Below are 72089 nucleotides of genomic sequence, written 5' to 3' on the forward strand. Positions count from 1 at the left end.
GAGTAGAGAGTTCCCAATTATGAGACACTCAGTCTTCCCTATAGATTCTTTCATTGCTTTTCTTCTTTCATTGCAATGATACTTTTGATATAGTTATGGAAGTAATACTGATACATTGCTACTCATCTCTGTATTTCACTTGGACTTCATTGGTTTTTGTTAATGCCACTTTTCTGTTCTAAGATGCCGTCATCTCTACTACACTAGCCCCCATTGTATCTCCTTAAGTCTTCTCTGCCTGTGACAATTTCTCTGGATTTCCTGGGTTTTGATTACCTTGACACTTTTGGAGGAGTACTGGTCAAACATATTGAATAATGTCCCTTGATGTGAGTTTGAGTTGGCTGGGACTATGGGGAAAGCCCACAGAGATGAAATGCTCCTCTCAACACTTGTCAAAGGTTTGGACTACACTTTCTTGAGGATGTTGACGTTCATCACCTGGTGTAAGTAGCACTTCCCATGGTTCTCCATGTGATTCTTACCCCTCCCCACCATTTAAAAAATTCCACTTCTCTGTTTCAGTCTTTGGAAGAAATTCAGTATGTGCAACTCACACTTAAGATGTGCTGAGCTGGGCTAGTGGAATGACTTAAGTTGTAGAGCACCTGCCTATCAGGCCCTGAGTTCAAATCTCAGTTCTGCCAAAAAAAATTGACAGGGCTTGTGGCTCATGCTTATAATCCTAGCTACTCAGGAGGTAGAGATCAGGAGGATCATGGTTCAAAGCCAACCATAGGAAAACAGTTAGTGAAACCCTATCTCAAAGAAACCCATCACAAAAAAGGCTGGCAGAGTGACCGAAGCAGTAAGAGCACCAGCCTAGCAAGTGTGAGGCCCTGTGTTCAAAACTTACTACTGCAAAAAAAAAAAAAAGACATGCTCTTCCATAAACATTTGCAAGTGTAATTTTTCAAGTCAATTGAGTTGAATATTTAGGAGTATGATCACTGGGTAATATAGAAAGTATGTTTGTTTCTAAAAGAAAATGTCAAATGTTTCCCAGAGTTCCTGTACCACTTCGCACTCCTGTCAACAGTGAATGAGGTTGTGTGGTCTGCATCTTTCTCAGCAACTTAACAACTGTGGTAAGGAAGCCAAGTCTTGGGGATCCTGCATCTCCCGAGTTTCACTTTTGCTTCTGCCAACCTGTGCCAGGTCCTTCTGCCTGGCACTCATGACATTCCCATTGCGCGTCGGGTTCCCAGGGAGCCAATCAGCGTTTGCCAGTTCGAGTTACAAAGTCCCCACCAGACCCTGAGGATGGGGTCATGGCACCCCGAACCCTCCTCCTGCTGCTTTTGGCTGCCCTGGCCCTGACCGACACCTGGGCGGGTGAGTGCGGGGTCGGGAGGGAAACGACCCCTGCCGAGGAGGAGCGAAGGGACCGCGGGCGGGAGCTCAGGACCCGTGGAGCCCCGTCTCTGTCATCGCGGCTCCGACCTCCCCGTTTCCCCGCCCCCCGCTACCCCCCCCACCCGGCGCTGCCGCTCCCACGACCGCCCCCTTCCCCCGATGTCCCTTTGGGGTCTCAGGAGCCCGTGTCCCCTCCTCCCCTCGCCCCATCATCCTGGGACCCGGGTTCCGCGGCAGGAGGGTTGCGGAGTCTCAGCCGCCCCGCGTCCCCAGGCTCGCACTCCCTGATGTATTTCTTCACCTCCGTGTCCCGGCCCGGCCGCGGGGAGCCCCGGCACATAGCTGTCGGCTACGTGGACGACACGCAGTTCGTGCGCTTCGACAGCGACGCCGCGGACCCGAGGATGGAGCCGCGGGCGCCGTGGATGGAGCGGGACGGGCGGGAGTACTGGGAGCGGGAGACGCGGATCGCCAAGGGCCACGCAAAGAATGACCGAGGGAACCTGCGGACCCTGCTCGGCTACTACATCCAGGGCGAGGACGGTGAGTGACCCCGCGCCGGGTCGGAGGTCACGACCCTCCACGTCCCCCAGACGGGCCCGAGGTGTCCCGGGGCCCCAGATCCGAGGGTCACCCGACATTTCGGGACCCGCAGTGACTTTCGATTCGGGAAGAGCGGCGGGGACTCGGACCGGTTTCTTTCTCAGTTTAGGTGGAAATCCCCGCGGGTCTGTGCGGGGGGGTGGGGGGGGCTGACGGCGGGCGCGGAGCCAGGTTCTCACACCATCCAGTGGATGTATGGTTGCAATGTGGGTTCCAATGGACGCCTCCTCCGCGGGTACGAGCACCACGCCTACGACGGCCGTGACTACATCTCCCTGAACGAGGACCCGCGCTCCTGGACCGCGGCGGACACGGCCGCTCGCAGCCGGCGCAAGTTGGAGGAGGCTCGTTATGCGGACCACCGCAGGGCCTACCTGCAGGACGCGTGCGTGCGGTGGCTCCGCAGACACCTGGGGAACGGGAAGGAGACGCTGCTGCGCACAGGTAGGAGCAGCCTCGGGACCCCTCCCGATCTCCTGCAGCTCTCCCCGCCCGCCTCCCACAAGGAGTGAAGGAAAATGGGACTCCCTCAGGACATTTAAGGCAAACAGTCTCTCTAGCCGTGGAGGGGAAGACAGTCCCTGAAATAACTGTCAGCAGGTCCCTTGGGCATCTCGGAAGACTCTCCCAGTCCTTGTTCTCTGCCCCAACCCAGGGTCTCTGGAAGTCTGACTCCAGGTTTTATGAGTCTCTCTTAACTCCACCCAGGTCAGAACTCAAAGTCCCTTTCAGAGACTCGCAGAGTTTGGCTCAAATCTCATTCTAGAACTTTCCAAGGATCAAGTGATTATCCCAGAAGCCTGAGTCCAGGCTGATGTCTGGGTTTTGCAACCCTTACCCAACCCCAATTGTCCTGTCCATTCTCAGGATGTTCGCAAGGGTGCAACTTCAGGGGTCCATGGAGGTAAAGCAAAACGTCTGGATCTCCTGACTCTTCCCCTCAGCCCCACCAAAGACACATGTCACCCTCCACCCATCTCTGACCAGAAGCTCATCCTGAGGTGATGGTGCAGGTTTCTATCCTGCGGAGATCACCGTGACCTGGCAGCGGGATGGGGAGGACCAGACCCAGCTTGTGGAGACCAGGCCTGCAGGGGATGGAACCTTCCAGAAGTGGGCAGCTGTGGTGGTGCCTTCGGGGGAGGAGCAGAGATACACGTGCCATGTGCAGCATGAGGGGCTGCGTGAGCCCCTCACCCTGAGATGGGGTAAGGAGGGGACGTGGGCACAGAGCCTCTGTCAGGGAAAGGAGGAGCCTTCTGGATACCCTCAGCAGGGTCAGGGCTGAAGAGCTGGAGGTCAGTGCTCTCACCTTCTCTTCCTTCCTTTCCCTTCCCAGAACCACTTCCTCAGCCCACCATCCCCATCATAGGACTTGTCACTCTCCTGGCTCTCCTTGGAGTTGTGGTCATTGCAGATGTGGTGACTGTTGTGATGATGAGGAGGAATAATGCAGGTAGGGAGGGGGCAAGGCCTGAGTTGTCCCACGGGGCTTCAAGCCCCAGGTAGAAGTGTCCTTGACTCCTTACTTCCCCAGCCTGGGGCCTTCTTTGTTGATACCTACTGTTTTGTAAATCACATTGAAAATGAAGGACAAATTTATCACTCTTTTGATGGTGGTGATGGGAACTTGATTCCAGTAGTCAGAGGTTAGAGGGGAAGGTCCCTCTGAGGACAGGCCTCCAGGAGGGCAGTTTCTCCTCTAACTGTCACAGTCTGGAAACTTCCCTAGGATCCAAGACTAGCGGTTCCTCTAGGACCTCATGGCCCTACCTTCTCCCTGGCCTCTCACAGGTTGTTTTCTTCCCACAGGTGGGAAAAGAGGCAACTATGTTCAGACTGCAAGTAAGTATTGTGTGTGTGTATGAATTCACTGAGACCCTGTGGTACTGTAGACAGAAACCGATGGGTTTGCTCACCCACCCCATATTTCCTCCTTTAGCCACATCTCCACATGTCCTGTGGGTTTTCACCAATGTTTTATTCTTTCCCAGCAGAGCACAGTGCTCAGGGCTCTGATGCTTCTCTCACAGCTTAAAAAGGTGACACAATGAAGGCTTGAGTTCGACTGGGAGTGGGGCAGAGGGCAGACTCCTGCGTTATGGGGACATTTTGAGTGTGTTTTTGGCTGTTCAGAGTGTCACCACTTATAGTGCTTGTCTGAATTTGTCATGATCATTTTTTCCTACAGTGTGAGGCAGCTGTCTTGTGAAGACTGAACCACACAGGATCTGCGCAGGTCACTCCCCCTCCTTCCTATGACTTCAAAAGCTCCTGACTTCTTTGATTGCAACTGTCCTCTGACTGTATTTGTCAGCTCCTGTCAGCATAATGTGAGGAAATGAGGAGGCCAGCCCTGAGCACCTCTCCCCACACTGATCTGGATCCTCTTTCTTGATCCACCTGCTCATTCCAGCAGAGGCAGGGTTGGGACAGCTCCATCTCTGCATTAATGTTAGGTTATCCTGAGCTGCAATTCTCACTGCCCTGTTGACAATAGAATGTGGATGGGAGTTTGTTGTTCAGATTCTTGCCCTGAGATGAAGTTGATGAGTTAATTAAATCAAAAGAAGATTAATAAACTTGAGAGAGAATATATAACTTGAAAGGTTTCCAGAGTCTTAGTGTTTGTGGTGTGAGTCTGTTGCACATGGGAACAGGGGAAGGCTGAGTGAGGCCAGGAGTAGACAGAGCTATGTACAGTTGGTGCTCATTCCATCCTGGGTTTTGATGTGGCCACTCCTTTCCCCAACTGTGTCATCTTCCTTGCTCCTTAGTCCCTGTCTCTTCAGTAAAGTCTTGTCCCAGCAAACCTGTGATCACAGGGACTCAGATATTGGAGGACTTTGTCCTGGGTCCAGGACCATGGGCAGCCACAGGCACATGTGGCAGCTCAGCCTAGACTCAGGCCTGCATCCAATATTCAGCCCCCATCATTTTTTTGTTTCATGTTTTCATAGAGAATTTGCTTGTTCTTGTTATTGTGTATGAGTTCTGGTGTCACTGTCCTCTGGGAGTGTCCCCATCTGACAGCATCAAGAGACGATTTTCCTGTCATTTTCCCACAAGAACATGGGAACCCTGCACACTGGATTCTCTGTGGTATCAGGAAATGACTTTTCAGACCCGTCTAGCTGTTGCCCTCCTTCTAGCACTGTTCCTTGGATTGTGGCCTTTATCTTTTTTTTTTTTCCAAGGAAACAGAGTATGGGGGTAGCAGAGAGAAGGATCACATGGTTTCTTATCTTAGGGAAATTCTTGTCAGGTTTCCACCTTCGCTACTCATCCAGGGCTCTCCTTGCCTTAGCTCTAATAATCCCAGCCTGGCTCCAATCCAAATGCATGACTGTATTTACTATTATTGTTGTTATTATTATCATTATTTTGGTTTTCTTTGACACTGTGTCTCTACGTTAACTGGCCTTACTCTTGTGATCCTCTTGTCTTAGTTTCCCAAGTGGTGGCACTTCAGGCATGCAACATCTTGTTGGATTTCCAAGTTGTGGATTTAAATGCTGTCTAATGTAGAGTTTTACTTGATTGGATATATGATCCCCAAATTAAGGATCAACTTTTCCAAAGAAAAAAATGTAAGGTTGCCGTGGAGTGCAGGAAGGCTGGTGTGGGAGGGAAGGTGGGAGGGCTGCCATTGTGAGAAAAGCCCAGGCATCTCTGACCTCAGTGTGAGGACTTTGTGCTGCAGCTGCCACAGAACAGCACTTAGTCTGAGGTTCAGTTAATCAAGATAGTGTCTTCAAGGGGGAGGGGTGGGGAAGAGGCCTGCAGTGATCATCCATTCACCTGTCATTGGTTGAGTACTATCTACACAGCACACAATTTTTGGATCAAGGATCCATCAGGGAACTAAAAATCGGCAAATCAGCTAGCCCTGTGGAGCAGGAGTTGGAGGGAGAGGAGGCACATGATGCACTTATGCAGAATGAATAAGGAGAGTGTTCATGGAGGATGAGGTCAGTGCTATGAGATAGGTGATCCAGAGTGTGGGTGAGGGGATAGGAAGAAATTTTCTAGAATTTTCACTGTAGACCTCATTTGAAAGATGACCTTTCAAGAAGGATTTGTAGCACATGAAGGAATTTGTCATGAGGTTGTCTGGTGGAGATTTTTTTAAGCAGAAATTCTTAGGTGCAAATATCCTGGGACAGAATCCTGGCTGTGTTCTGGGGAGAGTGAAGAATCCAGGATGTGCTACTCAGAGTTATCTCGAAGTATGGCCAGGTTCTGTAGGTGTTGAGGACTCTGGAAGGATTCTTATTTTGAGTGAAGAATTTTTGAGCAAAGATACACAGGGTACAACTTCTCTTTTCAAAGGATTGCTCTGGCTGCTGAGCTTAGAACAGTATGGAGAGGACAGAGACAGGCGAGGCAGTTGGTAAAGTGTGGGGAACTAGTCAGTGCTCTAGGCTGGAGCTGTCTTGTACTTAAACTTGGAGGTGAGCTGTGGAAGCAGTGATTGGATTCTATGCATACTTGGAAGATGGGCTTTATAGCATTTATCAGTACACTGACTCTAGGGTATGACAGAAGAAGAATTAAGGAGGATACCAAACATTGGGGACAGTGTAATAGAACCATGAAGTTGCATCCACAGAAGGGAAGACTCTGACATGGGCATTTGTGAGGAGGGGACATGGCAGGCACTCTTTGTAGGAATGTGGAGCTGAGACATCCACTAGAAATGCAGGTAAGGAACTGGGCATGATGGCACTCTGGAGGCTGAGGCAGGAGGATCACTTGAGCTCAGGAGTTCAAAATCAGCCTGGCAATATAGCAAGACCCTGTATCAAGGAAAGAATAAAGAAAGAAATGCAGTTGAGTTGTTTGGACTGAGAGTGGGCAGACCCTTCTGGAGACATTTAGGAGAAATCTATATGCTGGATGAATAGGTTTGGGAGGTGAAATCATACAAATGTTAGTTGAGAACTGGCAAGGGTACAAGCATGATCACTGTAGAGGAGAAAGGGAGCAAGGGTGGAGCCCTGGAGCTGCAGTATGGCCTATCTGATCACATTGGAGCCAACAGCACAGTTCTAGAGCTATGTCTACAGCATACGCAAACCAGGACTTCCCACAGCTTCCCATATAATGCCTGGACATTACCTTGACACACAGATGGGCTGGGATTGACCATAAGATCATCCACTTAAACCAGGCTGGGTGTTAATGCTGATGTCACCGCTGTTTCTGAAAACTGGGTGGGTGTCACTATTGCCATTCATGTTATTTTTGCCAAATGTGGCTGGACAGTCCTAGCCTCTGTGTGTCACCATGCCCTGGTCAGAGGCCGTTTGATCCTCTGATTTGTGGAGCCCATGCCTCATGCGGTGTCCAACTGCAGCACCGTGGAGAAAGTTAAGTTTCCTCTTTTATGAAAGGAAGGCGTCTCTGCCTCCTGCCCAGGCTCTTTAGGTTGGAATCTAACCTAGAAGAGAGTACAGGTGCTGGAGGTGGAGGGATGAGGGAGAGAAAATGAAAGACAGTTCAATTCCTGGAACAAGGGTGTGAGGCTCCATATTGTGGGCTTCTGAATGTGGTTGACAGATAGACCAATCCTCCAAATCCTGGCTGTAGTAACTCTTTCTTAAAGCAAGCTGCCATTTAGCTGTTCTATGTGAGGAACAAGAAGAAAACAAACCATCCTCCCCACAGTGGGGTAGTATTTGCAGAGAGAAATGAAATCCCTGTATTATGGAAAAGGGTCAAGCACACATAAGCAATACTTCCCAGTCTGTTTTAAATTGTGATTACTCTTGTCTTAACACTAGGTGGCAGTCAAAGACCAGGTTTCTGCAATAGACTTACAGCCATATAAAATAAATTTGGTAGGCAGAGGGGCTGAGGACTAAAAAATATTTTTTTCACGTACTCAGTGAACAGATATAAACATCCAACTTTTTCCAGGTTCAGTGGCCTATATCTCTAATCCTAGCTACCAGACAGGTGTAGATCTGGAAGATAGCCATTTGAGGCCAACCAGGGCAAAAATGTTAGCAAGCCACCGCCCCCCCCACCCCAGTATCTCATCAACAAGCTGCCACTGTATGTGGGCACCTGTAATACAAGCTACACTAGTAGGTATACCTAGAAGGATGGTGGGCTGAGGCCTCTCAGGGCAAAAGCACAAGACCCTATGAGAAAAATAAGTATGGCAAATTGGGATGGGTACTTGGCTCTGGGGGTAGATCACCTGTCTAGGGAGCATGAGGCCCTAAGTTCAAACTGCAGTTCAACAAACAAAAAAAATTAACTTTTGCTTGATTCATGCCACTCTGGGATGAGGTGAAGTTTACTTGCTTGCTCTCATTTTCCCTCTGCACATTTTACTGTGGGCTGTCACATGTGATCCACAGATCAGCACAGGCCACAGAGTACACGTTGAGTGACACTGGAAGAGAGACTTATATTGCAGCCTCACTCTGGTGTCAGATTATCAGCAGGAATTAATCAGTAGTTCATGGAGATTCCACTTTCAATATTGTGTCAGATGAGGTCTTAAGGCTGTCTCTTTCACTAAGAACAACTAAAAAGAACAGATGAAATTGAAGGAAAATTCAAAATTACAGAAGTATAAGCCAGATATTAATCCTTTAGGCAAAAATATAACCGTGGGTGGGAATTCCAAGAGAAATGATGCTCTTATCTTGAGAACATTTGGCAAATGTGAAAAAACCTAAGCCTTGATTTTCCCAGGTTCACAAAGTTAGCTACTGTCACCATAACCACACACTTGAAATAATTAATAGAGGACAGAAGGTTTATCTTGGCTCAGGGTTTTGGTGGATGCAGGCCATGAGTAACTGGTCCTGATGCTTTCCACCTAAGGGGAGGCAGCACATTGTAGCAGGAGCACTTTGTAGAGCAAAACCACTGGCCCCACTGGCCAGGAAGCAAAAGAGAGCAAGGAGGGGGGTCAGAGTCCCACATCCTCCTTCAAAGGCCACCCCTATGTCCTAAGGACTGTTTCCTACCTTCTAAAATTTCAGTCATCTCCTGGGCACCACCCTGGGGACCAAGTCTTTAACACTTGGGCCTTTGAGGAACACTTTACATCCAAACAACAGCAAGCACCTGAGAGATGATCCTGAGAGACAGTGTGAGTGGAGAGAATGACAAGAGACACCATAAACCTAGGAAACAAAGGATTTATGTCATCAGAGTGAGAAATGCACATCTGCTCCAACCTCCCACACAGAGTGAGGAAATTTTTTTTAATCCAGCAACAAATGGAACAGACAACTGGTCTTAACAATCTGTAACCACTAGCCAGCATCCTGCCAATTTGTTGTCCAAACTGGTTTCACAAGTTTAGGGCAAATAGTTTGTTTAAAAAAATTTCCTGGATTGATGTTCACTAAAAATTTGAAGGAAGAAATAAAATCTCTGAAGGAATCCATATTTAACTCATGTGTCAAAGAATTTGCACAATTCATTAAAAAAGAAAAAAATTTCTGCTCAGAACAAGATATGTAGCAGTTCAAGTGGAAAAATAGGAACAGGACTGAGATTCTGTAGAAAGAGAAGAGTAAAAAGAGGCTCTCAACTTCCATGTTTGAACTAAGAAACAGAACATAACATACCATTATATATTATGTATAAAGCAGTATATGTACACTACTATATACTATAAAGTAGTATGTAGGACAGACTGCAGGAGGTCTCAAAAGATGATAAGTGGTCAAGGAGACACCTCTCCTTCCCAGGAAACTTTTGTCTGCACCTGAGAGATATCTCTGCCCCCGGGCAATACAAAAAAGGCTATAAAAACCCAATCCCCAACCTGACCCATGGGACCTCAGGTTTCCGGGTCCCCCTGCATACCCCTTCATGCAGCTTTTCTCCTCTCTTCTCTACAAATAAAATCTTTCTGACCTCTGCTGCTGGAGTCCACCTGTGCTTTCATTCTCAGAGCGGGCTCAAGAACCCTAAGCACCTGAAATTCCTGCACGTGTCATCTGTGCATCATATTTGGTGACCACAGAGGGACCACTTTTCACCTGAGGTCGGTATAGGTTGTGCCAAACTGGAAAAGGCTGCCTAGGAACGTGACTGTGGCTGTCCAGCACTCTGATGGAGTCTATTTTCCAGGAGAGACCCCCTACCACAACTTAGCTAGGGTGGATCTCTCAGACTGACCTTTCTCTCTCTCTTGTCAAGAAGGGTTTCTCCCTTGGGAACCTGAAGAAAAGCTCCGAGCCCATTCCAGCAGTAAGGCAGGCAACCTGAGAACTTGGGTCTGGCCAGGGGCTTATACTGGACTGCCAATGCTACATGGGTGGAGCCAAACTTCAGTGCACTGAGGCTTTTTTTCCTCTCAACTCTCGGCTCCCTCCCTCCTTAAACTGTCTCCCTTTCAAGATCTGATTCGCTTAGGAGGAGGTCCGAAAACAGCCAGTGGAAGGGAAAGTTTCTCTTCAAGCTATAAGGGCACTCCTCGTTGTCACCTGAAGGCTGGAGATGGAACTTCCTGACCTGCCCTGAGGCCCCAAAGGCGGCTAAGTCTCAGAGCCCTCCAGCCATGTCCAGGGCAAACAGACTTCCTTCACAGTTCCTGTCATCCCTCACTTCCAGCGCTCCAATACTGCCCTTGGGCAGGATAGACCTGGGCAGCAGTGGCGACCAATAATCCCTCATGCGTTGAGCCTGTAAGCTTTCTTTTCCCCCAATCCTCAGCCTCTCCTTCCCCTTTCCCAAGGAGTTCAGGATGAGTGTCCTCCTCCACGCTTTGCTCTAAATAGCAGTGGGCTTCCTTCTTCAGTGTGTTTGGGAAAAATCCCTGCAGGCACCAGGAAGTGCTGGTCTCTAAGTTGGGCTTACCTGCCTTTGTCAAGGGCATTAACTGGCTAAACTAATTAAGCAGGTTCCACAGTCTGCCCTCAGGGAACAGGAAAAAAAAACAGTTAAAGAGATAGAGACCTCACAGTGTCTTTACCATAGCAAAAGCCTTCAGAAGCTCCCTCTCTTTTCATAGAAAATATATGCCTCACAGGGTAAATGGGGGACAGAAGTCTACCTCATCTGGAGTCCCTGTCCATGCCTCTGCAGGGGTCCTCCCTCTGGCCATGTAAACCCTCTTGGTTACTTTGATAGAGTTATTTTTAAATTACAAGGCTTCAGCTGGTAGAGAACCAGGTACCTGGGTCGCAGGACAAATAGGCAAGGCAAAATAAATAAGAAATTGGTCAGGGTTATTGGGGGGGGGGGATGGTGGTCACTGAAACCAGAAAACCTAAATGTCTTCCGTGACTTTAGCCACAGATAGCAGCAGCAGGACAGCAAGGGAGAGAAGGACGCCCTCCCCATGTAGAGTTTCTCCTCATCTGCGGATGCCTAGGTAAAAGGAGAAACCTCTATTAAGGTGATCACTTTTCACTTTTTATTTATTTACTTATTTTTTTGGTGGTACTGTTGGGTCTAGAGACCTAAGGCAGATGAGTGAGTACCCCATCCTCCATGGAGAGCAATATCATTTCTACGTCCTGAGGAGATGGAGGCCTGCATTCCTGCATCCTAAAGGAGAGGGCAGATGGGCAAAATGCTCTCAAGATTGTTCCCTTCCCCCAAGAAAGGTGTAAACCAAACCAGTTCACCTGAGAAAGCCCGCGAATCCATGGCCAATGAGAAAAACCCACCTAACCCAGAGTTAAAACGTCCATAAAAACCCCAGCCTTCACCTGAGCAGCCAGCCACCAGTTTCTGGCTCCGCTGCAGTACCTTAGCTGTGGCCTTTCCTTTTTCTCTAATAAATCCTACTTTATACACCGGCTTTGACTCATCAGTCAGCTGCCTCACAAGCCAGTTCTCTGGCCTGTGCAGGCAAGGACCCTCGACACTCATTGGCATGTAACAGTACTGGGGTTTGAACTCAGGGCCTTATGCTTGCTAGGCAGACACGCTACCAGTTGAGCCATTCTGCCAGCCCAATTTTCCCTTTTAGATGGGAAATCAAGCCTCAAGGATCCTGGAAGCATCTCTCTTGCCTGCTTACTAAAATATTAATTTTAACAAAAGCAACTCAAGTTTTACTGTACCCAGGCCTGGTCACTTTATCCTCTGGGAGAGGAGGAAAGATGGCCAGAAGGAGAATGCATTAATTATAATACTATTCTTCAATTAGACAGGTTCTGTAAAAAAGAGGGAAAGTGGACTGAAGTCCCATATATATTCAACTTTTCTTTTTCTGAAGAGACCACCCCGAGTGGCTGAGCAAATGCAGGCTAGATACCCAGACCATGGTGACCCTTTGCAAAAATCTCCCAAACTCCCTTGATGAACCAGAACCAAAAACAAAACAAAACAAAACAAAACCATCTGATGCTCCATCAGCTCCCCTTCTCCCCACTTACCCAGCTACCTCACCCATCCAACATCATCCCACAGGACTCTACTCCCTCCAGTTAATCCTGGAGGGGACAGGGCTCCTGGGTGAGTGAACTTAAAGAAATAAAAAAAGGATTTAGGAAATTACACAAAAAACCCAGATCAGTACATCCAGGCATTCAGAGAAGTCAGCCAAAACTTTAATCTGAGCTGGAAAGATGTGATGCTATTGCTATCTCAGACCCTTACTGCTCTGGAGAAACAGCGGGTACTAGGTCAGGCAGTCAAAGCTGGAGACAATTATCACTTAGATAAACGTGGCCCTACAGGCCTGCCTCAGACTGGGCTCTCACAGGAGGAGAAGGGGGAGGGAAAAGAAAGACAAAGGCACTGGATACCTAAAAAGGAACCTAAAAGATAAATTTCTAACACAGCCCCAGATATCTGAAAAAGCTTCAAAAACTGCTGGCTGAAAGGAGCAGAGATCTAGACCAATTGGTCCATATAGACACATCTGTATAGTATAATAGGGATTAAAAAAAAAAGACCTGGAGAGGGAAAAGAAAAGGGATAAATGGCAGGAGGCTCTGATTGCAGCACTCAGAAAGGCTTCCCTGGGGCAAAGTCCAAACTCAAGGACATGCTTTCAATGTGGACAGGCAGGCCATTTTAGGAGGGAGTGCCCCTGAAGGAAGCCACCCCTAGGACCCTGCCTCATTTGTTGGGGGAAAACACTGGAAGGCACACTGTCCTCAGTTCCCCTGGGAACCAAGGCCAGAGCCTCCCACCCAATGACGGGTCCCTGGGCCTCTCATACAGGCTCCTGTAACCACTAAAAGCAGAGGAGCACTGGGTTATACTCACTATCGAAAAGCACAAGGTCAGTCTCCTTATCTCAGCTATTCCTTTCTCTCCTAGACCCAGGTTCTCCAAAAAATTACTGTTTGGGGCATTTCAGTCCAGTCATGAGTATTATTTCACTCAGCCTCTAGCCTCCTGCTGGGGAGATTTCCACTTCTGTCACTTCTTTTTAATTGTCTCAGAAACCGCCACTCCTCTGCTGGAGTGAGACCTTCTATCTGAACTGGGGGTACAGCTCCTTTTACTCCAAGGAGAGTACTTTTGCTTGCCCTTGATAGAGGAACATTCACAATGTGGATGGATGGACACACCGTGGGACGGGCACAAACAGCTGTCCCAGTCCTAATTCATCTCAAGGACCCCTCCTGGTTTCCCCATCAAAAACAATATCCTTTAAAGCCAGAAGTTAAGGAAGGGCTAATTCCCATAATCAAAGACTTAAAGAGACAGGGACTGCTAATAGAATGCTCCAGCCCATATAATACTCCTATTCTTGGTGTCAGGAAGGGACCTAACAAATGGAGGCTAGTCCAAGATCTCTTCCTGATCAATGAAGCAGTAGTGCCTCTCCACCCTGTAGTTCTAAATCCCTATATGCTTTTAGCCCAAATACCTCCAGGTACTGCTTACTATTCTGTCCTGGACTTAAAAGATGCCTTCTTTTGCATTCTCTTGCACCCTAAAAGTGAACTTATCTTTGCCTTTGAGGACCCGACAAGAAAGTCTGGACAGGTCACTTGGATTGTCCTCCCCCAGAGATTCAGAGACAGCCCCCACCTCTTTGGGTTAGCTCTAACCCAAGACTTGGCAGAGTGGCAATATCCACAAGCTACTCTGCTACAATATGTAGATGACCTCCTGCTCTGTGGACTGAGTCTGTCATTTCAGGAGGCGCTGAATCCTTACTAAACTTCCTAGCCAACAGAGGATATAAAATCTCTAAAGAAAAAGCCCAATTGTGTCAGTCTAAGGTTACATATTTAGGTCTTGTCGTGGAGACAGAAATGAGGGCTTTAGGAGAAGACAGAATCTGTCCAATCCTGATGTTTCCTCTACCTAAAACTCTAAAACAATTGAGGGCCTTTTTTGGGGATGACAGGATACTATAGAATTTGGATCCTGGAATATGCAGACCTAGCCAGGCCTTTATATCAAATCCTTAAGGAAGCACAGAAGGATCCCCAGCCCTTTATTGAATGAGATGACAAGTCAGAAAATGCATTCCACCAGTTTAGAAAAGGCCCTTATGACAGCTCCAGCACTGGGTCTCCCAGTACAGGACAAGTTTCAATTATATATCTATAAAAAGGGAGGCTTGGCCTTGGGAGTGGTGACTCAGCTCTGTGGCATCACTCCCCAGCCAGTAGAATACTTAAGTAAAGAATTAGATCTGGTAGCCAAGGGATGGCCAGGATGTCTTAGAACAGTGGCTGGAGTGAGCCTTCTAGTTTTCTGAAGCTCAAAAAATTATCCTAAACCACCCCTAATGATTTATACCCCACACAACCTAGGGGTAATTTTAAACTCAAAAGAACTTTGGCTATCTGACAGCTGTCTACTTAAATACCAGGCCCAGCTTCTAGAAGGGACAGAGAACTTTAAGGACCTGTCAGAGCCTAAATCCTGGATCCCTTCTACCAGAGGCAGAGGGAAATCCTGAACACTCATGTGAGGAGGTACTTATGGAAAATTATGCTGCCCAACCTGACTTAACTGATTGGCCCTTAAAAAACCCTGATCTAGAATTATACACTGACAGCAGTTCCTTTGTCAAGAATGGTGTCGGACATGCAGGGTTTACAGTTGTAACAGAATTTGGCACCCTCGAACAAGGTCTTCTTCCTTCTAAATCAAGTGCTCAACTGGCAAAATTAGTGGCCCTGACAGAAGCCCTAAAACTGTCAAAAGAACAGAGAGTCAATGTCTATACAAATTCTAAGTATGCCTTCCTGATCCTGCATGCTCATGCAGCCATCTGGAAGGAAAGGGGAATGCTAATTACAACAGGAACAACTTCCCATAGAGATAAAAGAGAAGTTACTCTAATAGTTTTAAGGATAACAGCATTAATTGCAGCCCTAGCTGGAATCAGCTATGGGGTGATTGCCAATCATGTAACTACAAAAATCCTAACCAAAGTGGTAGAGGGCACCTCAGACCAGGTAGGCCTTGCCATTAAGGACATGCAAAGGTCTTTGTCATCCCTTGTCTGTATGGTCATGGACCACCACCTGGCCCTAGATTTTCTTTTGTCTAAACAAGGAGGGGTATGTGACATGGCCAATACTTCCTGTTGCACATATGTAAACACTTCAGGCATTGTGGAGGAATGTGCAGACTACATTCTCCAACAGGCTAAGTGGCTCCAGGAACAATCTCTTGAAACTCAGGTTTCTACTCAGGTATGGGACCAAACAAAATACTGGCTCCCCTCCAGGACTAGGTTCCTACCTTCTCTGGGGCCTATAGTTGCTATTATTCTCTAGCTTGTGTTTGGGTCTTGCATTTTAAACTTACTTGTCAAGTTTGTTTCTTCTCGCCTAGAATCCATCAAACTACAAATGCTTCTGATGGAGATGAAAACGACCTATTATTGCAGTCCACTTGATAACTCCTCTTGTGGTCAGCTCTGATGCTGTCAGCAGGAAGCAGTTACTGAACAGACTTTATCATCCCTATCACTAACAGCAGTTAGGGCTACCATTGAGAGTGGGGATTGAAGGATGGACTGCAGGAGGTCCCAAAAGGTGATAAGTGGTCAAGGAGACACTTCTCCTTCCCAGGAAACCTCTGTCTGCACCTGAGAGACATCTCCGCCCTCAGGCAATGCACAAAAAATGCTATAAAATCCAATCCCCACCCTGACCCATGGGACCACCAGTTTCTGGGTCCCCCTTCATTCCCCACCATGCAGTCTTTCTCTTCTCTTTCACTCTCTTTTCATTCTCTTTCATTCTCAGAGCGGGCTCAAGAATCCTGAGCACCTGAAATTCTTGTGCATGTCATCTGGGCATCAAGAATACAGAATAGTATAGTATATGCTATACTGTAGTATAATATATAGTATAGTAGATTACATAGTATACTATGTATGTATATATAGGATAGTATGCTATACTATAGTATAAAATATAGTACAGTATATAATACATAATAGTATTATGTATAAAGAAAAATATAATAAGCTTGGAAATGAAAATTACTGAATTAATTTAAAAAGCAAGTTCAGTTTTTAAAAATAAAATTATAACAATATGAATTAAAATTCATCCCATTGACTTTTACTTGTGGTGCTAGATATGGAATCCAGGGTCTTAGGAATCCCATGCAAGCACTTCACTACTGAGCTACATCCCCAGCCCAAAGCATCTCACAGACTTCTGCTTTGAGCCATGACAGAATAACAAGGACAAGATTTATTCTCATACCTTAAACCTTTCAAAATTCAGAAGATTATATGAAAAAATACACAGGTATTCAGATATTGGACAAACTCTCAGAGAAGAGAATGAAAGGTAAGGCCCACAGTTGTCCATCTTTCTGGATGGAGTTTCCAGGACATGGTACAGGGAGGAGGAGGCCTACACAGCTGAGTGGAGGGGACAGAGCTGTGAATTTTAGAGGTCAGGACAGCCAGAACATGTAAGATGAAGCATATATAGTATGTCACCAAAAGTAAAAGTCACAAGAAGTCTGCAGAGGCACCCTCCATACTCCAGCTCATCCAGGATGCATGTGAAGAAACTCCCTGAGAACAATCCAAAAGGACCTGAAGGAGCAATGGTACCTAGGGAGCACAGAGCCAGAAATGGTGTCAGTTCCCAGTAGCCATGCTGGAAAGCCTCAGAATCTGCTGGACATTGGATAGACGATTCAGAAGGGCCCAGTGTCTGTAGTGGTAAATAACATCATTAAACACATCCTGTGTGGACTAAACAGATTTTGGTTTTGTTTAACAAACATTAAAAGTAAAACCAAAAAGACACATAACTTAGTTTGTCCCAGGAATATCTCAAGAATATTTATATAACTCAAAATATCTAGCACCTATCCTGAAACATACAATAAAAGAAAGAAAATGCAATTCAGGAATGGGAGTGTGAGTGAAATGATTCACCCAGAATGCTTACCCAGCACATGCATAGACTCTGAGTTCAAACTCCACTATTGCCAAAAAAAAGAAAAAAAAAAGACAGAAAGAAAAAGAATGAAGAAAAGATACAAGAAAGACAGTAAAAAGAAAGAATAAAAATTAAAATGCAATTCAAATTCAGAAAATGCAATTCAGAAGGTAGAGAAAAGCAACCTATCTAAAATCATCCAGAATGAGCCAAGTGCCTGTGGTCATGCCTTGATCCTAGCTACTTGGGAGGCAGTGATCAGGAGGCTCATGGTTCAAAGCCAGCCTGGGTAAATAGTTTATGAAATTCTATCTTGAAAATATCCAACAGAAAACAGGGCTGGTGGAGTGGTTCAAGTGGTGGAGCCCCACCTAGCAAGCGTGAATCCCTGAATTCAAACCCCAGTACCACCAAAAAACTGAAATGACATAAAATAAAATAAAATAACCCAGAACTGACATAAATGATAAAATTTGCAGTCAAGGATTTAAAAATAGCTATGGTATAGGTGTTATGTATTTTCAATAAGTCATGTAAGAGACAGTAAAAATACATAAAAGCACAAAATCAAATTTCAAGTATAAAAATGTCTGAGATATAAAAATACACTGAATATTTGAGGGATTGTTGTTAGGCTCCACATTGTGGGAAAACAGATCAGGGTCTTTGAAGGAAAATAAATAAAAACTTTCTGGGAGGGGGTGGGGGAAGCAGGGAGAAATGACCCAAACATTGTATGCACATATGAATAAAAGAAAAAAAAAACCTTTCCATAATTATACAGTTATAATTCTTACATTGTAAACTGATATTAATAAATATTCAGATACACTATGCTTAATAATAACAAAGCAAAGACAAGTAGAAGAAATAGAGGGCTAGAGAACAACATTTGTATATTTTAATTATGAAATAAAGTTTATATATATCTGAAGTAGTTTCTAGTAAGCCAGATGTCTATGGTAAGTCATTGGAGCAACCTCTAAGAAAACTGAAGTTAGAAAGTATTAATGTAGTTATCACATTATTGTAAAAGTATCCACATAAAACCTACAGAATCAGTAAAGACAGAATAGGGGAACAAAAAACAACACATAGAAAACAAAAGTAAAATGACAAATTGAACTTTATCAATAGTAAGATTAAATGGAAATGGAATAACCAATCTAATCAAAAAGCAGAGACTGTTGCACTGGGTAAAAGAATGACACTAAACTGTGTGCTATGGTAGACACACTTGAGATTCAAAGGTACAAATATATTAAAATCTAAAAGGTGAGAAATGATCCTGTAACAGCAACCAGGAGCTAAAAAGGTACAGTGTGAAATGGCAGGTTGTCAGGTCAGCTCTACCTGTTAAAGTTTCTAACACCTCCCCTTAGCTCCACTAGCTGAGAACCAGCCTTTAGCACCTGGGTATGTGGGGGACTCTTACCCGCAGCATGGCAAATGGTAAGTGTCAATAAATCACAAAGAAATAACAATTTTAAACATACTTGCTCCTAATAACCAAGCCACCAAAATATAGCCAGGCATGTCATGATAGTGATTTTTTTCAAAGAGGGTTCCAGAAAATGGTATTACCTCATGACATCTTAGCTCTCTTTGTTTGTATAACTATATTCTATGATGTAACAAAACAAGTAAATTGAAAACAATACAGAGATTCAGCATTCAATGAGCACTAATTGATTCAACACCTGAGCAAAATATTTAAAATATTGAACAGTGCTTGAACAGCACTGAAAGCCGTGTAGACCTAAGGGTCACCTGTAAACACTGCTCTCAACCAGAGCAGAACACATGGTTCTTAAGTGCACATGGGATATCCTGCAGGACACACCTATGCCAGCCTATGACACACAGACCAGTGCATTTAAAAGGACAGGAATGATAAAAGCATGTTCCAAAATCCAGCACAAGGAAGGAATTAGTGAAGTTTAGAGTGGAAAATAATGAAGTAGAGAAAAGAAACGTAGTACAGAAAATTAGTGGAACAAAATGTGATTTTTTTGAAAGGATGAAAAAAGTTGACAAATTGTCAGCTGGACTCACTAAAAAGAGACTCAAATATCTATATCAAAAAAGAAAGAGGGAGCATGATTACACACTTTGCAATGATGAAACATATTTAAAGTACATTATGAATAATTCTATGATAACATTTGGATAATATAGTAAAAGGGACAAATTCCTGGGTAGACTATAGTTGACTCAAGAAGAAATAGACATTCTGAATATGCTTCTAACAAGTGAAGAGAGTGAATCAGTAATAATTTAAAAACCACCCACAAGGAATAGTCTATCTCCCTGTGGCTTTACTGCTGAGTTCTCCTAACTACTTACAGAGAAATCTGGGTGGCAGTCCAGGCTGCTGATTTAACTGTGACTGCTTGAGGTGCAATTTTGGCTGCATCACTTATGGGTCGTGAAAGCTTAAGAAAGTTATGGAACCTTCTGGGTTTCTGTGACATCATATGTAAAATGAGGATAATAATACTATTTACCTCCCGGGATTGTTTGAATATTAGAAGAGTGACTATTATCAAGGTGTTTAGCAAAATGCCAGGCATACAACATACCACAGAGGCATTTGGTAAGTGAATAAATAAATGATTTTTACAACCTCAGAATTAAAGAATTAATTCCAAATCTTTACAAATTCTTCCAAAAAGTAGACAAGGGCATAGCATCATCCAACTGATCTATGAGGACAGTTAACTCTGATAGCACAATCCCAGGAATCACATGGAAAAACTCATAGACCAATATCTGTTATGAACATAGGTTAAAAAATTCTGAACAATTCCCGACTAACACAAACCAGTAACATACAGAAAGAACTGTGTGCCACGACCAAGTGGGATTTATCCCATATATGCTAGATTGGGCTTTTAAATTTTGTTTTGGTTTTTGAAATAAGTTCTGTGTAGCCCAGGCTGGCCTCAAACTTGGGATCCTCCTGCCTCAGCCTCCTGAGTGATAGGATTACAGGCCTGTGCCACCATGTCTGGTATGCAAGGTTATTTTAATATCCAAAATTTAATTAATTCAATTCACCAAAACACCAGACTAAAAATCAAAAGTCACATGATCTTTATAAACACACACCTACACAAAACCCCATTTCATTCAAGTGAAACTCATATAGATTATAAAAATATAACTATCTCTACTTGTAGATCTGTATAAAGAAAATCTTAAGGAATCCAATAAAAAGTTATTTGTAATAAGAATTTCACCAAGATGTGGGTCACAAGGTCAACATACAAAGCCCATTGTATTTTGATACACTTGCAACAGTCTTAAAATGAAATGTAAAGAAAGCCTTGCCATTATGAGTCAATGCGAGGACCTGGTTGTGAGCTGGAATGCACTGGGAAACATCAGAAAGCCTTTCCACAACTGAGATATTCAGTGGGATCCACCCTGGACCTGGAAATTCTGGATTTAGGCAAACTGAAGGCAGAGCATGGCAGCAGAGCTTCATTCAAAAGGGGTGAAATTCCTCAGTCTGTGACTTATTTTTCAAAACAATTGGATAGTGTCACATCCAAGTACATGCTCCTTGGGTTCACATTTGAAGAACAAAATCTATTTCTTTAGAGTCCTTACATCAGGAAAAAGAATGGCCAGATTCATCAAAGAATGAAGAATCTCATTCCTCTGAGCCACTGGGGGGTTTAAAGTTACCTTTCTAATGAAAAGACCTCTTCCAGTTACCTGTTTATATGTGACTTTCCAATTAACTATGTATTGACCATTATAATCCTTTTCCTTTTGATTGTTTTGCTCAGTGATTCGTTTTTATCATCAGTCATTTGCTCCATTTCTACCATTTTTTTCTAGGAGGCACTCAGTATTCAACAGAAGCACTGTCTATAGCCAACAGCTGTGACTGGACCTTTACCACCTGGAGTAGAAAATGTTTAACGTAGTGAAAGGACTAGGATAGAGTACTTATTTTGGGGAAGGAGACTAAGGAATAACCACCCCCCGGCTATGGAAACATAGTTAAGCCTTGAAGTGTGCGAATCAGACAGCTGTCTTCTAAAACTCCTGTAAGGAGTCTTGAAGTGGTTTCTCTCACTCAGAAACCAGCACACTCAGGTGTTCCTACTGCACACTGGGGTGGAATATGTAAAGTCATCAGTAAAGGACGCTGCATCACTGGACAATCTTTTTTTTTTTGGGGGCACTGGGGTTTGAACTCAGACTCTTAGTGGTTCCTAGTCAGGCACTCATGGCTTGAGCCACTCACTCTGCCAGTTCTTTTTTGTGATGGGTTTTTTTTGAGATAGGGTCTCACAAACTATTTGCCCCATGTGGGCTTCAAACCTTGATCCTCCTGATCTCTGCTTCCCAAGTAGCTAGGATTACAGGTGTAAGCCACTGATGCCTGGCTTGGCTGGACAATCTTTAAAAAACATATAACTGAAATCATCCACTAAATAAAGGTCAGTGAGGAAATGAAGACAGCTCTCCCTTGTTTGGCAGCCAAGGCTCTGGGGGAGCATGGGCTCTGTTGCCTAAAGCTGCTCATTCTGGATGCCTTATTTGTAAAAATAACCAGTAAACTACAAGGTTTTTGGCAACATCAAGTGTTTTCAATGTATAGAAATCCATAGAGCTTATGTTCCTTCAATACTTTCATGATTTTTCTTTAAAAAAATCTCATTAGCTTTAGTAGTATTTAGAGGACAGTTGGTATGATGTTCCTCTTGGAAGATTAATTTTACTGATTTTTTTTTCTTTGGTAGATCATCCTGAAGATTCTCCTGAAGTCTTCTTGCCCCAGTCCTGGCAGCTGTCAACTGAATTTCCAGACACTCAATTTCCATGTCATTTCTTGAGCATCTAAGATAGGGAACATCTTTTGATCTCCCACACTAGGCAGGGCAGCATCTATTCTCAGCAGGAAGCAGCCATAGAATACAGAATTGTGCTTTTCTGTAACATCTTAGGCTAAGGAACTAAAGTCATTTTGGGGTGGAGGAAATAGGAAAGGATAGGACAAAATGACAGGGAGATCAGAAAACATCTGTAAATAAGCCACAGTCAGGAACTAAGACTAAAATAAATCACTAATATATTTACATATTTTATGCATGAATAAAATGCCACACTATAATAGTCACCACTCCCTTGGAAGTAATCCTTGGCAGAGTGACTTTTGCTTTCCTTTGTCCAACATTCTACATTCTGAAGAGAAGTCATGCTAAGTGATTAAATACTGACTGCTAAATTATTTTTTATAGCAAGAAAAGTTAAATTAATCCTTTAAAGAAAGTACATGCATCCATCCTACCAGTTAATTTTAGAATGTTGAGTTACAATTTCCTCAGAGGAGTCCAGAATCAACAATTCTTTGACCAGAATGTTATGCTCAGGTAAAAATAAGCAGACAACCATGTCATAAGGTCCTTTGATTGTAAAGATACCCCAAACCCTGATTATTCTGTGGTCTCCTTTCCCAAAGTATCAGTGATAACATTAAAGAGGAATGTAGCAAAATGAGTAAAGGTCACCAGGTGGCCACAGATCTAGGAATCCCTTAAGGTAGAGGGTATAAATACTCCTGGGTAGAGGGCTGACATTTTGAGTCTCAGATCCTACCTTTCTGCACTTGTCAGGGGGCATTCATTTTTCCCTTTTTCTTTCTCTCTGCTTTACCTTGCTGTACCAAACAAATCTTTGCTAGCCCTTGTTGGATGTGGGGAAGAAATAAAATACCATATCATGTATGATAACATTAAAAAAAGATAAAATACTGACTGACATCAGCAAGACAGCAGAATAGGAGTCACAGACATCTTCCCTCTTCATTTAAAAAAAAAAAGAAAAAAAAAGAAAAAGAAAAGAAACAAAGTCAAACAAAGCACAACACAACCAATAGAGTGCTAGCCATGAACAAATTACTTTTGAGAATGTTCAAGTGTCCAGGTTAGAAGCTGCAGGTAAAGTAGAATTGAAATTCCAGAAAACCAGAAGAGAACAACACAGAAAGGCCCACCGTGGAGATCAGCATCCCTGAGATAACTGCAGATGGCTAGGAACAAAGAAGAAGTGTGGAGCTTATCAGTATCAGTGACATCGCAGGTGCCACCATAGTGTCCCCAAAGATCTGCTCTGCAGAAGAATGAACAGTCATCACTGCTGCAAAACCTCAGTGAGGAGACAGTTGTGCCTCTCCATCCACCACCCCTGCCAACAACCAGAGGCTCCCAGGGACCTGGGAACAAGGGCTGCTTCATGCTGGTCACATACTCTGCTCACAGCAAACTAGCCTGCATCTAGAGCCAAATTAACAGAATGAAAACTGAGAGGTAGAGGAACCCTGTGTCCACTGGCATTGCTGGGTGATAGAAGTGACAGACAAGAGGGAAAGGACAGAGGTTAGATCCACTGAGGTAGTGATATGGAAACAGGTTGGAGCCAATCCTTATTCCAGGAAGCAAAGGATGAAATTCCCAGCAAGGGGTCAATGTCCTGCTCTTAGGGTTGATGGAAGAGGATGGACAGAGTGTTAGAGTGTTGTTTCCATGGGAGGGAGGTTTACAGAAGGACGCCACCAAGGGACCCTTACAAAGGTAATGAAGGAGGGGAAATGACTCATGGTGGCTCCTTCCCCAAGTCTTTGGCTTCACACTAATCGGTGCCCAGCAGCTTGGCTGGCCAAGCCACAACCACACAGCTCAGCTGTCTCTACTTGCTGGGATACTTTGGGGGCCCTGGTCATATTTTAAATTGGCCACTACCCCACTGAAGGGGTGGGCCTGCCATAATCTAACCAAAGGACAGCTGCCTTCTCTGACCAGTGCTGAGAAAATGACACTGAATCAGGAGGTGAAGCTATAGAGAGTCATGTCTGCCAGGAACTGTTAAGACATCCAGCTGGTAACAAGGGTAAAATTCATCCTAAGTTTCATAATAAGAGTAAATGAAACGTTAAAGCAAGAAATTCAGAAAGTGGATAAACATGGACTCTTGACTCTGCCCAGTGTGATTCCATTATGGCCTGAGGAAGGAAGGATGACAGCTGGAGACTCAGGAGAAGGGCTGATTCTCTCTTTTCATTTAGTTATTTTTCAGGCAGGGTCATGCATAAATATTCTGAGTTAAATCATGAGAGATCCTCAATAGTATGTGCTGGAGGCCAACTGTGGTGTAAACAGCACAGTCAGAAAATTTGAGTCAATAATTATTCAGACATAAGACTTTCAGTTCTTTCTGGGGGCAGGCACATGACCACGAGAGAGGCCAAGGACACCTGGGCCTTTCGTGAGCTGCAGGTGGAGGATCCACAGCAGTCAACCAGGGCCTTTGCATCAGCAGCCACAGAAACTGGAGAGAGATGGGTCATAGTCCTTGTCCAGGAAACCCGGGGCACAGGACAGTAAAGTCAACTCCAGCTGTCACATCAGAGCTGCTCTTGCATCTGAGATGGACAATGATCTGACACAAACACCCCTCCTTTTCTGAGGCTGTAGAAGCAACACTTTTCCACCGTGATTTTCACAGTTGCCTGGAGTTTTTCAGAGTGCTCTTTGTATGCAGTTGGATGCTTGTGAATTGAAGTTTTCTAATAGTGTTCATTAATGACAACAAAGAAGCAACCTGCCATGTGAGAGCAAAGGGAGGGACAGATAGCTGAAGTGATTTTCCCTCAGGTGTAGGAGCTTGGTGTTTTCTTATGTCCAGTCTGTGGAACTCTAATTCTCAGTCTCTTTGCCTCTGTCTTTCTGTCTCTTTGTCAGTCTCTCTGTCTCTCCTCTGCCTCTGTCTCTGTCTCTCTTTCTCTGTCTCTCTCTCTCTCTCTCAACTCTCTCCCCCAGCTCCCACCCCACCTGCCCCCATACAGAGGTCCTGGGATAAGCAAGCCCTCTACCATTTGCTAGGCAGATGCTTTATCACTTGAGACACACGCCCCAGCCCTTTCTGCTTTAGTTATTTTTGAGATAGGGTCTTGCTTTATCCCTGGCAGGCCTGAGCTATTTACACTTCCCACTTAGCTGAGATGACAGGTGTGTACCCAGCTTTTATTGGCTGAGATGGGATATTGCTAACTTTTTGCCCAGGCCAGCCTGGAACCACAATCCTCCTGATCTTAGCCTCGAGTACTTAGGATTACAGACTTGGGCCACTATGCCAGGTCCTTTTGTTTTTGATACAGGGTTTTGCTGCTACCTTGTTCCAGGCTGGCTCAAACTCAAAATCCTCCTGCTTCTGCCTCCCAAGTAGCTGGAATTTTAAATGTGAGCCAACAGGCCTGACTGTAGACAGTGTTTTGAACCATGACACAATACTAGACAAATTTGGAAATGTTGTAATCATACAGCGTATATTTTTGGACCATAATAGAATTAAATTAGAGTTAGTCACAATGTAAATCTCAAATGTCTGGTAATTAAACAACATTCTATAGCCAGGAGATCAAAGAAGAAATTGGGAAGAATGCAGAAAATTTGCAACTGAATGATAAATGAAATACAGCATATTGCAATGTGTGTGATAGTCTCAATTTAATTACTTAGCCCCAGCCCAAAGAGACTGCAAATCCAAGGCAAGCAGAAGGAAGGCAAGAAAAACAAATACCATTACAGTGGAAGATAATTTTTAAAAATTGATGGACCCCCAAACTGAATTTCTTTTGTGTATATTTTTTCTTAGTGGTACTGGGTTTTGAACTCAGGGCCTCATGCTTGCGAGGCAGGTGCTCTACCACTTGTAAGCCATTCTACCGGTTTGCAAAACTTGCTGGGGGTGGACAGCAGCCTCTGGCCTTGCTCCTTTGCAAATGTTTCTTCCTTTTATTTATTTATTTATTTATTGTGGTGCTGGGGTTCGAACTTCAGGGTCTCACACTTGTTAGGGAGCCATTCTTCCAGCTTCAATTTCATTTTCTATGAAACACAGCATACTGTCCTGTTTAGGACCATACTTGTAGGAGCAATTTTGATGATAGTGCCAAGATAATTCAATAGAGAAAAGAAAGAATTTTCAAAACATGGCACTGGTTACCTGGATATCCACAGGAGCAAAAGTAACATAGCTCAATACTTCTCTCCCATCATTAGCAAGGGTTAAATCACAATAAACCTAAATGTCATTAAACTAGTCAGCATTTTTCATAAATATAGCAGCAATGTTTTTGAAATTGGGATATCAAAATTCTTTGACTATATAATAACAGGAAAAAGCATAAAATGTGAAATAAATTTGATGGAATAGTTTTCCTCAAGATTTAACCATACTTTATACAGACATGGTAAAGGAAATTAAAATTAAAGTCATAGAAATGGAAATACTTCTACAGGACAAGTATTTGACTTTGGAATAATATCCAGAAAATATAAAAAATATTTACAACTCAACAATGACACAAACAACCCTTTCCTCCATGCACAGCATTTGAAAAACAGTTCAGAGCAGAAGCTGTGCAGGTCACTAACAAGTACTTGTCATCAAAAAATGCAAATGAAGACTACAGCGATAAACCACATCACATCAACTAGCATGGAAACCTTGAAGCACTTGCAGCATCACCACACAGGAAAAATTAGAGAATTTTATTTCTCATAGATACCTTAATAAACAAAAAAGGGAAAAGAAGATTAAGTCACTTTCAGGTAAAAAGAACCTGACAGACTCCTTGCGAGCTGTCCTTCACCACAAGAAATTTGAAAAAAAAAAAAAAAGAAATTTGAAATAAATCTTTCAGCCCAAAATGAAAGATCAAACGGTAACTCACTTATGTAGAAGAGAATCACTAACAGCAGAAATATTATGTATTTGATTATTGATTAAATATTTTATGTTTTTTTCTTTTATTCATATGTGCATACAATGTTTAAAATTTTATGTTGTAAATCTTTTACCGATCCTTTCTGGATTTTATTTCTTTGAATATCTAAAGTTAGAAAGTCCTTAATTTTATATCCTGTCAGGTGACCACTATTCTCCAGAACCAGCGACTCCCTTTGCTCACACCTCAAGCTATACGTGCAAGAAAGAGCACAGAGAAAGCTGTGGGGACCCCCCTTGACCTGCTTCCTCCTCTCCCAACTTTTCTCCACACACAGGAGACTTCATGTTCCCCAGATTCCAGCACATCAGGAAGCCTTCATGAGGCATGTATGGGAAGAAGACATGAGACCCCCAAGCTCTTGGGCCCAGAATCACAGACAGGAAGTACTTCCTGGAGTCTGCCCACTCGCGTTCCTGCTGCAGTCTCAGTGGGTCCCAGGCAAAGCTCAGGTTGTGTAGTGGTCCTGGGACACTCTTCCTCCCAATAACCTCAGGCTCCCTGACCTCCTCCAGGACAGAGCTCAAATGTCCCCTCCCAGTACAGTCTACACCGAGGACAATCATGAAAAATCACAACTCCCTCCCTCCTTTCCCCGCCTTGTTCATTTGCTCTGAATCACTCTGGTCTCTGACATCCTGTCTTCACATCAGTCACTTTGCTATTTATCATTTGTGTCTTTGTCTGAAGTTGAGCTCCATGAGGGCAGTGATTTTTTTAAATACATTAATTTTTTTAAAGGATATATTTGTTGTACAGGGGGATTCATTGTGACAATTCCAAATAGGCTTGAGGGCAGTGATTTTTGATGGGTTTGGTTGGCTGTGTCCCAGGTGCCTGGAATAGAGCCAGGCATATGACAGATACACACAGTTGCTGAGGAGTGAATAAATCCAAGGACCAGACTCCCTAAAAGTGCAGTCTTGGATAGGAAAGGTAGTTTGTTTCCTGGATATGGGGAGGTGCCTACTACCTATCCCAGACCAGAAGCCCCTCCTTGGTAAGCCCACAGCGCCCTCTACACTCTGCACAGGGCACCCGCTCTATGGCCTAGAGATGAAATCTGACCCCCAGTTGCCTCCTCAGCATCCTGGAGTCAGAGAGGGAATCCTGGCCAGGTGAGGGATGCTGAAGTAGTGAAGTCCTGGGCAAGTGAGGGGTGCTGAAGTGGTGAAGACCTCTCCATCCCTGCTGCTTCCCATCTCACAGTCTTGCCCTAGGTGCACCCTTTGGAACCCTCTGGAGCCTCTGTAGATCACAAACCCCAAACTCCAGGGCCACAATCAGGGACTAAGGTAAGATGACAACCATGGGTCTGAAGAAACTGATGTGGTAAGGAGTGAGGCCTGAGTAAAGTAGATCTGAAAGGACCCAAAGCAGAAAAGAGGTAGGCTACTTGTGTCCTGGATTCTCAATGCTACAGAAGGTGCTCCCTGCCTCCAGGTTCCATGAAGGAGGATGAACTGATGCCCTGGAGAAGGGTCCAATCTTGGCTTTCAGGTGATGGTGGTTGGACACTTGGGTATTGGAGGTTTGGAGGTGGAGAGGGATTATACTTGGGTTCCCAGGGAGATGCTTGGTAGATTCCTAGGTTCCCCATCATCACAGAAAGGGTTTTTTCATCACAGAAAGTCTTGTCTTCAGTTCCTGCCATTTGTACTTTGGATCCTCTGGGGACATGTCTCTGTGGCTTTCTGGAATACAGCCAACTACAGTACAAGCCCCATAATCCTGCAGAAGCTCCCTCTGACCTAAGACACACAGGTGGGCAAGGCCTGTTGCAGCCATCCCGGTACTGGGCTTGGAAAGGGCCGTGACCTGGTAACACAATTATGGGGACTCTGGAACTAAGGACCAGGTGTATGTGACCACTTCATCCTGAGACTAAGCCTTGCTCTCTCCCCCCTTCCTTGACTTTGCCTGCCACACCAGCATAAGGGTATATGGCACTATATCATTTTATTTTGGAAAATATCTCACTTTAATTTTTTTGGGGGGGGGGCGGTACTGGGTTTGAACTGAAGGTCTTGCTCTTGTAGGCAGGCACTCTGCCACTTGAGTCACTCTGCCAGCCCTTTTTTGTGTTAGGTATTTTCGAGGTAGGGTCTCACAAACTATTTGCCTGGGTCGGAGTCAAACTTCAATTCTCTTGACCTCTGCCTGCCGAGTAGCTAGGATTACAGGCGTGAGCCACCAGTACCCAGTAGAAAATATTTCACTTTAAAACTATTATTTATTTTAACCTACAATTGGTTAAATTCATTAGTATTGTAAATTAATCAAATATCTTACTAACGGTTTAATTTCTAATATGGTAAATATTGATAGACATAAAATCCACACAAACATAATTAATTGCTTGCCGTCCACACTAATTTCTAAGAGTGTGTAGAAATCTTGAAACCGAAACATTTGAGAACCGCTGACTTAGTCCTGAAGGGCAGCGCTCATGGCAACAGCCAATCGCGGGAAACCAAAGGAGAGGCAGCTGTGGAGCGCCAGCCGCCCTGCGGGTGCGGAACCACGCTGGACACTTTCCTGGCAGGCGGCCGCCATGAACGTCCGTGCTTCCGGGAGACAGACACAGGTGTCACTCCTCCTGGACCTCTTCGGTGCTCATGGCCACACGTGAAATCAAGCAACAGGAGAACGCCCCATCCGTGCCCTAAAGGTGGGTGGGGGGGAACCAATCCAGAGACTACAGGCCCCACATGGAAACGAAGAAGGGGAGAGACTGGAGGGGGATAAAAAGAAAGCCCCACTGGCACTTGAGGGGGGACTATCGGTTTCCGGTATGTGTGCTTTGGTAGCGTTGATACTCCCAACCGCGGTGGATGTGGCTGCTCAGATCACATGGGGCGAGTGGGAGGAGATGGATAACGCGGGACACTGGAGAGGGCCTACCTGCAGGACACATGCGCGGAGTGGGTTCACAGATACCTGGAAGGAGACTCTGCAGCGCACAGGTACTAGGGGCCAGGGACATCTCCCTGATCTTCTGTAGATCTCCCTGTCTGCCTCCCACAAAGAGGAGAGGAAAATGGAACCCATCCTAGGGACATCACCCTCCCTCTGCTTCAGAGGGGGTGAGCCCTCCTGGCTTTCCAGATGCTCCACCACAGAGTGACTCAGGCTGGCCCTTCTCTCAGGAAAATTAAGGGAGCAGTCTTTCTCCAAATGTGGAGGGGATGACAGTCCCTGAAATAACGGCCCAGTAGGTCCCTTTCATTCTGGCAGTAGCCTTGGGTATCACAGGGCCACTCTCTTCCTTGTCTCATCCCAGTGTCTTTGGAGGTCCAATTCTAATTTTGGCAAGTCTCTTACTCCACCCAGGTCAGAACTGGAAGTCCCTCTCAGAGATCTGAAGCCTCTTACTTCAAACTGTCTCAGCCTGAAACTAGAACGGTCCATAAATAAGATTATCTGAGAAGCCTGAGTCCAGTTTGATGTCTCAGTTTTGTAATCCCTTCCCTACCTCACTTGTCTTATCCATTCTCAGGACATTCAAGAGTGGTGCTTCAGTGGCCATGGGAGGGAATGGAAAATGTCTGATTTTCCTGTTGCAACCCTCAGACTCACCAAAGACACACATCACCCACCACCCCATCTCTGACCAGAATGTCACCCTGAGGTGCTGGGCCCTGGGCTTCTACCCTGCGGAGATCACCCTGACCTGGCAGCAGGATGGGGAGGACCTGAGCCAGGACATGGAGCTTGTGGGGACCAGGCCTGCAGGGGATGGAACCTTCCAGAAGTGGGCAGCTGTGGTGGTGCCTTCGGGGGAGGAGCAGAGATACACGTGCCATGTGCAGCATGAGGGGCTGCGTGAGCCCCTCACCCTGAGATGGGGTAAGGAGGGGATGTGGGCCTGTTGTCAGGGAAATCAGGAGCCATTGTGAAGACCCTTGTGAAGGTCGGGACTGAGAGATGGGGGTCGGGGCCACTCACCTTCCCTTGTCTCCCATTCCCAGAACCACCGATTCAGCCCATCATCCTCATCCTTGGAATCATTGGATCTGTGGTCATTGTAGCTGTGGTCCCTGTTGTAAAATGGAGGAGGAGAAGGAATGAAGGTAGGGAAGGGGCAGGGTCTTAGTTCTTGTCCCACAAGATTTCAAGACCCAGGTAGAAATGTGCCCTGCCTTGTAAATGGGAAGTTGTATCACGCAAGGTGCTTATGCAACCCAGGGCCCTGTTTCCTCATACCTGCTGTTTTGAAAATCGAAAGAGAAGGACAGCTATTTTACACTGGTGATGATGGTGATGGGGACCCAATAGTGAGAGGTGAAAGGAGAAGTTCCCTCTAGCAGTGCAATTTGTTCAGAACCTTTGTATTGTATTCCCTTTCATCATGCCATGAGATCCTACCCTGGGTGTGTAATCACAGTTCTAGAAACTTCCCTGAGGTCTCAGACTAGTACTACACCTAGGACTTCATGACCTTGTCTTCTCTGTCCTCTCACAGGTGGTTTTCTACCAATACATGGAAAAAAAGGCAGCTATGTTCAAACTGCAAGTAAGTATGATGGGAGACCCTTATGGCAATGTAGATAGGAGCCCATGGGGGCACTCACCCACCCCATAATTCCTCCTTTTTCCATGTCTCCTGTGGGGTCTGAGTAGGTCCTACTGCAGGTAGGGACAGTGCTTACAGCTCTGATTCGTCTCTCACAGCTTAAAAAGGTGGCACTCTGAAGACCTGAAGTGGGACTGGGGGTGGGGCAGAGGGCAGACTCCTGGCTTATGAGGATTCTGTGGGTAGGCATATTTTGATCTTGTATTAGGCTGTTCACAGTGTCACCACTGATCTGAATTGGTTCACATTCATTTTCTCCTACAGTGTGTGTCAGCTGCTATTTGAGGGACTGAGCCATATAGATTTGTTCAGGTCTCTAGCCCCTTCCTCCTGTGACCTCAAGAGCTCCTGACTTCACTGTCTGCAACTGGCCAGTGACTGTGTCCAAGTGTCTGTGTTCCTGTCAGCATAATGTGAGGAAATGAGGAGCCCAGTGCAGTCCTGAGTATCAAGATTGCTCCCCCCACACACCTGGTTCCTCTTTCCTGATCAACCTGGTGCTCCAGCAGAGGAAGGACTGGGATGACTCCATCCCTCTGCTAACATTAGGTTGCACTGAAGTGCAAGTTCTCACTGTCCTGTTGACAATAAGAATGTGGATATGGATTTGTTTTTCAAATTCTTGTCACAATATGTGGTTGATGAGTTAATAAAATCAAAGGAAGAATAATAAACTTGAGACAGAAAAATAGAACTTGGTAAGGTTCCAGAATCCTTGTGTTTGCTGTGCTGAGTGTGTTGCAGGTGGGGTCAGGAGAAGGCTGTAAGAAGCCACATATGGACAGAGCCATGCCTCATTGGTGCTCGTTCCCCCTTGGGCTTTGATATGCTCACTCCTCAGCAGGATCATCTTCCCTCCTTCTTAGTCCTTGTCCCTTTAGTAGAGCCTTGCCCCACCAGGACCTTTGCAATCATTGGGATATGTGTTGCAGGACCTTGACCTATTTCCAAGACCGTGGGCATCCAGGGCCTCATGTGACAGATCAGCCTAAGCTGAGGCCTGAGTCTGATATCCAGCCACTATCACCTTTTGTTTATGTTTTCATAGAGAATTATGCTTGTTCTTTTTATCATGTGTGAGTTCTGGTGTCATTCTCCTTTGTGAATCCTCCCATCTCTGAGAGCAGCAGGAAGTACTTTTCCTGATATTTTTCCACATGGCCCATCTCGATGCTTTTAGGAATCTCTGTGTTATCAAGAAATGAATTTTCGGTCTTGTCCAGTACTTGTCCTTCCTCTCTCACTGCTTCCTGGGTTTCCCAATATTTTTAAAGGAAGCAGGTTTTGGGAATAGCAAAGAATCTCATGATTTCTCATCTTAGAAAAGTTCTGTTAGGTTTCCATCTTCTTTGTTCATCTAAAGCTCTCCCTGAATTAGCTCTACTAATCTCAGCATGGGCTACAAACCGAGTTCACGGATTTAAAAGCAAACTCTGATTTAGATTTTCATTTGATAGTAAGATGATTCATAAATCAAGTATCTTTTCTGAAGACAAATCTGTTCTCATGTGCTATAGAGAGAAGGAGGGATGAAATAAGAGGGAAGAAGGATGGAGGGAGGACAGTAGATGTGAGAAAAGCACAGGTGACCATGACCTCAGTGGGAGAGGACCTGGTGCTATAGCTGCCACAGAGTAGCCTTTGGCCTCAGGCTCCATTAATAATGATTTTTTTCTCCTGAAGAGGAAGGTGCTTTGCAATGATCATTCATTCAGCTGATATTTGGTGGGTACTATCTACATGACACACATTTTTTTGCATTTAGGATATATCATGGAACTAAAAACAGGCCAAAATTGCCAGCCTTTGAGCATGTGTTCTACTGAGAAGAGGCACATGATACACTCTAAGGAGAATTAATAAGGACCATGTCCATGCAGAAGGAGGTGAAAATTACGATCCAGGATGAGGGTGCATGGAGTCAGACAAGAAGACTGCCTTACTAGGGTGTACATTGTGAGCCTCATAGGGAAGGTGAACTTTGAGGAAAGATATGACAAAATGAAGGAATTTGTCATGAAGATGTCTGGAAGAAGCTTTTTCTAAGCAGTGCACAAGCCCTGGCACAGAATTCTGTCTGTTTGTTCTGGGGAGAGCTGCCCAGAATTATTGACAGTAGGTCAGCAGTGATAAGAACTGCCCCTTGCTACCATTCTGCAGCCTGAGCTGCAGCTGGTCTCATCCCTTGCAGAACAAAGCCCCACTGTCCCTTATCTCCTGCCACCTCCCTTTGTCCCTAACTGTTGCTTTCTCCCAAATGCTACTTAAGGCCAGACCTTCTGAGAGAAGCTGCTGTGCCATTTTTTCTCGGCCAGCCAGCCTGCTTATTAAACTTTTGGACATGAGATACCTCTCATGAGCCTCCTTTGTGTGCAATGTGTGGCGTTTTCCTAACATTTTGGTAATAAAACCTGGGACCAGGTGAGCTTCCAGCATCGATCTTGCTCTCCCAGTCAATAAATTCAGGCCCTCCTGATATACGCTGCACTTCCAAGCCTACTTTGGCCACAAGGCTGACATACCCTATATAGGGGTGCCTGCTCGGGGGATTATACCAGCCAACCAAAGCCATGTATGTGGGAGCTGCCTTCCTTAAGCCTGGATAAACTTACTGGGATTTGAGCTGCTTTGCCGGGACCCCTGACCCTAGACTAGTGCCTCCATCGCCATTCTCGCTCACAGGGAACCTCCTCAAGGCCAGTGCACTCCCATTACTCGCCCACCACCGGTTGATTTCCTCGGTCTTCCCTTGGTGAGTTCCCTCATGCCGTGAGTTGTGGTTCTCTCTCTCTCTCTCTCAGTTGGTCAAAATCCTAATGCTAGGTCCCAGCTCACTCCCTCCAGGAACTGGGTTCCTGGGGTGTGGACAATCCTCTTGGCGAAGACGTTCCCTTGATGTCCTCCACTCCTCTGTTTTGTCTAGGAAAGCAATATCTTGGGGACACCCACCATATTCTTCCTCAGACCAGGTCTCATCATGGGGACTGGACCTTCCAAAATTCCCTCAGACACTCCTCTGGGCTGCCTACTGGCCAACCTCAAGCCCTTACGGCTCTCACCTTATCTCAAAGTCCAAAAACTAATTTTTCTTTCCAATCAGGCTTGGCCACAATACCAATTGGACAATGACTCAAAATGGCTGCTTAATGGCATGCTCAACCCTAACATTCTCAGGGATCTCTATAACTTCTGCGAATGCACTGGAAAGTGAAAGGTGATTCCCTATGTCCTACCTCTGCTCTAAACCTTCTCTCTGTACCCCTTGCTCCCCTGCCCAGGTCCTTCTGGCTATAAAAACCCCAACTACCGTCCCTGACTCCAATGCTTTCCCTTCTTTCGATCCTGCTGATGAGTCTCTGCCCTATCAGACATAGGCTGCCATTGTTCAACCATTGGCCCCTGCCCCTCTTTCCGCCACTCCTTCTGCTGCTCCTTCTGCTGCTTCCCCCACCCCTCCTCCCACCCCTTCCTCCGCTCCTCCCTCTGCTTCCCCTTCCCCCTGCCCTCCTACCAACTCAGAACCAGCGGATCCCCTGAGTCCCCCACACACTTGCTTTCACAGACTCCCAATCAACTGGTTTCCCTCTACCCCCTCCAAGAGGTGGCTGGTGCTGAGGGTATCATGCGAGTTCATGTTCCCTTTTCTCTCACAGACCTGTCTCAAATTAAAAAAAAAAAATGCCTCGGTTCCTTCACCACTAACCCTGACTCTTATATTAAAAAATTTCAATATTTGGCCCAATCTTACAGCCTCACCTGGCATGACATTTATACCATCCTCTCCTCAATCCTCCTCCTGAAGGAGAGACGAAGGGTCTCGGACATGGCTAAGACACACGCATATGAGATTCACTGCACCACCTCTGCCCACCTGTGGGAACATTGGTGGTTCCAGAGACAAAACCCCATTGGGACTATCAAACTAATGGCATAACTTCCAGAGACCAGATGGTCACCTGCCTAATGGCAGGGTTAAAGAGGGCTGCCCAACATGTTGTTAATTTGGATAAACTTAGAAAAATTCAACAAGAGGAAAAAGAAAATCCAGCTAGTTTCTTGTCCTGACTCATAGAGGCACTACAATGCCATACCAAAGTTGATCCTAAAACACAAGATGGGACAATTATTCTTATGACCCATTTTATCTCTCAGTCAGTCCCAAATATAAAAAAAAAAAGTTAAAATGACTAAAAAATTGTCCTCAGACTCCACAGGCTAAAATTCTAAATGTGGCTTTTAAGGTTTATAATTACCATGAGAAACAGCAAAGGGCTGATAAGGAGAGGAGAGATAAGACTGAATTCCAGATGTTGGCCCACACCCTTTGACAAAACCCCTCAGTTTCCAACTCACAAGGCCAGGGAAAATCTCAAACACCTCCCAGCCCATGTTTTTGGTGTGGCCTTGAGGGACACTGGGTCTGTGCCTGTCCTAAGATATGCTGCCCACCAGGACCATGTCCTAAGTGCAAATAGGAGGGCCACTGGGTGAGGGACTGCCCCTCCACTTCTCAAGGAGGGGGGTCTAGACCCCCTCAACGTCCCTCCTCCCTAACTGATTTTCTAGGACAAGCAAGCATGGCAGAAGACTGACAGAGCCCAGGACTCCCAGGTCTGATGACCATAACTTCACAGGAGCCCAGGGTAATGGCCATCATTGACGGTAAGCCTATCTCTCTCCTCATAGACACCAGCACCACTTTTTCTGCCTTGCCAGAGTTCTGGGGACCTACCAAGCCTTCTTCAACCTCCATAGTCGGGGTGGAGGGAACTCCTACCCAGCCCTTAGTGACCTTTCCCTAAACTTGCATATTGGGAGATACCCTCTTTACCCATTCCTTTTTAGTGCTACCTAATTGTCCCACTCCACTCTTAGGTAGAGACATTTTAACAAAGTTTCAGGCCACCCTAAAGGCCACAACCCATCAACCCCTTGTCTCCATCCTCACAGTCCCTCATTGCCATCATAGGTGCCTTGCTTCCACAAGATTGTCCCAACTCCTTGCCCTTACCAGTAACATTGCTGAACCCCATTGTATGGGATCTCAAAAACCCCTCTGTTGCCTCACATCATGAATCAGTTGTCATTACTCTCAAAGATCCTTCTACTTTCCCAAACCATTAACATTTATACCAACTCTAAATATACATTTCACACTTTATTGTCCCACTCTGCAATCTGGAAGGAAAGGGGATTCCTAACTACAAGAGGAACTACCATTATCAATGCTGCCTTAAAAGCCCAGGTCTTAGAGGCTTCATGCCTTCCTTCCCAGGTAGGCATTACTCATTGCAAAGTCCACCAAACTGACTCTTCTATAATTATCAGAGAAAATAACTGAGTGGATACAGAGGCCAAGCGAGCAGCCCTTCAACTGCACCCCAATTGGTCATGTACCCTCTTACTCCAGCTTCCTCCCTCCTCACTAAACTCTCTCTCCCCACCTTATGAAGTTAAAACTCTTCTCTCCTATTTACATACGCTTTTTCATCCTAACCTTCATGCTCTTTACACCTTTCTCTGCCAATCCCTTTCCCTATCTCCAGGAGACATACAATACCTCAAACAGATTACCCAATCCTGCTCGATCTGCTAGAACACAAACCCTAGCTCCACTGTTAGACCTCCTTCCTTTCCTACCCACCAAGCCAGAGGATACCTCCCTGCCATGAACTGGCAGGTGGACTTTACCCATATGCCCCCAGTAAAGAAAATTAAATATCTCTTGGTACTGGTAGACACCTTCACAGGATGGGTTGAAGCCTTCTCTATAATTAACAAAAGGACCTCCACAGTAACAACAATTCTGGTCACAGATATTATCCCACGGTTTGGCCTCCTGGCCTCCCTGCAATCAGACAATGGGCCTGAGTTTGTTTCCTCTATTTCCCAAAAATTGGCACAAGTCTTAAACATCCACTGGAAATTCCACATCCCCTACCACCCCCAATCTTCAAGTAAAGTTGAGCGTGCCAATTGCACATTAAAAAATACACTCACCAAACTCTCTCTCAAATTCCATCTAGATTGGACAAAATTCTTGCCCCTAGCCCTTCTCTGCCTCTAGGCCCTTCCAAAAGGACCACTCATGCTCAGCCCCTTTGAGCTCCTCTATGGCCGCCGGCTCCTCCCTATCACAGTTCAGCCAAATCCCCCCCAATATTTCCCCCACTCTCCTCAATCCTCTCCTTACCTTTCTTCGCTCTCTCCTTTGGTCTCATGCTCATGATCAGTTGCCACAGCCCTCTGACACCACCAAAATAACTCCCTTCCTCCAAATGGGAGATCTGGTTTATTTAAAAAGTACAACCACACCTGGCCACCTACAGGAAAAGTGGAAAGGCCTATTTAAGGTCATCCTCACCACACCCACAGCTGCTAAGTTAGCAGGATTCCCTTCCTGGGTACACATTCAAAATCTAAAATTGGCAGCCCCACAAAAGATCTACAAATCTCTCCTTACAGGACCAAAGAAAGTGAAGATCTCCTGCCTCCCTAAGGTCTCAGAAGATGGAGACACACCCACTGAGACTCCGGAAAATAAAATAAAACCCTATGCCCAAGGATCTAACATACCGCCTACTTACTCTCTATATTTCTCCTCTCCCATTCTTTCCTGTCAGTGCCTGCCCACGCTTTTACTTCTTCCTATATACCCTCTACTCTGAGACTTTAGATTTCCCACCTCCTAATATGATTAGTCTTCCTCCCTTCTCATACCTTCTCTACCCTTATTTTATAAATTGGATATCTGATCTCCATCTCCAGGGTACACTCTCAGATTTTACTCCTGAAGAAATCTACTCATTTTCCAACATACTCTTCACCTTACTGTAAATCACTCCACCTATGCTTTCACTCCATCCCTTCCTGTGGTAATTCTTGTCCTCATCCCCATTCTCCTGAGTGTCAGCCTGTGGGCAACTTCTCTCCCTGAATGGAGATGGCCCCATTGCACAGCTCTCTGCCTCGGGTACCTTGCCCTATACACCTTACTCCCTATACACTCCTCATTCTTATGACCTGGATCTTTACTATGCTTCTGGTTGGTTCCCCATCTCCGTTATATCTCTGGAGATTCAAGGTCCAAGAAACCTACACACACAACCAGGCCTCAGTCTCTCATGTTGCAGGAACCACTGATTGCCCTATACAGGGATGTTCCTTTACAACCACTATTTTTGTTGACCTGCAGTCTATATCCCCCACTTACAACCCCTTTGTCTGCTTTCAATATGACCAAAGTAGAGACTATTGTGAAAATGGTGACCCCCACCTGAGAACATGCACTGCCGCCTGCCAGTCAGAAGCAGCCAGAGGATCAAACTGTGCCCCAATACCCAACCCTTTTCTTCTCCCTCTCTCTTTAAGAAACAAAAAATGGGGGAATGATAAGAACTGCCCCTTGCCACACCATTCTGCAGCCTGAGCTGCAGCTGGTCTCATCCCTTGCAGAACAAAGCCCCACTGTCCCTTATCTCCTGCCACCTCCCTTTGCCTGTCGCTAACCCTTGCTTTCTCCCAATGCTACAGACCTGCCAAGAGAAGCTGCTGTGCCATTTTTTTCTCGGCCAGGCAGCCTACTTATTAAACTTTTGGACATGAAATACCTCTTGTAAGCCTCCTTTGTGTGTGATGTGCACCGTTTTCCTAACAAGAAGTATGGTCAGACTCTGTAGGCCTTGAGGATCCTGGAAGAATTCTTACATTGAAGAAGGTTTCAGTAAAGACACATAGGGTACAACTTCACCTTTCAAAGATCTCTCTGGCTGATGAACTGAGAACAGTATGGAGAGGCCAGTGACAGGTAGGTGGCAAGGAAAATTGTAAGGAACTGGTCAGTGCTCCAAGCTAGACATATAGTTCACTTCAGCTTGGATGTGAGCAGTGCAAACAGGGGAAGTGATTGGATTCTACACATATTTTGAAGAAGGGCTTCATAGCATTTATTAATAACCTATTTCTAGTGTATGAAAAAACAGTAAAAGAGGACACCAAAAATTTGCAATAGTTTACTGGACAGATGGAGATGCCGTCAGCAGAAAAGGACAAGACAGGCAGGGGCATTTGTGAGGAGGAGCCAGGTCCTCAGTGTAGGAAATATTTGATCTTCATGTTCACTAGACATGGAGATAAGGAATTGGGCATGATGGTGCCTGTTGAACCTTCCTTGCATTCCTAGAATGAAGCCAATTTGATCATGATGTATGATCTTTTTGATATGTTGTTGAGGACTTTGCATCCAAGTTCATCAGGGAAGTTATCCTATTCCTTCCTTCCTTCCTTCCTTCTTCTTGCTCTCTCTTCTCTCTCTCTGCTCTCCGCTTTCTCTCTCTCTCTCTGTTGGATCCTTGTCTGTATTAGAGTAAAACAGCCTTCACAGAATGAGTTTGGAGAGTTCCCTGTATGCTGTGGAACAGTTGAGGAGCATCAGTGTGAATTCTTTCTTAGAATCATCAGTGAATCCATGTGGTCTTGGGCTTTTCTTTGTTGGGATTTTTTTTTTTTAAATCAGTCTTTGAATCTTATGGCTCATTTTCAATCTGTTTAGCTTATTTATATCTTCTGGGTTCAATTATGTTAGGTCATATGTGTCTAGAAATTTATCTATTTCTTCTAGATTTTTAAATTTTTTGGAGTATAAGTTTTCAAAATATTCCCTAATGATCCTCTGTGTTTTAGTGGTATCTGTTGTAGTGTTATATTCTCCATCTCTAATTTTATTAATATGTGTCTTTTTCTTTCTTTTGAATATTTTGGTGAACAGTTTGTCAACCTTTGTGTATGCTTTCAAAGAACCAACTCTTGTTTGGTCTTGCTTTATGGCTTAAAAGATGATCTGTTTTGGAGAACATTCCATGGGTTGCTGAGAAGAATGTGTTTTCCATGACTGTTGGGTAGAATATTCTATAGATGTGTGTTAAGTCCATTTGATCTATAGTGTCATTTAATTCTGAAGGTTCTTTGTTGATATTTTTTTTCTGTATTACTTATCTATTGGTGAGAGTGGGTATTAAAATCACCCACTATTATGGTGTTGGGGGTCTATCTGTGCCTTTATGTAAGGTAGTGATTTTTTTCTCCTTTTTTGGTACTGGGGCTTGAACTCAAGGCCTCACACTTGCTATGCAGGCACTCTACCACTTGAGCCACTCTGCCAGCCCTTTTCTGTGATGGGTTTTTTTTTTAAGGCAAGTTTTTATGAACTGTTTGCCAGGCTGGCTTCGAACCATGATCTTCCTGATCTCTGCCTCCTGAGTAGCTTGGTTACAGGCATGAGCCACCAGTGCCCGGCTTATAGTGATGGTTTTATGAAACTTCAGTGCATATATGATTATAATTGTTATACCTTTGATATATTGTTCTTTTTATCAATATGAAGTGAACTTTGTCTCATCTGAATAATTTTGGTTTGAAGTCTACTTTGTCAGATATGAGTATAGTTACTCCTGCTTGCTTTCATTTTTCTTTTGTTTGGAATGCCTTTTCTATCCTTTCACTTTAAGGCTGTGCTTGTCTTTGCCAGTGAGGTGCATTTCTTTTAGGCAACAAACAGTTGGTTATTGCTGTTTAATCCAACCTTCCGGTTTGGGTCTTGTTATTGGAGAACAAAGAGACACTGAGTCATTATTGAAAGGTATGTACTAATTATTGTCATTTCATTCCTTGTGTAATGTTTGAGTCTTTCCTAATCATCATGTGCTTATTTATTTTATATTGACATTTATTCAAGATAGTACAAATCAAGAAATAGTCTTTTAGGCCAAAATACAAATGTGAGCAGGAATTCAGAGAAATGATGCTCTTAATAGGAGGGCATTTGCCAAATCTGGAAAAATAATGTTTGAATTTTCTCAGGCTCCCAAGTATAGTATTATGTTATTTAGCTTTCTGTCACCATAACAAAATACTTGGGGTGATTAATTTATCAAGAGAGAAGATTTATTTTCACCCACAGTTTTTGTGGAGGTGGTCCATGATTGATTAACCTGTTGCTTTCCATCTGTGGGGAATCAGCACACCATTGTGGAAGCACTTGGTGGCACAAAACCACTGGCTTCATTTACCAGGAGGTAAAAGAGAGCACAGAGAATTAAGAAACAGGGCTGAGGATGGGACTCAAGTGATAGAGCACTTGCCTAGCAAGTGCAAGGTCCTGAGTTCAAACCCTAATACTACTACCAGAAGAAATAATTAAGAAACAGAAAATAACATATCATAGCCAGAATTATGGATGAAGAAAAATATAAGCTTGGAAATGCCTGGAGGACACAGGAAATTAAAAATGTCAAACCTATTAAAAACCAAATTCAGGTTTTAGAATTAAAATTGTAACTATTTGATTTAAAAATTCAGCTTGTTAACTTTTCATTTGAGCCATCATGGATTAATGAAGACTAGATTTATTCTTATGCCTTAAACATTAGAAATTCAGGAAATTTTATGAAAAACAGATTGGTTTTCAGATCCTCAGCAGACAATACTATTTCAGAGACTGCAATCTCTGAGAAAAGGAAATGAAAGAGGTGGAGCCTACAGTTGTCCATCCTCATTCCAGGATAGAGTTTCCAGAAGCCAATGCAGGAAGAAGAAGACCTGAATAGCCTAGTTGTGTCATTGAGTGAAGGGGACAGAGTTCCGAATTTGGAGAGAACAGGGCAGTTAAAACGTGAGAGATGAAGCACATAATGAAGGTTGCTGAAAACAGAACTGTTTGAAGTTTGTAAAGGAAACCTTCAGGTAACTCAGCTCATCAGCATATGCATATAATAGATCTACCCAAGGATGGGGAAAACATAATCCAAATGAACTAGGGGGAGCATTAGTACCTAGGGCTTCACAGGGCCAGAAACAGTGTCTGTTCCCACTAGCCATACCAGAAAACCTCAGAGTTTGCTGGGCATTGAATAAAGTATTCAGAGGGTCAGTGTCTGTAGTGGTGAAGAATTAGCCCTGGAATAGGTACATTCTAGTTTTGCCTAACAAATGTTAAAAGTAGGATGCAACATGATCAAGTAGCTCAAAAATAATTTATCCCCAGTAATAGAATCTCCAGAATATTTATTTATACAGTGAAAAAGTATCTAGCACTTAACCTAATAAAGTCTTAATGTCTGGCATCAAATAAAAAGTCATTGAGTATAAAATGAAAGCGAGAAAATGCAATTCTTTTCTTTTTGTTTGTTTTGGGTTTTGTCAGCACTGGAGTTTGAACTGAAGACCCTGTATTTGCTAGGCAAGCATTCTACCACATGAACCATGTCCCCAGCCTCAAGAAAAAGGAATTCTTAAGGACCAAAATAATTAGCATACAATGATTTTTATAACATGTATTTTAAATGTATTACATATTTTCAATCAGTCATATTAAGAAATAGGAAAGTTACATAAAAGATGAAAATCAAAGTCCAAATATGAAAATGTCTGAGATATAAAATACACTGGATATGAGACAAGAGTAATGATAGACTCTATTTTTTAAAAATTTTTATTTTTTTATTATTCATATGTGCATACAATGCTTGGGTCATTTCTTCTCCCTGCCCCCACCCCCTCCCTTACTACCCACACTGCCCCCTCCCTCTCCCCCCACCCCCTCAATACCAGGCAGAAACTATTTTGCCCTTATTTCTAATTTTGTTGAAGAGAGAGTATAAGCAATAATAGGAAGGAACAAGGGTTTTTGCTAGTTGAGATAAGGATAGCTATAGAGAGTTGACTCACATTAATTTCCTGTGCATGTGTGTTACCTTCTAGGTTCTTTTTGATCTAACCTTTTCTCTAGTTCCTGGTCCCTTCTCCTATTGGCCTCAGTTGCTTTTAAGGTATCTGCTTTAGTTTCTCTGCGTTAAGGACAACAAATGCTAGCTAATTTTTTAGGTGTCTTATCTATCCTCACCCCTCCCTTGTATGCTCTCGCTTTTATCATGTGCTCAAAGTCCAATCCCCTTGTGTTTGCCCTTGATCTAATGTCTGCATATGAAGGAGAATATATGATTTTTGGTTTTTGGGCCAGGCTAACCTCACTCTGAATGATGTTCTCCAATTCCATCCATTTATCAGCAAATGATAACATTTCGTTCTTCTTCATGGCTGCATAAAATTCCATTGTGTATAGATACGACATTTTCTTGATCCATTCGTCAGTAGTGGGGCATCTTGGGTGTTTCCATAACTTGGCTATTGTGAATAGTGCTGCAATAAACATGGGTGTGCAGGTGCCTCTGGAGTAACCTGTGTCACAGTCTTTTGGGTATATCCCCAAGAGTGGTATTGCTGGATCATATGGTAGATCTGGTAGATCAATGTTTAGCTTTTTAAGTAGCCTCCAAATTTTTTTCCAGAGTGGTTGTACTAGTTTACATTCCCACCAACAGTGTAAGAGGGTTCCTTTTTCCCTGCATCCTCGCCATCACCTGTTGTTGGTGGTGTTGCTAATGATGGCTATTCTAACAGGGGTGAGGTGGAATCTCAGTGTGGTTTTAATTTGCATTTCCTTTATTGCTAGAGATGGTGAGCATTTTTTCATGTGTTTTTTGGCCATTTGAATTTCTTCTTTTGAGAAAGTTCTGTTTAGTTCACTTGCCCATTTCTTTATTGGTTCATTAGTTTTGGAGAATTTAGCTTTTAAAGTTCCCTATATATTCTGGTTATCAGTCCTTTGTCTGATGTGTAGCTGGCAAATATTTTCTCCCACTCTGTGGGTGTTCTCTTCAGTTTAGAGACCATTTCTCTTGATGAACAGAAGCTTTTTAGTTTTATGAGGTCCCATTTATCTATGCTATCTCTTAGTTGCTGTGCTGCTGGGGTTTCGTTGAGAAAGTTCTTACCTATACCTACTAACTCCAGAGTATTTCCTACTCTTTCCTGTATCAACTTCAGAGTTTGTGGTCTGATATTAAGGTCCTTGATCCATTTTGAGTTAATATTGGTATAGGGTGATGTACATGGATCTAGTTTCAGTTTTTTGCAGACTGCTAACTATTTTCCCAGCAGTTTTTGTTGAAGAGGCTGCTTTTTCTCCATTGTATATTTTTAGCACCTTTGTCAAAGACAAGTTGGTTATAGTTGTGTGGCTTCATATCTGGGTCCTCTCTTCTGTTCCACTGGTCTTCATATCTGTTTTTGTGCCAGTGCCATGCTGTTTTTTATTGTTATTGCTTTGTAATATAGTTTGAAGTTGGGTATCGTGATACCTACAGCATTGTTCTTTTGACTGAGTATTGCCTTGTCTATTCATGGTCTCTTGTGTTTCCATATAAATTTAACGGAAGATTTTTCAATATCTTTAATGAATGTCACTGGAATTTTGAAGGGAATTGCATTAAACATGTAGATTACTTTTGGGAGTATAGACATTTTTACTATACTATCCATGAGCATGGGAAATCTCTCCACTTTCTATAGTCTTCCTCAATCTCTTTCTTCAGAAGTTTATAGTTTTCCTTGTAGAGGTCGTTCACACCTTTTGTTAGGTTTACACCTAGGTATTTGATTTTTTTTTGAGGTACTGTAAATGGAATTGTTTTCATATATTCTTTTTCAGTTTGTTCATTATTAGTGTATAGAAATGCTAATGATTTTTCTATGTTGATTTTATATCCTGCTACCTTGCTATAGCTATTGATGGTGTCTAGAATCTTCTGAGTAGAGTTTTTTGGGTCTTTAAGATATAGGATCATGTCGTCTGCAAATAGGGATATTTTGACAGTTTCTATACCTATTTGTATTCCTTTTATTCCTTCTTCTTGCCTAATTGCTCTGGCTAGGAATTCCAGTACTATGTTGAATAGGAGTGGAGATAGTGGGCATCCTTGTCTAGTTCTTGATTTTAGAGGAAATGGTTTCATTTTTTTCACCATTAAGTATAATGCTGGCTGTAGGTTTGTCATATATAGCTTTTATAATGTTGAGGTACTTTCCTTCTATTCCTAGTTTTCTTAGAGCTTTTATCATGAAATGGTGTTGGATCTTATCAAAGGGTTTTTCTGCATCTATTGAGATGATCAAGTGGTTTTTGTCTTTGCTTCTGTTAATGTGGTTTATTACATTTACTGGTTTTCATATTTCTATTTTGATCTGGTCTGTTTGGTGTCCTGGAGACCTCTTGCATCTGTATGGGTATATCTCTCTCTAGATTTGGGAAATTTTCTGTTATTATTTTGTTGAATATATTACGCATTCCCTTCGCTTGCACCTCTTCTCCTTCTTCGATGCCCATGATTCTCAAGTTTGGTCTTTTGATGGAGTTGGTGAGTTCTTGCATTTTCTTTTCACAGGTCTTGAGTTATTTAATTAATAGTTCTTCGGTTTTTCCTTTAATTACCATTTCATCTTCAAGTTCTGAGATTCTGTCTTCTGTTTGTTCTATTCTGCTGGATTGGCCTTCCGTTTTGTTTTGCAGTTCTGTTTCGTTCTTTCTTCTGAGGTTTTCCATATCCTGGGTGGTTTCCTCTTTAATGTTGTCAACTTTTGTCCTGAGTTCATTTATCTGTTTATTCATCGTGTTCTCTGTTTCACTTTGGTGTTTATACAGTGCTTCTATGGTTTCCTTTATTTCTTCTTTTGCTTTTTCAAATTCTCTATTTTTGTTGTCTTGGAATTTCTTGAGTGTCTCCTGTACATTTGGTTGACCCTATCCAGTATCATCTCTATAAAATTCTCATTGAGTACCTGTAGTATGTCTTCTTTTAAATTATTCTTGTGGGCTTCATTGGGTCCTTTGGCATAGTTTATCTTCATTTTGTTGGAGTCTGGATCTGAGTGTCTGTTTTCTTCATTCCCCTCCAGTTCCTGTACTAATTTTTTGCTATGGGGAAACTGGTTTCCCTGTTTTTTCTGTCTTCCTGTCATTGTCTTTGGTGTTGTTACTGTCCCTGTACTGTGCACAATTAAGTATTTTCTAGCTTGTAATAATAACAATGGTAATATTTAGAATGGAAGTGTGAGCTGAGATGGAAAGCAAGAAGTTAAAGAAAGGGGGAAAACAAATACACAGACAAGAAGGAAAAAACAGAACAAGGTATCAGACAAGAAAGTTTCAAAGGTATAAACAGGGAGTATTAGTGTACTAATGGACAGTAAGCTGAACAGACATTAGAGAGACAGAGAGAGGATTGAAAATCAAAAATAAAAAAAGAGATAAGAATAAAAATAAAAATAAGTAAATGAAAGAAATATCTATATATAAAAATGAATTAAAATAAGATGAAAAGTAGAAAAATTAAAAAAAAAAACCAAAAAACCAAAAAACCTCCAAGTTCAAATGCAATGAAGTTTCAGTCTTAATAATTTGGGTGTCAGTCTCAGTCTCCAATCCTGGAGATGGTGCCTTAGATGTTGTTCTGTAGTTGTCTCATCAAAGGGGACGCATAAAGTAGAACAAAACTACACACACACACACACACACACACACACACACACACACACACCCCAACCCCTCCAAGTGTCCCAAGTTCAAATGCAATACAGTTTCAGTAAGTTTTTCAGCATGCAGGTGTAATTCAGTTGTTCTCTCATCAAGGGTAGGGATAAAAAGAAAAAAAAGCGTCTGGAGACAGTTCTGAGAATGGCATCTGCAGCTGTGGCTTGCCTGCCCACTGCTGTCAGCCTGCTGAAGCTGGTGGCATTATTTATGCAGATCTCTGGGGTAAGCTTAGCACTCACCTGGCCCCACAGGCTTTGTTTGCTCAGAGTTCTCCTGTGTGGGAGCCTCTGCTACAAGCTTTCCCCTTTCCAAGCACACTGGGAAAGGTGACACTGCACCTGCGTTGTCAGGCCTGCGTGTTTATTTACAGTTCATGTGGGAGGTGGGTCTTCCCCCCTCTCCTGTGCAGTTTTCCTCCCACCACCACTTTCACAAGCTTTCCTGCTCCTGATTACTAGGCAGTGCTGCTGCTCCTGCCAGCCACCATGTTTGTTTACAGTTCACGTGGGAAGTGGGTCTTCCTTCCTCTCCTGTGGAGTTTTCCTCCCTCCACCACTCTCACAAGCTTTCCCGCTCCTGGTTGCTGGTCGCGCGCCCCTGCTCCCGCCGGAGCCTCTCTGGCCTACTGGGCTTGTTTATTTACAGTCCTGGGAAGGATTCCCTTCCCCCAATCTTCGGCGCTCAGGGCACCCCACCCTCTTTCTCGTGTGTCTTTATTGTTCTTATTGCTTGTTACTCAGTTTCTCTTTTTTCCCCGGGTGGAGGTCAGTCTGTCCAGGGGGCTATGCTGCTTGGTCCCAGGCTTGTCTGTGGGAGTACTGCAGATATCGCGAAGCTCACCTGGTCCAGGTCTTCCCAAGCCATCTGGGTGCTGGCGACTGGCAGCACAGGGGCCCTCCTGGTTTCTCCATTTAATGTGAAGTGGAGATTCTCTGTGCCGGCTGGTGGTGTGGAGGGGTCAAAATTATGCCTCTTCTCAGTGATTATGCCTGCAAAGTGTGTCTCCAGTGTCTCTCCAAGATTTCACTATAGGAGGCTCGCTTTCTGCTTCCTCCCTCTAGCCGCCATCTTGGAATCTCTGGCTAATTCTTAATATAGATTTTTTCACCATAAAGGAAAAAAAGGAGTGGCAAGATAGTGGGTCAGAGACATCTACCATTTTAACTCTGTGAATGAGAAGAGTCAGGTAACCAAGGAAAGACTTCTTAAGAAAGAAAGAGGAAGAGCATTGGGAATCACAATAGGTAACAGGACAGAAGAAAAGCATAGAGAAATTGAGGCAACAGAGTGAAACTGCAAACAGTTGCTAACCATCTCTGGCTTCTTGGGAGGGGAAGAGGAAAATGAAGATGCCATCACAAGGTAAGTCATATTGTCTTGGTGACAGACAGTCAATTCTAGCTGCAAGATAATCCTGCACCTCCTGCAAGCCTTGAACACAGTGTGGGGATTTGTGAGATGGTAACTGCTCCAGTGTGGAAGGTTAACCTCGATGAAGAACGATATTGCTACTCCCCTTATCTTGGAGGGCTATAGCAAGACACCATCATCTGTGGGGGCTTATTGTTTGAAACTGAGATACTCTGGGGCTCTGAAAACAATGAACACTCCTAGCTCAGGGAGTCTTGTGGCATGCTACGAGAGTCTGGGTAAGAGACAGCTAGAGGAGGTGATCAAGAAGCGGGAACAGGTCTAACATGGTCCCACAGAGAAACTGAAGTTCAAGCTGTGGAGGAACTCTGTTGGCAGTGCAGGGTGCCAGGGTGGTCTGAAGCTCCACCCTCCCTCAGGAGTTCCTCAGCTGAGGCTTGGGCAGAAATGAAGCACCAAGGGTTAGTATTTGGCCTTTAGGGCTTGCCTCCTGCCTGCATTTGTTGGCCACAGCACCTCAGGGTAAGTCAATCTTTCCCCCAGAGGCTCCAAATCATGTGATAACTACAGCCTCCACCCCACCACAGCCTCTACCTCCGCCACAGGGACGGTAACTGTTGGGCAGGGAATGAAAGCACTGAGATGTGCCCCTGGAAGCTGCATCCTGGTTTGTGTTTGCTGACAGTCAGGACTCAGTGGTGAGAGTCCAGATCCAAACTTCCACAACCTCCCTCTCCCCACAGGGAGGCAAACTGCTGGGCTGCATCTGTAAGAATTGAGATCAGCAGGCACAGTGACTAGGTTCCTCAGTTCTCTCCTATCCAGTTAAGAACTCAACACTGTTCGCTTTCCTTACTCCCTGCTGCATTCAGGGGTCATCCCGAGGCTTGGACACAAAGAGTGAGCATGTGGAAAAAGTGAGAACGTGCCTAAACCACAGGCTATAAAGTTCCCTGGAGCCAACAGTGGCTCCCAGTACACAAAGAAGGGAAGATCTGTAGTGAAAGTGTCCAGATGTGGCAACCAACTTCATGATTTCTACAAGAGACTTCAGCTAGTTTACCTTGATCTAAGCAGTGCTGGAGATCAAGTGCAGTGCCCAGTTGGCAAATAATTGGCTATTGAACCATAGCTTCCAGTCCAGTGGTGAGAAATAGAACCTTGACTTGGCCACTATCCTGTCCTGCCTGAACACAGGATTATTTCAACTTAAAAACTGTAAGGTGATTAAAACTTCCAACCAATGACTTGGTCTGATGCATAAATACCAACTAGAAACACATGTAATATGAAAAAACAGGCAACACTTCTCCTCCAAAAGTCAATAATTCCATAGAAAGGACTTGGACAATAGTTAAATGGATGAGATTTCAAACAAGGTACCCAAAAGAACAATTAGAATGATCAATGAAATTAAAGAGGATATGTATAAGCACCTGAATGAATTCAAAGATGATACAAATAAACAGCCACATTTAATCTCAGTGACATCTTAATGGCCCTTTTTCCAAATACAATTACATCGGGGATTAGGAATTTGGGAGGACACAACTCAGTCCATAATAAGGGTCTTCTGTGATGTGCCTGGCGCCCAATAATTCATCTCAGTTTCCTGAGCCCTTCTACCAGCACAATGACCAGTGTGACCCCAAACTCATGGTCTATTCATACTAGCACCACAGATGGACTCCATAGCTACCATCTCCCACTGAGGTCTCGTAGGTCCAGAAGTGAATCTCCAGGTGCAGGGTGGTAGGTGTTGGTTTCCAGAAAACAGCTGTGGCGTGGTGTTTCCTGGCTTGTGGACCTCCAAAATCCTGGGTCTGTCATTGTAGCAGAAATAGGACTTTGGTTCAGCACAGCACAGCTCCTGGTTTCAGGGCATAGGAATGCAGAGAGGGGCTTGAGGGGTCCAGCCTAAGGAGTCAGGTCCTTGGGTCTCCTGAGGGAAAGGGAAGAATCTCCCTATCCACTTAATGTGAGCTGACTGGTGGCAGGACAGCTCCAAACACAGAAATGGGGAGTTGTTGACTTGGTCCCTCCCTGAGGTCCCTGTAGCTCAGGATGATGTCCAGCCTTCACACTCTGTCCAGAGTATTTTCCTCCAGGGCTCTTTAGCTTGGTGCAGAAGCTTTGGTTGTCATAAGGGAAGAAGGGACAGCTGAAGGCTGTGACAGGGACTGCCCAGGGTTGGACTTCTACATTGCTGTAATATCCTGTTCTAGGAAGTGGGACCCTAGAAACCAAGGAATTCAGAACCAGGTCTGGTCCCTACAGCACTGGTATAGATACCTGGCCTTCTCTTGCTATGGTCCAGGACCTGGACAACCCTTTCCAAACAGCCCCACAGAAGTTCCCTAGGCCGGCCCTTCCCATGCCACCCTCCTCCCTGGAAACTTCCTCTCCCCTTTTCAGACTCTCTAATCTCCCAACTCCTTGTTTGCTCCCTCTTTTCACTTCCTCAGGAGCCTCCCTCCCTGCTGACCTAACATCCCAGGGATTCTTCCCTGAGACCCAAGGGTGGGAGACTCACTGTGATGAGCCTCAGGTGGATGCCCAGGTCCCAGAAGGAGAACAAGCTGAAACAAGTGGCAAGAATGTGGGGTCAAAGGTCCCATCCAGGCGAGTAAGGGAACCAGTAATTTTATGGGTCCACCCTGGAACTAGCTGCTATGGGCTGGAAGCCTTGCTCTGATCTGTGGTCACACAGTGGACAGGAAGCTTCTAGGTCAGTGCAGATTTTAAGAAAAAATCCTTTGGACCTTAATTCTGATATGGAATGGGAGAACCCCTTCTGTGCAGAACCTTGTCCTGGTGCTGGGAGCCTAGGGAGATGGTATCCTGGATGAGGAGGTTGCCCGGGAGCTGGGTCTCCGGGGCTCAACCCTGTGGCCACATGGGGGCTCCACCTGCTACTCTCCTAACATGCCTGAGCAGCTGGGAGGGGTCTGGGCTGGGTCAGGCTGGGATGTCATTCTAGGCTAAGCATCAATGGAGGATGAAGCTGAGCAGCCCAGGGATCCACAGGAGTCCAGGGCAGGGATGTGGCAGAAACTAGAGGTGAGGAGAGTTGAGAAGATCTTGTGCCCTCCATTTCATTTATCTGCTAACAGCCACCCTACTTTGAGCTCCTACTGACAACGCTCCAGACAACTGAAAAGACACTTTTCTTTTAATCTCTATTTCCCCATTTTTTGAAACTCACCTTTTGGAAACTCCCTGCTCACTGAGATTTTTAAATAAAATCACGTCCTATTTGGGAACAACTACTCTGTGTCAACCTAATATCCTGTAGTGTGGAAATGTATACTGGGATTTTCAGGAGGAAGACTTTGTCCCCTCCTGGGCCTCTGTCTACTCATCAGGGCAGAAGAGTGCCCTGTGCCTGGGTTGCATGTTGCATTTCCAGCATAGGTGTCAGAATGCCTGGGCCCTGGGGTAAGTGCCTTCCCCTTCCACAGTTTGGAGAGAATCTTTAACAACCTCCAGACCTTCCACACATAGACACTATCCTGTCAGGTTCACTTTTGGTGTACCATGGCCCTGGATGACTCGTACATACCTTCTCCCTTTGTTCAAACATCCAACCCTCTTTTCTCACTTTTTTTTTTTTGGTGTCATTGGGATTTGAACTCAGGAACTCACACTTGCTAAGCATGTGCTCTTACTGCTTGAACCACTTTGCCAACCCTCCTTCCTCATTTTTTTCACCTGATGACCTTACTTCTTACTTCACTGAAAATTCCCTGGGAGTTCTCTTAATTCATGTTACCTTTATTTGAGGTCTGTGAACTGAAGGACAATGCCAATTGCTGTCTTTACAGATTGGTTTGGGAGGTAAAGACCTTTCTCCCGCTGGATCCCAGTGATTGCCTTTGGGATCTCAGTCCTCCAGGGTGTGAGCAGGTCCACTTCTATGTCCACAGCGGAGTCTGTAGTTGGCAATCCCACCTGCTCAGGCAGGTGTGGATCCTGTCTGGTCCCTGGTAGACTGGTCTTCAGTTAGGACCTTGGTCATTAGGGCTGATCCTGGGACAAGGTTCTGCAGATGGGTTCCCAGATGGTGAACCTTCTAGCAGTTGTGTAGACGGTTGTATTTTCCAGTGGGTCACTGGGCAGGTAGGTGGGTACACTGCACGGGTCCCAGATTATGGTTGGGCAGGGCTGGAACCCCTTCCTGCCAGCCTGCTTCATTGGACATGGAAGGGTGTGCCTCTTGACTGGTTCCTGGGCAGGCCAGACTGCTCTAGACCACAGTTGAGCTGGGCTGGAAACAGATCGGGGGGCTAATTTTGATCTGCATCTGGATCAAGGTCAGCAGGTTGCCTCCAAGGGCACAGATGAGCCTATCACTCAGCTGGTCCCTGGGCAGGCAGGGTATGCTGGGATTTTAGCTGAGAGGGACTGGAACTGATTCTGGGCTGCATCAGGATCTGCCATGGGACCAACATTGATGGACAGTCTCCCAGCCTGACCAGACATGTCTTCCTCCAGGTCCAAAGGTGGGTAGGATTCTCATGATTTGTAGCTGGGGGTCTGGTTCCAGTTGCAGGGTCACTTGGGGATGTGCAGTTGGAATGAAGTAGATAGACTTGCCTGTAGCATATCATTCAGCAGGTCCCTAGGCAGGTTGGACTTTTCCAGGACTGAGACTGAGAGAAGCCTGAGCAGAGTCACAGGGTCATTTCAGCATCCCAAATTGGGATGAGGTTTGGAGCCTGCCTCTTGCGTATGGCCCTGCATGTCTCCTGCCAGGTTCCTGAGCATGCAGGATTGCTCCCTAACCGTGGCTGAGGAATGCTGGATCTGACTTACAAAGCTGCTTCAGCATCTGTGGTAAGACTGAAATCAGTAAGGGGGGCCCTCCAAGGATCAGGGGCATGCTTGTCTCCTGGCAAATCTTTGGGGGCAGAGCATCTCCCAGGTTACAGCTGGAAGTAGCTGAAAGGAGAAGGTTTGCTACCCAGTGCAGGGGCAGGTACAACTCCTCACAGGTTCATTGGTCGATGTTGCTGGTGGCAATACCAAGGCCAGTCCAGGGGGCTGGGGCTCTTTCTGGGTCTGTAGCTGGGACCATGGTCAGTGAGCCTCACCAGGGCATGAGCCTGCCTTTTCAAATGACCTTCCTTGGTCCTGGGCTCCACCACAGAATCAAAAACTCCTATATGGATCCTACAGTTCTGGCCAAGGCACTTGTCTGTGGTGGCTGACATGTTATTGCTTCTGTGCTGGGATAGAAGGAGAGATATCCTATTCTGCCATCTTGCGTACATCACTTGTATTGCAGTTCAATTTGTATTTGCTCTCAATTAGCTATGAGATATTATGCACATTGTCATTTGGTTTTAAGATTTAAGGGGAAATTCTATTGCTAAGTAGTTTTGTTTTGTTCTAGAGTCGTAAAATCAGTCCATTAAGGAGAAATTTATACATTTCAAGAATTTCTTAAATTCTGAAATCTATATTTAAACAATGAACATATGACTTTTAAACACAATTAAAGCTATTTATTATAATTTGGTATAATTCCAACATTAAAGAGCAGTTACTTTGGGGTAATACGTGAAAAGTTTTAAATAAGTGTGTAACATACCTAAAACCTTCCCATATTGTAAATGCAAATTATTTTCCCACATAAAGTCCTCTTTACTGTAATTTCTAAGTAACCCAGCTGTGGTAGTCACTACTGAAAGGCTTATCCTGGTCCAAAGAGAAGCAAAAAAAAATATATATATATATATAATCAGGACTGGTCAACTATAAATATCTATATCTATCTATCTATCTATCGATCTCTATCTATCTATCTATCTATCTATCTATCTATACATAAACATCGCCATCTTCCAAACTGAGTCAGGTTCTTCTGCCTGGACACTCATGAAACGACCTCACAGTATCACCACGTTTCTAGGTTCCAAAGCCTTACCCTTAGATTCCACCACCTAGATGCAGATTCTTGCCAGACCCCCAAGACAGGGGTCATGGCGCCACGAACCATCTTTTACTGCACAGGTATGGAGTCACAGTGGACTTCCCCGATTTATCCTCCCCTGGGGCCAGCGTCCATGCCCCTCCCATGGGGGCAGGGAAAGGGAATGACATCTCAGGTCAGAATGACTTCCCTTTCTGTAAGGAAAATTGGATATCCAGTCTGTCTCAGGGTGGAAGGAGAGAGGAGCCCTGAAATAGCTGATCATCAGTTCCCTTTGACTGGCAGCAGATTTCAAGTCAGAAACTCTCAGGTTTGTTGCTCGCCCTAGACTCAAGGTCTTTGGAGGTCTGACTCCAGTTTTTCTGAGTTTCTCTATCCAGAGAGATCCAGAAGTCTCTGTTTTCCCATCAGAGACATTGAGCTTCCAACCCTGAGCTTTCTCATCAAGATTCTAGAAGTTTCCAAAGAATAGATTTTTCAGGATATCAGTGTCCAGGCTAGTGTTGGAATTTGCACTTTCCTTTTTCACCCCAATTGTCCTATCCATTCTCAGGAGAGTCACAGGAGCAAGGCTAGAGCACCACAGGACGACTACAAAGTGCCCGAATTTCCTGATTCTTTCCCTTAGATCCCCCAGAGACACATGTGACCCACCACCCCATTGCTAACCATGAGGTCACCCTGAGGTGCTGGGCCCTGGGCTTCTACCCTGCGGAGATCACCCTGACCTGGCAGTGGGATGGTGAGGACCAGACCCAGGACATGGAGCTTGTGGAGACCAGGCCTGCAGGGGATGGAAACTTCCAGAAGTGGGCAGCTGTGGTGGTGCCTTCTGGGGAGAAGGAGAGGTACACAAGTCATGTGCAGCATGAGGGGCTGCGTGAGCCCCTCACCCTGAGATGGAGTTAAGAAGGAACAAGGACACAGAGCCTCTAATCAGAAAAAGCAGGAGCCATTCTGGAGACTAAGCAGGGGCAGGGCTGAGACCTGAGCATCGGGGTTACTCACCTTTCCTTCCCTTTTCTTTCCATCCTGTTCTACCGATCCAGTCCATCCCATTCCAGAGCCACTTCCTCAGCCCCGCATCCCCATCATGGAAATTGTGCTGGTCTGGTTCTTGGAGCTGTGGTCACTGGAGCTGTTGTGGTTTTTGTGATGTAGAGGAAGAAAAACTCAGGTAAGGAAAGGACATAAAGTTATATGTTGTTTTGTCTCACGTTGGGGGCTGGGGTGGAGGGAGGTGGGAGGGCTAAGCAGGGTAGGAGGGCTAAGCAGGGTGGGAGGGTGGGTTTCAGTGCCCAGGTAGAAGTGTGCTCTGCACACACAGGTGCTCACCAGTCTGCAACACTCTTTGCTAACACTTAACCTTCTGTGGAAAAAGAAGGACAAATAGTTCACATCAATGATTATAGTGGTGCAGACCTGATTCTCAGCAGCTAGAAGTCAGACCTACACATACCCTTTCCTGTTTTCCCCTGGATTGAAGTTCTGGAATCTTCCCTGGATCTAAGAGTAGAAGGTTTCTCTAGGCCCTCTTGAAACTGCCTATCCTCTGGGTCCTTATGGGTTACCTTCTCACAAGTAGAAAACGAGGGCGTTACGCTCAAGCTGCCTGTAAGTATAAAGGAAGTTGGTCTCTGAGACTCTTGGGGTAGTGTGGATGGGAGCCTATAAGGGGAACTCAACTACCCCATAATTCCTCCTTTAGCCATGTCTCCTGTGGATTATGACAGGTATATTTTTGTTTGTTTGTTCTATCCTAGGCAGTGACAATACCCAGGGCTTTAATATGTCTCATAGCTCATAAAGATGAGACCCTGAAGGACCTGAAATGAGAGAAGGGGAGAGCAGAGGGGTCATAACTGGGTTACAGGGACACTATGAATTTGTATCTTTTGAGTGAACAATAAGTTGTTCAGAATGTTGACACTTATGATTGCCCTGCATTTGTTTTTGTTCTGCAGCATGAGACAGCTGCCTTGTGTGACACCGAGTGACACAAGATTTGTTCAAGCCTCCCTTTTGTAACATCAAGAATTCCTGAATTTTCTTTCTGTGAATGGTTTCTGAATGCGTCTGCATTCCTATTGACATAATGTGAGGAGGTGGGGAGAGCAGCCTCACCATGTCCACCAGGGCCCTGTCCCCATCCTGTTCCTTTCCAAGGTCAACCTTCCTGTTCCAGCAAAGACAGGGCTGGAACATCTTCATCCCTCTCCCAAATTTATGATGCACTGAGCTGCAACTTCTTATTTCTGTACTGAAAATAAGAATATGAATATACATGTTTTTCAAATCATTGACACAAGTGATTGATGCATTCATTAAAGGAGAAGAGTCTTAAATTTCCAGAGAGGAAATGAAAAGAATCCCTGAGAACTCTCAGAACCAGCTGCTTAGTCTGTGGCAGGTGGGGGCAGGAGAAGGCTGTGAAGAGCAGAGTGTGGACAAGGTTGTGCCAAGTCCGTTCTCGGTCCATCGTAGGCTTTGACATGGTCAATTTCAGTGGATATTCATGTCCCTTATCCTTGTCCCTTGGTAGAACCTTGACCCATTACAACCTGTGATCACAGGGATGCAGACATTGCCTGGGCCTAATCCTGTGTCCAGGACTGTGGGCTGCCAAGGCTTCATGTGTCTTGGTTAGTGTAGATTCATGCACGAGTCTGACCCTTTTGTGTTTATTTTTTGTTTCTTAATTTTTAAGGAGAGTTAGGCTGCTTTTGTTCTTGTCTATGAATTCTGTTCCCTTTCTCCTCTGAGTGTCCCAGCCTCTAACAGCAGCAGAGGTGTTTCATCTTTCATTATTTCCACAAGGCCCCTGCATACAGGAGTGTCTGTAGTGTCAAGAGAGAAATTTTCAGACCTGTCCAGTTCTTGCCCTTCTTCCAGGACCGTATCCTGAATTGTTATTTTAGTGTTCCTGAAACCTTTTATCAAAGGAATCAGAGTCTAAAACTAGTAAGGAGGACAGATGCCATAGTTTTTCATGGGAGATAACTTTCCTTTGATGTTCCTCTATACTCCTTACATTCCCCTGCCATTAGCTGTAGCAATTCCAGTGCTGGCTCTAATCCCACATCATGGATTGATAAGGGAGAGTCCAAATTAGATTTTTATTTGTTTGCAAAGTTGGGTCCGTAAGTGAAGGACTGCACTTTTCTGAAGAAAGAACGATACTCCTGCACCGTGGAGTAGGAAGACGGAGGGCAGCCTTGTGAGAAAAGCCCAGGTGGCCCTGAGCTCAGTGAGAGGACTTTGTGCTGCGGCTGTCACACAGCAGTACTTGGGCTGAGGCTTATCAGTAAAGACAGTGTCTCTAGAAGGGGGAGGGGCTCCACAGATCATTTATTCGTCTTGTATTTTTTGAGTGCCAGTTATGTACCAGATTACCTTTTGCCTCTGGGACACACAGAAAATTTGCTTGCCTTGTAGACCATCTGTTTTAGTGGAAAAGACAGACAGATATTCTAAGAGCAGTGTAAATAAAACACAGTATGGGAGATAATTGTTCCTTCTCTCATGGGGTACAGCCAGGTAGAAGATTCAGAAAGCTGTTCATACTTCAGCTAAACAACATCTCTAGGCCGAGGCTGTGGCTCAGGTGTAGAGCATGTCCTTAGCACTTTTGAGGCTCTGGGTTCTATCCCCAGCACCAAAACAAACAAAACCAAACAATAAAAAAAATCTGCATGCTTCTCCCTGAAACTACTTCCAATGCCAATTTGTCACAATAGAATCCATACTATTTTAATTTACACAGAATAGTATGTATGATACTGGGGCTAGTTTCATCTTGGGAAGGCCAGAAACAGAATCCATGGTCCCACCTTAAGTTGGGTCCCACAAAGGACCCACCACCCTGCTGCAGGGCACAGATGTCACTGCTCACACCACTAATAGCCTCATGAAGGACTGGACCCTGCTGCTGGGACTGCTGTCATGGATGCTGCTGGGACTGCTGTCATGGATGCTGCTGGAACAGGTCATAATGACTGGCACTTATGCCACCATGCCAAATGCATCTGCACAGCACAGCATCTCTGTGTCATCCTGGTCAGAGTCCAGCATGGGTTCATCTGGTGGTGATGAAATCTCGTGAGGTACCCACTTGAATGAAAGTTTGGGAAAGTGAATTTTTTTCTCCCTTATGTAAGGAGGTGATTTATGTCTTTTAGCAAGAGATTTCCCTAATTTAGGAAGAGAGTCAGGTACTGGAACTGAGATATGGAAAGAAATTGACACATTTTAGTTCTTGGATGAATAATCAGAGAGTAGAATATTGTTTGTTGGCACTTGGTTTGGCTGATGGACAAGTGACTAATACATGACTTCTTTTCATTCATTCCCTAGAGAGCATCTTATTAGATCCAGCTTTTGTCTGCACCAGTTTATTCTCCATATTATTGGAATGACTTTTGTGGGATGGTGAAATAGTCACTGAAAATGACTCCTTGCCTTTGTCTCTTACTAGTATGCATATTAGATCCAGAGATAAATAAGTGGGACTGAAAGTTTCAACTCCTACTCACAGCTTGGTTGTTCTGGCAACCAGACCCATTGAAGCTATGGAGGAGCTCCTGAGTTCCTCTAGGGCATGCTAAAGACAGTCTGATCACCCAGAGATTCCAAGGGATTTAGGAGCTCTCTATCATGAAGCAGGACCAAACCAGACTCCTTTATTATACCACAGACTGCAAAAGAGTTCATAGATCTTCACTAGTAGATATGTTAGCCTTTGATTTACACAATCCTGAAAAAATATTTGATTTTAATTTTGGTTGTAATATGTATGCAAATTCTTTGATGCTCCTCCCTTGCACTCCTCTAGATTGTGGTCTAGACCTGCTGACTGGATTCTCCCTGATGGAGAGAGTCTGGCAGAATTGGCTGGGTAGGATGTAAAGTATGTTGTAGTTTCCATCTTGCTTCTCTCTCTGATTGCTGTCTCTAGGGAAGCCAGCTGCAGTGGCATGAGCAGTCCAGGGAAAGGTCCAGGTAACTAGCAATGGATGCCTCCTGGAACCAGCCAGCAAGGACTGGATTCTCTTCCCACCAACATATGAGGGAGTCATGTTCCAAGTGACTCTCTTTCCACACTGCCACTTAGATCCTCAGACAATGCAGCCCTAGCTAACAACTTGACTGCAGCCCTGGGAGGTGCCTTGAGCTGATGCACTGAGGGATACCTCTCCTGGATTCCTGACTCTCATGTTAGGAGGTAGAATGAGGCACGACCACCCAAAAAGACTTTAAGGGAGAGTATTAGCCAGCTGGCAACTGCCCTGACCAACAAGTTGTTGGGTCTCAGAGCAGACCCTCTCTAACTTTTAGCAGGGCTTTATAAAGGCAAACACCACATCCTGTCTGGCAATCTTTGCAGAGCAAGCTAGCTCAGGTAAAGAAGCGAGACAATGGCTGTTAGCTATAAGCATGAGTGAACACGATCAACACAATCGTTTGTACCCTGGTATGGTTCCTTCTGTTTTCCTCATTTTTATGGGAACCAGGTCATGAGCCTCCTTCAGTTTGAAAGCTAAAATGGCACCTGATTAATGGCTCCCCTCTGGCTAAGTTATTAACCATTTCATTCCCCACTGCTTTTAGTTACAGAGTCAAATCATAGACTCTTCTGACTGGATAGAATCATATTTGGTTCTCAAGACCATCAGTTTTGGAGATTCCAAGATGGCAGCTAGAGGGAGGAAGCAGAAAGCGTGCTTCCTAAAGTAAAATCTTGGACAGACGCTGGAGATACACGTTACAGGAAAAACCTCCAAGAAGAGGCAAAATTTTGACTCCTCCACATCCCGAGCCCATGCATAGCATTCCCACTCCATGTTAAATGGAGAAACCAGGAGGGATCCTGCGCCACCACCAGACGCTAGTGCCCAGACCACTTGGGAAGACGCAAACCACAAGGTGAGCTAAGCGGCAAGCGGTACTCCCACAGACAACCCTGGGCCAGATCAGCATAGCCCCCTGGACAGACCGACCCCCACCCAGGGAAAAAAGAAAAAAAAACTGAATAATAAGCAATAACAACAAAAAAGACATGTAGCAAAGAGAGTGGGGTGCCCTGAGTGCTGAAGGGGGGAGGGGCAATCCCTCATGGCCAGAGAAAGCAGGAGCAGCAGCACCCACCCAGCAACCAGGAGTGGGAAAGCTTGTAAAAGTGGAGGTGGGAGGAAAACTCCACAGGAGATGGGGGAAGGCCAACTTCCTATGTGAACTGTAAATAAACACGCCGGCCTGAGAAAGCTGGTGCAGTGTCACCTCCCCCAGTGTGCTTGGAAAGGGGAAAGCTTGTAGCAGTGGCAGTGGCACCCAGGAGAACTCTAAATAAACAAAGCCTGCAGGGCCAGGTGAATGCTAAGCTCACTCCTGAGATCTGCATAAATAAAGCCTCCAGCAACAGCAGGCTGACAGCAGTGGGCAGGTGAGCCACAGCCTCAGATAGCCATTCACAGAACTGTCTCCAGACCCTTTTTTTTTTCTCCCTACCCTTGATGAGACAACAACCTAACTACACCTGCATGCTGAAAAACTTACTGAAACTGTATTGCATTTGAACTTGGGACACTTTATGGTGTTTTTTTTTGTTTGTTTTGTTCTGTTTGGGTTTTTTTTCCCTTTGATGACAATGACAGAAATACTTCTGAGACACCATCTCCAGGATTGGAGGCTGAGGGACTAACACCAAAATTATTAGGACTGAAACTTTATTGCATTTGAACTTGGAGATTTTTAAATTTATATATATATATATTTATATTTCTCAAACCTCTCCCTGTCTCTCTAATACCTGTCCTGCTTACTGTTGATTAGTACACTATCTCTCCCTGTTTATATCTTTGAAACTTTTGTTTGTTTGTTTGTTTTACTTGTTTGTTTATTTCTTTAACTTCTTTTCTTTCCCTTTCCTCTCACCCTTCCATTCTAAATATCACCATTGTTATTATTACAAGCTAGAAAATACTTCATTGCACACAGTACAGGGACAATAACAACACCAAGGGCAATGACAGGAAGACAGAAAAAACAGGGAAACCAGTTTCCCCACAGCAAAAAATTAGCACAGGAACCAGAGAGAAATGAAGAAAATAGATACTCAGATCCAGGATCCAACAAAATGAAGATAAACTATGCCAAAGAGCCCAATGAAGCCCACAAGAACAATCTAAAAGAAGAAATACTACAGGTAATCAATGAGAATTTTTATAGAGATGATACTGGATATGGTCAACCAAAATGTACAAGAGACACTCAAGAAATTTTATTTGTCTGTAAAAATTGTATATATTTTTACAGAGTTTATTTCTTTGAACAACATAAAGGGAGGGAAATCTCGAATTTAGTTTTTTCATACCCTTTTGAAATTTTCAACTTCTGTAGTTAGAAATCTATTTCTTACAGCTTTTCTAAACTTTGTCTTGGTCTGTTCTAGAACATATACAGAAACAATTGATGTAAGTGAATGCAACCTGGTTATAGTGGAACAAATATGATTCATAACTATGTGAGCTTAATTTTCCCAATCTGATTTTGGTAAGTATTTTTTAGATAGGTTTTTCTTTGAAGACTTATGATTGAAAGGTTGATGAATGAAAATTAGTCCTTTCACTTTGTTACGTGTAGATTTTCAAAAATTGAGTGAAAATGGAGTTTAAGGTTTGGTTGGGGTTGGAATGGGCTGGTGACTTTAAAATAATGGGCTCTGATTAGGCAACCACTCACTGGAGTTTCTTCCATTTCACCTTATTCAGTGAAACTTTAACTGAATATATGTGCTCATCTTTAAAGCTTTTATTGAAAGATTTTCAGCTGTTCCAAGTGGGACTTAACTAGCATTATGTGTATAAAAAGATCACATCAAGTGGATGAGAGACATTTGATCCCTTGTTTACTTAATAAATGGTAAAATGATGGCTTGGAAAAGCAGGCTAGAGTCTAACCATGGTGCTATTATAGGGCTTGCTTGTTAAACACAGGTTTAAGCCTGGTATTGTCAATACAACCTTCTTACTGTTTCTTTTCTATTAATTATTCCCAAGCTTTGTTTTGAGTTTTTGCATTGGCATCTCTTTGGCTTGTCAGCCCTGATGTGCTGTTGAACTTAACTTTTGTCCCTGGCCTTCCTTGAGATAGTTGTTGCTTACTCTGCTCCTCTACAGATACTTATGGTTTTCCATATCTTTACTCCCTGCCATCCCTGAACTCCCAAGCCCTTGTAGTTTTCCCACACTATGAGCCCCCCCCCCACCCCCTACTTGGAACCCACCCATTTTAACTTCCAGGAGTCAACAGACCTTCATCTTTCATGAAGTCATAATTACCTTGTTGGGAGTGTAATAGCTCCTTCATGAGGGCTCTGACAGTAACAGTTATGGGGGTGGGACAAGTCCCTTTTATTTGGTGTCTTTTCAGTTGCTTTACCCTATCTTTGGTGGGGAAGTTTCAGAAGCCCTCTTAGGAATTTTCAGAAGTGGAAACAACGTCTTACCTGACTTGCTTTGACATTTCCCTTGTGTTTGAATATGCTCACTTACAAGGAGGTGGGCTCTGCTAAACCTCAAAGAGTAATATAAAAGCTGGTGAACTGAAAACAAAGCTTCTATGGCAGAACTAGGGTCATTTGAAAGCTTCAGCCTCAGAATGTGACCTTTAGTCTGTGGACTCCAGATAAAAATAGGCATGAATAAAATGACCAAGAATGTAATGGGGAAGAATTGCCCTGCCTGCCAGTCTTGGAGCCATAAGGTCATCTTGTAAGAACTATTTTTACCTATGTATTTATTGTTCTTGATCATAAACCACTTATTTATATCATGTCTTTCTAAGGATTGAAAAGCACTTTATATAGTTTTTAATTAATCTTGGGAAGATCTTGTTACAGTGACTAAAAGGCCTGTCTCCCCATACCCAGTTGTGGAAATAAAAAGTGCAGAGATGTGAATTGGTGTTTAGGAGCCCTGCTGAAATACAGACAGGATCTTAGTTAATGGTGTAGGTTCAGGGTAGTGAGGGCTTAGGGTGCCCAAGTGGTTTGGGGGGGGCAGTTGATGTATAGGGAGAAGAGGCACGTGTTCTAAATGCTGACTAGGCTGCATAGTTGAGGCACATCCTCCAGAGTGGAAAGGGAGGGGCTGCTTGGAAAGATGGCTCTCTCAGTGACTTCTGTTTGTCTTAGACTTCTCTCAGGGAAAACCATGGGGTCTCCTAGTATTGTCCATGTACATTCTGTTGGGGGTGGGGGGAAACACCTTGGTTCTGGTTAAACAGCTGGTGTTTTTGACAGCTGTGCCAGGAAGGGTTAGGACAACTACAAACTAATGTGGGTTATAAAATGTAGTAATATTTCCCTAACTTCCTGTTCTTCCTGAGGAAAAAAAATAAATCTTTTTTTTCAAAAAAAAAAAAAAAAGAAATTCCAAGACAACAAAAATAGAGAATTTGAAAAAGCACAAGAAGAAATAAAAGAAACCATAGAAGCATTGTATAAACACCAGAGTGAAACAAAGAACACAATTAATAAAGAGATAAATGAGCTCAGGATGAAAACAGACAATATTAAAGAGGAAGAGACTCAAGATATGGAAAACCTCAGAAAAAAGAATGAAACAGAATGGCAAAACAAAAAGGAAGGCCAATCCAGCAGAATAGAACAAACAGAAGACAGAATCTCAGAACTCAAAGATGAAATGGTAATTAAAGGAAAAACTGAAACTATTAGTTAAACAACTCAAGACCTATGAAAAGAAAATGCAAGAACTCAATGACTCCATCAAAAGACCAAACCTGAGAATCATGGGGATTGAAGAAGGAGAAGAGGTGCAAGCAAAGGGAATGCGTAATATATTCAACAAAATAATAACAAAAAATTTCTCAAATCTAGAGAAAGATATTTCCATACAGATGCAAGAGGCCTGCAGAACACCAAACAGACCAGACCAAAATAGATCTACCCCACGGCATATCATCATTAAAACAACAAATACAGAGACCTGAGAAAGAATATTTAAGGCTATAAGAGAGAAAAAACAAATAACATACAAAGGTAAACCCATCAAAATCACAGCAGACTTCTCAACAGAAACATTAAAAGCAAGAAGAGCTTGGGGTGAGATCTTCTGGGCACTGAATGAAAATAACTTCAACCCTAGGATACTCTACCCAGCAAAACTATCATTCAAAATAGATGGAGCAATAAAAATCTTCCATGATAAGCAGAAACTAAAACAATATGTGACCACAAAGCCACCACTACAAAAGATTCTTCACGGGATTCTGCACACAGAAAGTGAAACCCAACATAACCATGAAAGAGCAGGCAGCACCAAACTATAGGAAAAGAAAAAGCAAGAAAGTAGAGAGTAACATCAACTAAATGACAGGAATCACCACATACCTATCAGTATTAACATTTAATGTTAATGGACTTAATTCCCCCATTAAAAGGCACTGTTGATGAAATGGATTAAAAAGGAAAATCCAACAATTTGTTGCTTCCAGGAGACCCATCTCACCAACAGTAATAAGCATAGGCTTAGGATGAAAGGCTGGAAGAAGAGTTACCAAGCCAATGGCCCCCGAAAACAGGCAGGAGTAGCAATAATTATCTCTGACAAAGTAGACTTCAAACCTACATTGATCAAATGAGATAAAGAAGGACATTCCATACTAATAAAAGGGGAAATAGACCAAAAGGAAATAACAATTATCAACCTATATGCACCCAATGTCAACACACCCAATTTCATCAAACATACCCTGAAGGACCTAAAAGCATATATTAACTCCAACACAGTGGTCGTGGGAGACTTTAACACCCCATTATTATCAGTAGTTAGGTCATCTAAACAAAAAATCAATAAAGAAATCCTAGATCTAAAATATACCATAGATCAAATGGACCTAGTTGATGTATACAGAACATTTCATCCAACTTCTACACAATATACATTCTTCTCAGCAGCCCATGGAAACTTCTCCAAAATAGATCATATCCTAGGGCACAAAGCAAGCCTCAGAAAATATAAGAAAACAGAAATTATACCATGCATTCTATATGATCACAATGCAATAAAACTAGAACTCAACAACAAAAGTAAAGACAAAAAACATGCAAACAGCTGAAAACAGAACAACTCATTACTTAATGAACAATGGGTCACTGATGAAATAAAAGAGGAAGTTAAAAAGTTCCTGGAAGTCAATGAAAATGAAAACACAACCTACCAGAACCTATGGGACAGAGCAAAGGCAGTCCTGAGAGGAAAGTTTATAGCCATGAGTGCATATATTAAAAAGACTTTAAGATCCCAAATCAATGACTTAATGATACATCTCAAACTCCTAGAAAAACAAAAACAAGCAAATCCCAGAACAAAGAGGAGAGAAATAATAAAAATAAGAGCTAAAATCAATGAAATAGAAACCAAAAAAACCATACAAAGAATTAATGAAACAAAAATTTGGTTCTTTGAAAAAATAAGCAAGATTGACAGACCCCTGGCAAACCTGACTAAAACGAGGAGAAAAAAAAACCCAAATTAGTAGAATCAGGAATGCAAAGAGGGGATAACAACAAACACCATGGAAGTCAGGAAATCATCAGAGACTACTTCGAGAAACTATATTCAAATAAATTTGAAAATCTTAAAGAAATGGACAGATTTGTAGATACATATGATCATCCAAAACTGAACCAAGAGGATATCAATCACTGAATAGATCTATAACACAAAATGAAATTGAAGCAGCAATCAAGAGTCTCCCCAAAAAGAAAAGTCCAGGACCTGATGGATTCTGTGCTGAATTCTATCAGACCTTTAAAGAAGAACTGATACCAACCATCCTTAAACTGTTCCACAAAATAGAAAGGGAAGGAAAACTGCCTAACACTTTTTGTGAAGCCAGTATTACACTTATCCCAAAACCAGGCAAAGACACCTCCAAAAAGGAGAACTATAGGCCAATCTCCTTAATGAACATTGATGCAAAAATCCTCAATAAAATAATGGCAAACCAAATTCAACAACACATCCAAAAGGTTATTCACCATGACCAAGTAGGCTTCATCCCAGGAATGCAGGGGTGGTTCAACATATGAAAATCAATAAACATAATAAACCACATTAACAGAAGCAAAGACAAAAACCACTTGATCATCTTAATAGATGCAGAAAAAGCCTTTGATAAGATCCAACACCATTTCATGATAAAAGCTCTAAGAAAACTAGGAATAGAAGGAAAGTACCTCAACATTATAAAAGCTATACATGACAAACCTACAGCCAGCATTATACTTAATGGAGAAAAACTGAAACCATTCCCTCTAAAATCAGGAACCAGACAAGGACGCCCACTATCTCCACTCCTATTCAACATAGTACTGGAATTCTTAGCCAGAGAAATGAGGCAAGAAGAAGGAATAAAAGGAATACAAATAGGTAAAGAAACTGTCAAAATATCCCTATTTGCAGACAATATGATCCAACACCTTAAAGACACAAAAAACTCTACTCAAAAGCTCCTAGACACCATCAATAGCTATAGCAAGGTAGCAGGATATAAAATCAACATAGAAAAATTATTTGTACTTCTATACACTAACAATGAACAAACTGAGAAAGAATATATGAAAACAATTCCATTTACAATAGCCTCAAAAAAAAAATCAAATACCTAGGTGTAAACCTAACAAAAGATGTGAGCAACCTCTACAAGTAAAACTATACACTTCTGAAGAAAGAGATTGAGGAAGACTATAGAAAGTGGAGAGATCTCCTATGCTCATGGATTGGTAGAATCAACATAGCAAAAATGTCGATACTCCCCAAAGTAATCTACATGTTTAATGCAATTCCCATCAAAATTCCAATGACATTCATTAAAGAGATTGAAAAATCTACCCTTAAATTTATATGGAAATACAAGAGGCCATGAATAGCCAAGGCAATACTCAGTCAAAAGAACAATGCAGGAGGTATCACAATACCCGACTTCAAACTATTTACAAAGCAATAACAATAAAAACAGCATGGTACTGGCACAAAAACAGACATGAAGACCAGTGGAATAGAATAGAGGACCTAGATATGAAGCCACACAACTATAACCAACTTGTCTTTGAAAAAGGTGCTAAAAATATATGATGGAGAAAAGACAGCCTCTTCAACAAAAACTTCTGGGAAAACTGGTTAGCGTCCGCAAAAAACTGAAACTAGATCCATGTATATCACCCTATACCAATATTAACTCACAATGGATCAAGGATCTTAATATCAGACCACAAACTCTAAAGTTGGTACAGGAAAGAGTAGTAAATACTCTGGAGATAATAGGTATAGGCAAGAACTTTCTCAATGGAATCCCAGCAGCACAGCAACTAAGAGAATGCATATATAAATGGGACTTCATAAAACTAAAAGCTTCTGCTCAACAAAAGAAATGGTCTCTAAACTGAAGAGACCACCCACAGAGTGGGAGAAAATATTTTCCAGCTACACATCAGACAAAGGAGTGATAACCAGAATATATAGGGAACTTAAAAAACTAAATTCTCCCAAAATTAATGAACCATTAAAGAAATGGGGAAGCGAACTAAACAGAACTTTCTCAAAAGAAGAAATTCAAATGGCCAAAAAACACATGAAAAAATGCTCACCATCTCTAGCAATAAAGGAAATGCAAATTAAAACCACACTAAGATTCCGCCTCACCCCATTAGAATAGCCATCTTTAGCAACACCACTAACAACAGGTGTTGGCAAGGATTTGGGGAAAAAGGAACCCTCTTACACTGTTGGTGGGAATGTAAACTAGTACAACCACTCTGGAAAAAAATTTGGAGGCTACTTAAAAATCTAAACATTGATCTACCATATGATCCAAGGATACCACTCTTGGGGATATACCCAAAAGATTGTGACACAGGTTACTCCAGAGGCACCTGCACACCCATGTTTATTGCAGCATTATTCACAATAGCCAAGTTATGGAAACAGCCAAGATGCTCCAGTACTGACGAATGGGTTATGAAAATGTAGTATTTATACACAATGGAATTTTATGCAGTCATGAAGAAGAACGAAATGTTATCCTTTGCTGGTAAATGGATGGAATTGGAGAACATCATTCTGAGTGAGGTTAGCCTGGCCCAAAAGACCAAAAATCATATGTTCTCCCTCATATGCGGACATTAGATCAAGGGCAAACATAACAAGGTGATTGGACTTTGAGCACATGATAAAAGCAAGAACACATAAGGGAGATATGAGGATAGGTAAGCCACCTAAAAAATTAGCTAGCATTTGTTGCCCTTAATGCAGAGAAACTAAAGCAGATACCTTAAAAGCAACTGAGGCCAATAGGAGAAGGGGACCAGGAACTAGAGAAAAGGTTAGATCAAGAAGAATTAACCTAGAAGGTAACACACACGCACAGGAAATTAATGTGAGTCAACTCCCTGTATAGCTGTCCTTATCTCAACTAGCAAAAACCCTTGTTCCTTCCTATTATTGCTTATACTCTCTCTACAACAAAATTAGAGACAAGGGCAAAATAGTTTCTGCAGGGTATCGAGGGGGTGGGAGGGTGAGGGAGGGGGCAGAGTGGGTGGTAAGGGAGGGGGTGGGGGCAGGGGGGAGAAATGATTCAAGCATTGTATGCACATATGAATAATAAAAAAAAATTAAAAGAAAAGAAAAGAAAAGAAACACCAACATAAAAACCTATACCCAGTGAAATTATTCTTTCAAATTGAAGGAGAAACAAAGACTCTCTTAAGTAAAAAAAAAAACCCAAAAAAAACCAAAATTAGAGATAAGGGCAAAATAGTTTCTGCCGGGTATCAAGGGGGTGGGGGGTGAGGCAGGGGGCCGGGGGTGTAAGGGAGGAAGTGCAGGGAAGGGGGAGAAATGACCCAAACATTGTATGCACATATGAATAAAAAAAAAACTGGGCCATTGTTGGACCCCAGTATTAAGGGGAGGCCAAATCGGGGAATTATATCCTGTAGGAGTTTCTTTACAGTAATCTGAGCTGTTTCGTTTTTTATAGGGAAAGCTTCAGTCCATCCAGAGAATGTGTCAACCATACCAGCAAATACTTTTTTTTTCTTTTATTATTCATATGTGGATACAAGGCTTGGGTCATTTCTCCCCCCTGCCCCCACTCCCTCCCTTACCACCCACTCCGCCCCCACCAGCAAATACTTACACCCATACAATCCAGGCTTGACTTTGGTGAAATCGATCTTCCATTGTTTCTGGGGAAGGAACCTAGCATTCTCATTCCTGGCTGAACCAAGGGTGGTCCCTTTTGATTAATCTGTTGGCATACACTGCACCTTGCAGTGAAATCTCAAGCCAGGAGCTCTAAGTTCTGGATAAAGTACTGTTTTCTTAAAAGCTCAGTTAATTTTGTGGATCATAAGTGAGTAGTGTCATGAAGGTCTTTTATGAGCCTGTGTCCCAGAGACCGGGGGAGAAATATTCTTCCATCTGGCAACGTTTTCTATACAGAGGGGCTTGTTTTTAGCTGGAGGATCCCTCCTAATTGTACGTCCTGTTCTGTGTAGTTTGGTCATGACAGCAGCGCTGGGGGATGCACCAATAAGATCTCTAGAGGCCCCACTGCTTTTGTGGCAACTGTTCTTGTAGCTTGATAGGCTGCTCGGTTTCCCCTTGCCTCAGGGTGGTCCCCCTTTTGATAACCCCGGCAATGAATGATGGCTACCTTTTTAGGAAGCCAGAGGGTCTCTAAGAGGGCTAGAATTTCCTGGGCATTTTTAATATTTTTACCCTCAGAAGTAAGGAAGCCTCTCTTCCTGTATAGGGCTCCGTGTACATGGGCCGTTGCAAATGCATACCGGCTGTCTGTATACACATTAATAACTTTATCTTTTCCATATCTTAGACCTTGGGTCAGGGGGATTAGTTCAGCCTTTTGGGCTGAGGTTCCACGTCCAAGTGCCTGGGCCCAGATGGTCTGGTCCAGGGTGACAACTGCTGCCCCTGCATATCTTATTTCGTTGGTCAGAAAACTGGAGCCATCGATGAACAGTCCCTCGTCTGGCTCATCCCAGGGAACATCAGTTAGGTCCCGTCAAAGGCTCTGGATGTTTTCAAGAGTTTCCAGGCAGTCATGGATGGGTTTCTCCGAGTTGTCGTCCGGAAGAAGAGTAGCGGGGTTAAGAGCAGCAGTCTTTAAAAACTTTACTCCAGTCTGATATATCAATAGAGCTTGGTACTGAATTATACGAGCATTTGTCATCCATCTGTCTGGTGAGGCTTTTAAAAGGGCTTCCACTGCATGGGGAGCCCCTAGGTGGAGCTCTTATCCCAGAGTTAGTTTATTGGCCTCTTACAGTATAGCCATGGTTTTATAAAGGGTTTATAAAGGCAAAAACCACATCCTGTTTGGCCATCTTTGTGACGCAAGCTAGCCCAGGTACAGAAGCAAGACAATGGCTGTTAGCTATAAGCATGAATGAACACGATCAACACAATCGTTGACCTATCCTGGTTTAGTTCCTTCTGTTTTCCACATTTTTATGGGAATCAGACCCCCTCATGAGCTAAGTTATTAACCATTTCAGTCACACCCTATGGGAGATAATGAATGGTTGGTGTTTGAAGCAGCCAAGTTTTGGATAGTTTGTTATGAGACAAACTAATACAGCTTCCAGAGAAAGAATGAATTATTGCACCTTCTAATTAGCTCTAAGCTAATTATAAGATATTAATGTGTCATTTAGTTTTAAGACTTGAGAAATTTCATAGCTAAATAGCACATATTCTATTACTATCTTCAACAATCGACTTGACCTTCATAATCCAACTGTGACGCAATTTACGCAAAAGGAAAAACCTATCTATATGGCATGAATTCTATGCAGTCCTCCCCAATAACCATACCCCAGGTTATCCACCTTCCTGAACAATTATTCAATCAAATGTTAAGGTAGGTACTGCTATGAGGGGATTTTACCGATATAATTAGGGCTCCAAATCACTTGTCCTTAACACAGGAGATTGTCATGGTTTGGAGTGTTATCCTAATCAGGGGATCACTTTTTTTTTTTAATTCATATGTGCATACAAGACTTGGGTCATTTCTCCCCCCTGCCCCCACCCCCTCCCTTACCACCCACTCCGCCCCCTCCCTCTCCCCCCTACCCCCTCAATACCCAGCAGAAACTATTTTGCCCTTATTTCTAATTTTGTTGTAGAGAGAGTATAAGCAATAATAGGAAGGAACAAGGGTTTTTGCTGGTTGAGATAAGGATAGCTATACAGGGCATTGACTCACATTGATTTCCTGTGCGTGTGTGTTACCTTCTAGGTTAATTCTTTTTGATCTCACCTTTTCTCTAGTTCCTGGTCCCCTTTTCCTATTGGCCTCAGTTGCTTTTAAGGTATCTGCTTTAGTTTCTCTGCATTAAGGGCAACAAATGCTAGCTAGTTTTTTAGGTGTCTTACCTATCCTCACCCCTCCCTTGTGTGCTCTTGCTTTTATCATGTGCTCAAAGTCCAATGCCATTGTTGTGTTTGCCCTTGATCTAATGTCCACATATGAGGGAGAACATACGATTTTTGGTCTTTTGGGCCAGGCTAATCAGGGGATCCCTTAAAAGTTCTGGATTCTTCCTGAGCAAAGGGATGCATAGTGTGAGAGGGACTCAGTATGGG

At 43.8% G+C, this 72089-nt stretch overlaps 1 protein-coding gene and 1 pseudogene across 1 annotated transcript; both read left to right on the plus strand.

Moving 5' to 3' along the window:
- Positions 1–1098: 1098 nt before the first annotated feature.
- LOC141410449 (patr class I histocompatibility antigen, A-2 alpha chain-like) lies at positions 1099–55554 on the plus strand. The gene is made up of 5 exons (XM_074082614.1): positions 1099–1335; positions 1630–1899; positions 2131–2403; positions 55022–55297; positions 55460–55554. The coding sequence occupies exons 1-5, from the start codon at positions 1272–1274 to the stop codon at positions 55552–55554; spliced, it is 978 nt and encodes a 325-aa protein (XP_073938715.1). The 5' UTR covers positions 1099–1271.
- Positions 2858–4545, plus strand: LOC109690376 (class I histocompatibility antigen, Gogo-B*0101 alpha chain-like; annotated as a pseudogene).
- Positions 55555–72089: the final 16535 nt, after the last annotated feature.

This window comes from Castor canadensis, chromosome 8 (genome assembly GCF_047511655.1).
Source record: "Castor canadensis chromosome 8, mCasCan1.hap1v2, whole genome shotgun sequence".
NCBI classification, from domain to species: Eukaryota; Metazoa; Chordata; class Mammalia; order Rodentia; family Castoridae; genus Castor; species Castor canadensis.

Bases quoted from the DNA above. Each gene is read 5' to 3' on its own strand.
- LOC141410449 (XM_074082614.1), top strand. From the start codon at position 1,272: ATGGCACCCCGAACCCTCCTCCTGCTGCTTTTGGCTGCCCTGGCCCTG. The intron at 1,900-2,130 runs GTGAGTGACCCC...GCGCGGAGCCAG, and splicing joins CTACATCCAGGGCGAGGACG to GTTCTCACACCATCCAGTGG. The intron at 2,404-55,021 runs GTAGGAGCAGCC...TCTTTCCCTTAG, and splicing joins GGAGACGCTGCTGCGCACAG to ATCCCCCAGAGACACATGTG.